The following is a 71,861-nucleotide window of genomic DNA, read 5'->3' on the forward strand; positions in this document are numbered from 1 at the left end:
AAGGGTTTGCTCTACAATTGTATATATGTCATAAAACCTTCAGTAATCTTAATAAAGATTTATACCATGTTGGACTTCTTAGTTAACTCTGACATGATTTGACCAGCATGCTTGTACTCATCTTTTTTAAAGACCAAGTCATGCTATTGAGCCGGAAACTACAAGAAAGAAAGGGAATGCCTATCTCCCAGGGAAAGAGCTGTGCCACTTCCCACATCTGCATGGGGAAAAATGAAAAATGTACTTTGTACTCAGAGCAAAAAACAGCTCTTGTGACGTATTCAACACTCACAAAATGCTCCATAGGGATTTCTTGAGAAACCTTTAATTTGGCCAGGAAAGAAGAGCCCTAAGCAGGTGAGAGGTACAAACAGCAGCTTTACAAGCTTACAAGCACTGCTTCTCATCTTCGGGGTTCAGGTCTTAGCACAGTCTAGAAACAGAGGACTGGAAAAGACTACTTAGGTCACTGAACTATGTCCCAGGCAATGTAAGAACCACTGCAGCAGATATTTGTTTCAAAAGGACCATGCAACTCCTCCATGAACAGCCCTGTACCTCAGCCTACACACCACTCCTGACTGCCCTCAGACCCGAGGCACAAAGGAAAGGGCTAAAGATGTACCTCTGGGGCACCATGAGAAGAAAGCAAGAGTGGTCATTACCCAACGTTCTTTTACAACAGCAAGAATTGGAAGTAAATTGGCCAAAAGATCCTAAGATGTTCCAGGAGCTTCTAACACCAGAAGAAGAGCAGTGTCTCTCACTGAGCCCTGAGCCCACCACCTACTCCCTGACTCCTAGAGATAAGAAACAGAAGTCCCATAGTGGGAGGCTAAAGCACTGCAAACACACAGAATCTCCTCTCTAACATGCATTTGAGAACCAGCACTACCAATAAATTGGATAAAAAAGAACAGTTATCTCAAGGTTTAGTTCTAACTTCAGAGTCATTCTTATCTTGTTTTGGGATCCCCATCCATAAACTTATCAACCTCCATCTTAAAACACTTTAAGTTTCTTATAACAATGTACCATTGTTGTCTACCTTTTCCCAGGGAAATCTAGCCGTGGGGAATATAACAGGAATGTAATGCATTTTTCTATTAAAACAGCATGAACTTTTGTGTTAACCCTTACATTATTCTGCTAAGTATTACACATCTAAAGTAACAGTGACTAGTGCTGCTTTCTGTAGACCAGGCTGTGCCTTCCAGCAATGGAAGTAGGGCTGATGTATCTGTAATCAGTGTAATCTGTAATCCTTACACAGAAAGGACAGCTGCTCTAGATAGTTAATTCATGCATTAAATGCTACTACAACTAAATTTGCAAGTCCTAGATTAAATGCAAAACACATACATGCATACTTTTTTCATGGCAAACTAGGACTGGTGTCCACCTATGCCACTGACACCTTTGAGATGCTGATAATGTTAGAGAGGGAAAATTTTCAGAAATAGTGACGGGATTAAAGAAATATTTTCTCCTCTCCCATTTTTAAATGAATTTGGGGAATTATATCTGTTAAAAGGATGCTAATTCTGACCAGTGTCGAGGGCAATATAAACTGGGCCTACAGCATACAAGGACTGTTGATGTCTCATACTAGAAGTCTGACAGTAACTAAATTAATTTCAAATACATTTTCACTTTAGAAAATATTCTGAAGAACTTTCATACCTATCTGTAAAATTATTTTACAAATTATTCCAGAAGTATTTAACTGACTATGAGATCCATGCAGAATAACTCTTCTGCAGAGCCATGACTGAGTAGAGGTCTGGTCGATGAGGTATGAGGGGTTAAAGGACACACAGGGCTTCAAATCTACAATGTCTTTAACAACCTTTTACAGGCTCATCTGCCAAAGTGCAATGACCAATGAACCAAGTGCTTCAGCTTCCTTGCTCTCAGCTCCCAACCTTCTTCTTATATCCTCAGCCTCACATACTCCTCAAGGTAAACCTTTAATACCATATCACTGAATCCCACTCAGAGGAAAAGAGTGATCTATCACCCCTGTGTGCTGCCTGTTAAATGCTTGGCTAGAACAAAGGGCACATAGAAAATTCTGATTTTACTGACATTACACTATGTAAGTTTCAGCTACTGCAAGGGGCACTGTTTACTATTTCAAAGGACATAAACTTTAATGAAAAATTTATTATACATCCTCCCCTTTCAGCTGGTGACAAGTCTAATGCTTTTTGGGAGTTCCAAAAATGAGACTATACCAACTGAAGAATCCATTTCCTTATTTTTCCACCCAAGTACAAACCCTGTCTTCACAGCTGTAACCAAGGAAGGAAGCATTCTTTGCCAGGAATGACGACACTATTGTTTCTGAAAGAGATGAACATGGACAGATCAGAAAAAAAATAATTCAAGAGGCGTGGGAATCACCAAGGCAATTTCAGTTACATTATTCTATTTTTTCTCTGCATTTCTGGTAATGTTCAATAATTTTATACAAACCATTAAGAAAACAACAAGATTGTTGATATCTAGTGAAGAAGACAAACGTAGAGTACCACAGTCAAAAGGATTAATGGCTTTTAAGATTAATCCATGTCTTCTAAATATAAGAAATAAACGGGGTTTCATAAATTGTTCTCACTGTTCTTTTGTCTTTGCCCATGTTATTCCCCATTTTGATAGGCACCATGACAGAAGGAGTTCTTTCAGACAATTTGATAACTGGGGTGATGTAATAGAAAGCATTGTGGCAACTCTGGGACAAAGAGAAAAACTGTATCCCCTCATCACTACCAAAGAAAAGAGCATAGGGCATCATGAACAGAGATGAAGGCAGATAACAAAGAGAGGTAAAGTCATACAAATCATGGAATGTAAAACCAATGATCTTTAAAGCTGTGAAGGCATTTAAGGAAGAATTAAATATTATGGAGCAAGAAAGGTTTTCTTAGCAGCTATACTGTTCTTAAACTGCTTGAGATGCCTGCTGGACATTGGGAAAGCAATAAATGTATCAGGAAAAACCATTACAAGACTGGGTAGACAGGGTAGAGCTATACAAAAGCTGAGAAGTGACCACCTTCATGAATGAAATATGGATGAGACAGAAGTTTACTTAGGATGACACAAGCTCTTTAGATGTTGCCAAAAAGTGATTAGTACCTGTCTCATCTCCTACCTGATTTTCTTTTCTTTACTCAGCCACTCCTACTGTGCTAAATCATCACTTTAGCACTAAAGCTTCTGAACTACCACTAAGAACTGCAGCTTTCCCACATACTAACTCCATGTCGTAAGACCTGGCAAATGCCCAGATTAGAAAGAAAGAAAAAAAAAAAAATAGAAGGAAGACTTTTACTTAACAGCTTGAAAATCTGGTGAAACCTCTCTACTGCATCCTGTGATCAGCACCGTAAATAAGCTTGGTGAAAATGTGACTGAGGAGACAGAGAAAATGATGTGAATTGCACCATGAAAAATGCTTGTGCATGAACGTGCTCCCCCCATGTCCCCTCACTCCCTTCACCTGGGGCAGCACTTACCCATTTATGGGAAGATTAGAAGTCAGGATAGTGAATCTGTCTGAGATGAGCAGGAACTTCACATGAAAGGTTAATTTTGAAGCACTCTCTCACTCATCATAAATGATGCATTTACCATTGCCAGAGAAATTTCTTCAGCATACAAAAGAAAAAAACAGTACTTTCAAACTGAACTCTGAAAGTCAGCTCTGTTCTGCCTATCTCATGTACTGTCACCAACAATAAATATCAGAATTGAGAAATTTCTGTGGATAAAAGAACAGTGGATAAAAGGGTTGGATTTCTCTCTTCCAGTATTATTTCTGCAGAGCTTATAAAGTAGAGAGAAATAAAATATAATTTTGCCAATAGACTTCAGACATGAATTTGAGTATATGTCAAATTTGTTGAGAAAAAAGCTGTGTATGGCCATCTTTCTGAACAGAATGACACCTACAAAATAAATATGAATTTTACAATCACTTTTTCTATGTGTGTCTGTCTGTTTGTGTGTGTGTGTAGGGACTGTGAAAAACACAGTTTACTCAACAGTCATAACCTTCAAAGATTTTTGATGCACGAACTGGACAAAGAGGTCTAGCCAAATATAATTACTTCAGAACAGTATCAGTGGGAGGCAAACCCCATCTTATACTGATTCTGACTTTAATTTTCACTGGTTGATAACAGCTTGACAGGTTTGGCTGGTTGGCTGCAAGAGTTAATAAACGAGAAGAAAGGCAAGATGGCAGCTCTGTTGAACTAGACTAGAGTATTGGCTGTAGAGTGGTGTCCCTCACCTGATTGTTCCACATCTGTTTTCTGACATTAAGAAGTGAGGGATCTTAGTTCTGATTCTTGATTCTGAAAGAGCTCCCACAGAAATCACAGCCTTTTCTACCTGGTTCAATTAGGTTCCCAAAATTGTCTCTTCCACTTTGCCACTTCTTTCCTGACTACTTTTCTTGTTTCCTTCTGTGAATAAAGAATCTTCTTCTTGAATTAAAGGCAGTCATACTCCTTGCCTTCAGCTCTGGCTCCCACATCAAATAGATCGACTGCAAAAGGAAAGCCTGATAAAAATCCATCTCCTAGACATAGAAATTAAGATACAATCCAGTGGCAAGTTTAATAAGGGTTATAAACAATGAAAAGTAACTGAGAATAGAGATCTATGATGGGATGTTTCAGACAATCCATGCTGGATGATTTTAATGGTTAAAAATATAAACAAGGTCCAAAAGAGTGTTCCTTCTTCAAAGAGAATTGGAGTCAATGCTTTAGGTAGTGAGCAGACAGATTTTTTTGCATGAATTTGCACAAATTAGCTGAAATAAACATCTAAAATGTGACATTATTCCCAGGTCTTGCTTTTGCTTTTAATTAGTCTATCGCTACCAGAAATAATTAAATAGGATCTTGGTGATTGGGAACAAACTAGAGGGTTTTCAGGTTTTATGCATTTCCAGTTAAAAAGTAAAATAAAACTGATCTTTAGAATTACTTCTATTCTTGCCAAGAAGTTAATATGTATCAGAAAAAGAAACAGAAACATCCTTAACGTACATTTCATCCATCTAGTTCATATAAAATCCTAAACTTGATTGCGACAGGAGATATATTTGACAACATATTGTTGGATGCAATGAAAAGAAACTGTTGAATTTTGTAACTGGATGAGAGCTTCAAATAATCTAGTTGGACTCCAACAGTATCTTAGGCCACTGAGGTCCATCCACTAACCTTCAATCAGTTATTGAGTTCCTCAAGTTGAGTTGAGTAGACACAGGCTGTTGGTAAAGAGACTTAAAATATATTTATATTATTTAAAACATATTTATATAAGCTGTTTGAACCATACAATTTTGTTAATTTTAATTACAGCGTCAAGCAATGTTTCTAGACTTTGTAAGTCATCTTAATAGCCTTTATTTACAGAGTGTGTTACAAGCAATAAAGAACTTTGTCTGAGGTACTCTATATCTGACAGATTAATCACTGTTTTGTCCTACAAATTGACTTGCAAATTTGGAATAAAATTGACCTGGAACGCACCTTAAATTCTCAGAAGTCGTGCACTATATTTTCCCAGCACATTGCAAATTAAAATGAGAAGAGCACTTGTGTTTGCCTTAGGTACACTGAATGTCAACAAGTGCTGTCAACTGATGAATCTCAGAATTTAATTCTTTAAAGGGCAGGAAGAAGGAGCTTTAATTTACTTCTCCACAAACACCTGGTTTAAAGATTTATTCAAATATGTAATGTTCTTTTACAATGAAATCAAGATCACTTTTGCTCTGCTGGAGCAGTTTTGATGGTTAATTACATCATTATTCAGATATAGGCTCAGCTTTGCCAATTCCCTTTGTTTAACATGTTTTTATTGCTGAGAAAGACTGAAGATCTAAAGGAGCTGTAAATCATAAAAGAATTTGTAGAGGTTTATTGCACAGATCATAAAGGGACAGAAACATGGTTAGTGAACTAACAAACACAAATTCCTTACATAAACTACTATTAAAGAATGCACTGGTCTTTACTGAGAAACTTTATTAAACTTATTTGTCAGATAAAGAAAACGTATTTGATTTACATGAGCATACTAAGCTTAAACATCAAGCAGAAGGATTCACTTTTTATGATAACTGATACATCATTTTTTTCTCATTACAATATATTACTTTTAAACAGAGTCTTTTATCCTAAGTGTCAAAAAATGTATGTTACAGACATTACATAACAACACAGAAGACAGCAAATACATTCCCAACTAACAAAGAAAGAGCATTCTGTAATTGGGACAAAATGGGACAAAAATTCACCAGGATGTTTGGTCTCTGCCCTGGTCTCACGAGACTGCATCTTTAAACACAAGTCCTCAAGACTGGTGTTTTGACACATCTTGGCGCCAGCAGAGATAACACACTGCCCTCTTTGAGCACACTGCTTCGTTGTGTCAGACCCTAAGTAGGTCATGTCAAGGAACGGTTGCTATTTTGAACAGCAGATCAGAGAAGAGAAACTTCACGACAGAGTCCCTGAAAGGGATCTGAGAGGATGCAGTTCAGCAGATCTCATTTAGCAAAGGCTCTCACAGCCAGGATAGGACACCATCAGCCAGTTCTCCTACGAGCTTGCACAGACCCAATAGCTTCACAGTGGGCAGTCCTTCCTGCAGAGTTCACATGCTGACATTTTCTGTTTCATCATGGCTACAATGAGTAATTTCCTACACGTCTGTGTTGTCTTTGTGTCTGCTATGTAAAACTGAAAAGGTAAGCAAGCCCAAGCATCTGTTTTCTTGAGAATCGGAGGTTTCTTCCTCAACCAAGATGTTAAAATAGCAATCAACAGAAAGAGGCTTTCTGACACATAAAGGTTAATAACAATTACATTTAAAACATTTTATTGAAAATACAGACAAACAGAACTGTAGAGGTATCTATATATACCTCAAATGCTAGATGATGTGGAGCAGCACTGCACCTTCTACAGACTGAGCCTATATCTTAGCTTTTCCAGACAACTATTTCCACATTTGCTGGTAGATAGGGATATGTTGCTGCCCTGCATAAGACAGCACAGTCCTGCAGCATTTTTAATCACAGCAGAAAAATAAACTTGTTTCAACATGACCTCAATTTAGAAGACTTAGATTACCTCATAAGATAAACTAAGCAAAGAAATATTTTTCGTATTACTATGTGAAAAGAACCTATAGATGAAACTAGATTATTAGGCAATTCTATTGTCATGTGGAGCAGTTTTGAAGCTGTGTTTGCCTTGCACACCTATCCTAAGTGAAAACACAGCATTGAAACCCCTGAACTGAGAAGTCTTGAAGATGGGGATGCCTGATTACAGATGGTCCCTGTTAAAATTCATAATATTTCCCCTCTTTTTTTAATGAAAAAAGAACACTTTTAAGGGAAGGACACAGCTATTCTGAGTCATTCTGCCCTACTAAAATTTACTAATTTAAGATAAAGGCTCCTTAATTTTTTTTTTTTTAATTAACTTCAAGGCTATTTGAAAAATTTCCAGCACAAGTCATGATTTCTGTTAGGAAACTGACTGAACTTAGCCAAGTTGCGAGTCTGTATTTTGTTCCAATCTGAAAGTTCATGTCTGGATGTAAGAGGCACAGTTGTAAAGTCATGAGACTGTTGGAAATCTCTATCAGAATGGTGCACCTGATGATTTTTGTCTAGACACAGTCAGTAAGTTTTGACTGATTAAAATTAGATTCCCTGTAATAAATTAGTAAAACTGGCAATAAACTAAGCTTAAAAGAATTACTGTGCAGACTTTTTTTTTTTTTTTTTTTTGGCAAATTGGGATGAAGAGATCGTGAGAGACTCCATCCCTGGGGATGACACCAAGAGCCGTGGGCTGCCGCGTGCTCTGATACCACTAGCCAGATTCCAGCTCCAAGAGACACACAGGCAACAAGGATCACAGGAACTTTGGCAAACACTGGCAGCTCCCTGACATGGCTGAACACCTCACAAATGTGGATTTTTTTTCCCTTTCTGAGCCAGGAAAAGAAATGAAAACAAAAAAATCTCCAAATATCATAGGTTTCTATCTCAACTGCCATCTTGAAGCCATTATTTCACACCCAGCCTCTCAGTTTTCTGTCGCACATACAGAGCTTGGCTCTCCCCAGCACTGCCCTGCTCGTAGTTCTGCTGGTGACAGGGTCGTGTCGCAACATCTCTCCAACACCGGCTGTCAGTGGGGCTGAGGCAGGAGCCCCACCAGGATGAGTCGGTGCCCTGTGCCTGGGAGAGGTCTCATCCCTCCATGCAGCCTGATAACTGCAGCCTGCGGAAGCTGGGGATATTCAGCCTGGAGAAAAGGAGGCTCAGAGGTGACTTTATCACTCTCTACAACTACTTTAAAGGAGGTTGTAGCCGGGTGGGGGTCCTTCTCTTCTCCCAGGCAAGTAGAGATAGTACAAGAGGATGTAGTCTTAAGCTGCACTAGGGCAGGTTTAGGTTGGACATTAGGAAGAAATTCTTCACAGAAAGGGTGATTAGGCATTGGAATGGACTGCCAAGGGAGGTGGTGGAGTCACCGTCCCTGGAGGTTTCTAGCAAAGGCTGGATGTGGCACTGAGTGCCATGACATGGTGACATAGGTGACACGGTGGTGTGGTCAGTCAGAGCTTGGACTCAGTAGAGGTCTTTTCCAACCTAATTGATTTTGTGATTCAGTAATTCTGTGTGGCTGCTCTATGCTGAGGGAACCGAGGCGGTGCCAGGTTGCCCAAGGAAGTGGTGGAATCACCATCCCTGGAGGTGTTTAAGAGGCGTCTGGATCTGGCGCCGAGTAATGTGGTTCAGCGGTTAGTGGTAGCGCCGGGTGGACGGCTGGACTGGACGATCTCAAAGGTCTATTCCAACCTTGACGATTCTACAATTCTACGATTCTTTGGAGCTCAATTCCATGGTTCTACGATTCCAAGCGCAGCCGGACAGAGACAGCGGCCGCGGGCGGCGCCGCCGCAGCCCAGCCCGCCTGAGGGAGCCCCGCCCCTGCCGCCCGCCCCCGGCGGCCCCGCGGGCAGCGCCCCCGCCCGCCCTGGGGCAGCGCCGCGCCTGCGCACAGGGCGGGGCGGGCGCTGCGGAGGGTGACGTCACCGTGCCATCCCCCCGGCGGGGCGGGGCGGGGCGGGAGCCGCGGCTGCACCGCCATGGCTGGGGCCATGTTGGGGAGGAAGTGAGCGCGGGAGGCGGCGGCGGCGGCCAGGAAGGAGCCCTTCCCTTTTCCCTCCTGCCGGGGCGGGCGCGGGCTTCCCGGCCACGGCGGCTTGCGAGACCCCCCCGGCGCGGGCGGTGTGGCTGCAAGCAGCGGGCGGCGGCGGAGCTGAGCGCGCCGGAGGCGGCGGTGGCCTAAGATGGCGGACCCGGCGGAGTGTAACATCAAAGTGATGTGTCGCTTCAGGCCCCTCAACGAGTCCGAAGTGGCCCGCGGCGACAAGTACATCGCCAAGTTCCAGGGCGAGGATACCGTCGTCATTGCGGTGAGGGGCCAGCCCGGACTGGAGCGGCGGGAGGCGCCGCGAGCGAAGGAGGGAGGGAGGGAGGGAGGGGATGTCGGGGGTCGGCGGGGTCAGACGCCGCGGGGATGGGCGCGGTGAGAGGCGGGAGGGCCCCCGGGCGGGGACGCCGTGGGAAGGGGGGCGGATTTTCGGGGTCTGTGGGGGAAGGGGAGGAGGGCAGGCAGAGTTGCGGGCGGGGTGGGCCGGCCGGGATGTGGGAACGGCCGGGCGAGGCGCGGCGGGGGCTGAGGGCCGTGGGGCTGCCGGGACACGGCGGGGCGGGCGGGTCAGGAGACCTTTGACAAAGGCTCCGGCGAGAGGCCGAGGGACGAGGTGCGGAGTGAAGGCAGGTCCTGCGGTGAGTCCCCCGGCCGGGCTGTCCGGGATGTGTGACCGCTAAATCCCGCTCCAAATGCACGCGTGGGAGCTGCCGCCGGGTAATGGCCTGCGGAGAGTTTTGGGGAAGAAATGCAGCACAACAGAGCAGGCTCCAGCGCATTGATGCTTGCGATTTGTACATCAGCCGTCAGCTAATAACTTCTTGTTGCTGTTGTTAAATCAGAATAAACAGATATTTGCCTTACTGCACGGTTGTAAATGTGTTTTAACTGAAGTCTCCTTGCAAGGTACGAGGCCTGTTATAAAACAATCTGGATGTTAGAGGAGAAAAGATAATCCTCTGCTTTTTGTTCATTGGGTCGTATTTAGATACGAAGTGGAACTGGAATATAAAAATAAAGTACAGTAGTTTAGTGCCTCGTTTGGTTGTTGTTTTATAAACACACATTAGTCCTAATGCTTGTTTTATTTTTGTTAACTTTTTTGTTTTCATGTAAATATTTTTCTTGGGACAGTGCTGGTTCTACATTGCTGAAAGTAATTTAAATGTCAGTTATTTAAATGTCAGTCTTCAAAGTTTGTGGGTTTTTTCTGTTTTTTTTTGAGACTGCCAATAACTTTTTTGCGAACTATCTGAAATTGCAGGAGGTGATCTAATAAAATACTTTTTTTTGTATGAGTTAGGAAATACTAGTGCTTTAGTCTGTTAATATTCAGATGAATTTGTCTATAAAATATGGAATTCCTTGAGTCTGGAGTGACAAAAACTATAGCATGCTTTTGAAATGAGGTAATTTGGGCTTATTTCAGCTGGCAAGTTGCTATCTTGGAATGTATCTCTTCATCCTGAGATTGTGCAGGTAAACTGAGAGTAAGGAACCAGTCCTGGAAAATGGAAAATTTAACAAGAACAAATGATCTCATTCCATCAGTGAATGCCCATTCATTGTGACACTGCATAATCTGTTTGAAACCTGTAATTTAGTTTAGAAACCTTGATGTTTTCTCACTTAAAAAAATTAATTTTCCACATTTTCTTTCATTAGTCCTAGTATAAACAAAAGTTTATATTTTTAAGATACTCTTCAAGTATGCTTTAAAATTACCTGAAATGTAAATTGTGCCAAGGTGGAACAGTAGAACAGTCTGATGGTGTGCTCCTGAGGGATCACATGGGGCTTTCTGCTCAGGGTTACTGTTTATTGTTGCCAGTTTTACTTTGGTGATTTCTGCACTGGTAACAATCACAGCAAAAAAATTCCCCAGGGGTCCTGGGTCCAGTACATGCTCTGTCTGAGCTGGGGGAAAATGCCCCAAAATGATTAGGTTGGGTAGCAGTGACACTATTTGTGTCCTGTTTCACAAAATCTTAATGAAGTATTGATAATATGTGATTTTGCTTTTATACTGGTGGTTATAGGACATGGTCGATGTTCTCAGAATCATTACTTAATTCTGTAAAATTGTTGAGATAATTATTTTAACTTGGGTTTGTATGTGGTTTGTTTGTTTGTTTGTTTGTGTTTTTTTGTTTTGTTTTGTTTTTTGTTTTTTTAGCAAGCTAACTTTTTACAAGTTTAAGGACCTTCTAACCTGAGTCAGAAGCCAGCCACGCTTGTGTTTGTGTTGCAGAATTGCCCAGGGAAGGATAGTAACAGAAACAGTCCTCATGAAACAGTTTCTAAAAACATTCCTTGATAAGCTCTGTTTGGTTACTTCAGCTGTTTCATTTCTGCCCTTATTGGCTGCCTGTTGAACAGTAATTAAGCTGCTGCTGTTTTTTTATAGCTGCTTTCCTCAGCTTCCTGGAGGACTTGCACCTTCTGGGTTGGCTGGGTCTGGAACAGTGAAGGCTGCTTTAATAATACTTGGGAGTTGCCTGTAATGGTAGATGGGAGGTGAAAACTGGGAGGCAGAGGAAACAGGGCTTATCCCAGACTGCAGATTTGATTCCTCTGGAGGAGGGTGTGGAGGAGAATTGGTGACTATAACCAAACACTCCTCCTTTCTGTCACCTCTGAGCGAGCTATCCTCCCTTCTCTTCCTAGCTCCTATGTAATTAATGTCATCGTTGTCTTTCTGGGCAAGTGAGTCATTTTGATTTGTGTTAGATAAAATACTTGTTTAACTGTAACTAGTGTGCAACAGCAATGTGAGGGGACATAGGGTGTTGGTCTGTTTTAAAGAGCAGACTCTGAAACTTTTTTAACTAGTAAAGAACTTTTAAAGTATTAATTCAAGATGGCTTCTTTCCCTATTAATAGTCTATTAGCTATTTTTCCTAATGTCTCTTCCTGTTAATTAAATATAAGGATTTTGTTAAAATAGATCATAGGATGACGCATTATGAGTATATGACTTTGATGTTAAACATTAAAAATATACCTGTATACAAAAATTGATAGAAATTTGCTCATGGGTTTCAGTAAGATGTAACAGGGAGGAATAGCAATCTGATATAGCATTAGGTACTTTATTTTTTCAAAAAGCTTTACAGTTTTCAAGCTTTATAGTTCTGCATAGCACATCTATACCTCATCTTGCTCATCTTAAAACTGCCCCAAAGATACACTACTGAGTACTCAGGGATTTCTGACTGTAAGATGTAATCCCTGTGATCCTGGAAAGAGCTTGAGACATTTAGATTTCTTTTTCGTGGTCTTTTAAACTAGTGTTGGATCATAACTTAAACCTAGCCTTGCTTTCATTTATATTAGAATCAGGTAATGAAGATCACTTGCTACTACTGCAGCTTTTGGCAGCAAATTTTTCAAAAGGGAAAGGTAAATTATGTGCTGCTGAAGGCTGTGCTGGACTGTATAAATGCAAGAAGCAAGATGCCTTCTTCAAGCAACTTTTTAGTTGCTGTTATTTGCTAACATGAAGGAAAAGCACTGTTTTGTTAGAGACACACAGATAAAAATGCTTCATGTCTACAGTGCAACCTTAATCATGAATGAGAAATTGCAATCTGTAGCTGAAATAATACTATTCTCCCAGAGTTATTCTCTAATTTTTTTCTTACTTCATTCCATTAAGTGGTGAATAATAAAGATGATTTTCAGATGATACTGGTATGATGGTTTAACAGAAAGCAAATATTCTATGTTACAGTAATCTGTAAGGGGAGAGCTGTTCTCTCTGGCTGCTGTGCCACTTACCTAGAAACACCTCACTCATACTTGTTTGGTTTTGGTTTTTTTTTTTTTTTTTTTTTTTTTTTTTTTTTTTTTTTTTTTTTTTTTTTTTTTTTTTTTTTTTTTTTTTTTTTTTGTTGTTGTTGTTGTTGTTGTTGTTCTGAAATTCAGTGACCATTTTTATGCCAGGAGTGTTTGCTTTTCTCTTTAGAAAAAGCTTTTTACTAAGGCAAAGTTTGGTTGAAACTCTTGTTCCAAAATTATTCCCTATTTTGATGCTGGAAATTGAGCTTCTAGTCACAATATTTTAAACAAAATCACATTTTAGTCATTCTGTAACAATAAATAACTGCTGTAAAACTTGATACTTGAGTTGTAGTATTGCACAGAAATAAGGAAAATAAGACAAAGATAGCTGAGATCCGCCAACTGTTCTGTATCAGCTGCACTTTTGTGTGCATGGAGCTAGGACAAGAAGAAAATCCTCTTTCCTTATCCTAAATATAAAATACTATTTTGTAACTGTGCCTTTTCACCCATTTGCAGTGTTGGACTCAGTTAGGTGTGTCAAAGCAGCAATACCTTAGCTTAGCAACAGGAAGAACTGAGTCAGGTGCTTGGCATCATACTTTCCAGAAGTTATTCCACGTGGGATTATTCTTTTAACATATTTTGCACTGATGAGGAGAACATTCTTTGATAAAGATGCAGAACTTAAAGGGAAAGTAGGCCCATTGTGTGCTACTTCATCCTGTCACTGAGAATAGGCTGACATGGGTGAGTATGACATGGGTTAAACCGTCCATTCCAGCAAAAAGCACTGAAGAGCTGCTGGATATATTGAGGTAGAAAAACTGTTTTTTTCAAATAAATTTTCACTGCTGACTTAGCTTCAGATATTAATGCATAAAAAGTGAGGTGAACTCAAGTGTTCTTAGAAATAAATAGTTCTGTAGTTTATGGAAAGTTGCAATAGCCGTATGAAGGTTTTTTACAATTTCTTCTCTGGAGATAAGTTTCTCTCTTACTTTTGAGGTAAGATTTCAGTGTAGTTGTTATTGCAGATTTTTCCATAGTCCTTATTGAAGTTATTGACTTAAAAACTTTTCCAAAGAAACTCACTTATGCTTTACATTTTGTATAATTTAGGTGGGTTGAGCATCCTTTTATGAGTGTAATGGGTAACTAGTCTTCAAGACGGTTGTGGAACTGTGTACTTCTACATAAGCACTTAATTATTAAGATTCAGTTTAACTCCTGCTAAATCATGTTGGCAAATGTAGTTTTTTGAGGCCTGTTAGAACACTTGCCAAGTTTTTGCTGTGAGACCATATTCCTTCAGTACAGGCAGCAGTAGGAGCTGAAGTTGTCTTGTGGTTGACAACTGACAGAAGAAATGCTAGGCAAGGAGCTAACTTCTTTGCTGAGAGGAAGTCAGAAGTTCTGCTTATTTGGTTGCTATTTTATGTGTTGCTTATAGGTCATATGTGTTAAATATTTAATAGAATTTGAGCAACATCTGCTGAAGATTTCTGGACTATGCCAAAGCAGCCTCATACCAAGGTAGTGGCACTGCTACTGTGCCATGTGGTAATGTTGCTTGGACCTTTTGTGTCTTCAGTTCATCATTCGATTTGATTGTTTACTGCTTGGGGAAGAAAAGGATCTGGTATAGAAAAAATATCTGGCACTTAATCTTTCTTGATTAATCTCTTAAAGGTAATGAGGAGGCTTTCTAGGGCACGGTAATCTGTGTAATACTGTTTTAGCTTTGTTTACAGCAGAAAGTAGAATGTAAGGAGAAGTGATAAGACATAGCATTGCAGATGTCAAAGATGTGAAATCGTGCTGAGTGGGTGTAATTTGAATTCTTAAAACATAATCATCCTGGAACCTGCTGCTCTAAACCTACTATTGATTCGGTGATGATGAAACAGAGACCTATCTAATATGGATTTTCATAGGTGCGATAAAAGTACTGTGACTTGGGAGAGAAATATGCAGTGGCATTTTTGACTGCTTTGAGGTTGTATTGTGGCTTCATCTAGGAACCTGTAATACTGGTATCCTCGTGAAGATACTTTTGGCCAGAGTTATTAAATTCTGTGGCTATTTTTGCAACAGTTGTTAACTTGAGGGAACTTGGAGTTTGCCATGTGCCTAACAGCTTTCACTGTATAAATAAACAAGATCAATTAAAGGCATTACTGCCTGAGCAAAGTTCTTGCAGCTTGATTTCCTGTCTATTTCCTTATTATTAGTCCGTGGCATTCACCATATTCTTTATATTAACATTCTGTAAAACAAAAGGGACTGTGGTTGTATGAGATACTGTAATGTGACTCTGTCTCTTATGGAATCATTTCAGTGGCAATTGGAGAGTAGATAATCTATAAGTATTCTGTGTCTGCAGATTGCTCTCAAATAAGTAAAATTTTTCTTTAACACAGAAAAAGAATAATTTGATTCAGTCAACCTTTGTTTGGCAGAATAATTAAAAACCAAACAAACCCCTCTAAATGTTGTTTAAAAATGTAGAGAAGGGAAGCTTTTTTTAGAACCTGCTGCAAATACCTGTAGACTGCAGGATAGTTGCAGATTAATGCAGGTTATGCCTACAGTTCCTTCTTCCTGCTCTTTGGCATCAGAAATATTCTGTAGTAATATATAAATACACAATGATGTGTATGTATACATTCAAACACATACTATGCAAAATAATGTTGACATTTGAATGTACTTTTCCATTCCCATTGTTGTCATGCTTTGCTGGGAACAGCAAAGATCAGAGATGTTGAGATCTATGAGAAATAGTGAGTATTGTTAACAGTTGCTCCATAGACTGTCAGAAGATTGTATCAAGAAACTTTCCCTAATTCTTCTCAAGTCAACTTAGTTGAAATAATTTTCATCTATGTACTTTCTGGAGCAATAATTTGAAGGAGGGTTTAAATCTGACAAGCACAAAGACACAAATTTCTAATGCCTTGTGAATTGTTTGTTGTGACATTGGACACTATTACTTTTCTCACTATATTTTTCCAATGTGCAATGGTAAATATGATGCTCCAAAATGGAATTATTTTGGTGCATATAAATATGCACTTGAGCATGAAACAGATCTGATTAATGTTTTGTGATGTAGCTGATTGATATCTGTGAATTTGGAGGCATTTTGAAGCTACAGCTTCTAGTGAGAAAGAAAATGTGTAGCTGGTGCCATCCTTTCTACAGTGACTTCCTTTTGTGTAACGTGTTCTCACCCTTCATTTTCTTACCTCAGGGTTACTAGAACTTGTTAGTTGTTTGTCTCCTGGTGTATGTAATGGCCTCAATCCTACCTGTAGAACAGAGGGATTTGAGGTGTATTTGAAGCTAAAATGAGTAATCGAGGAGGCTTGTGCTTTCCTTGCTGTGAAACAAGTGTTCTGACAAACTTCAGCACCTTAGGGATAGTTTCTGCCTACTGAGTCTTGTGGTTTCTTGAACTTATTTGTACAGTGAACACTTAATTGTTTTTTTCCAAGAGGGAGCTCCTACATCTGAATTCAAGGCCTCTGCCTGGATAAATATATGTTGAATCTAAAAAAGCTTTGGTGTGGTGCTAGACGTTGTTAAAAGACAAATGGAAGGTCAGGCTGGGGAAGGGAAATGTGGTGGGTGGATGAAAGATAGAAACTATACTTGTTCCTTTGCCAGAGAGGCAGTTCCAGAATATCCTTGGGGGAGGATGATAATGAATTAAATTTAGGCAAAATGGAACACTTAACTGTTGCAGAGAGTTTAACAGTGGTGAACTGACCTAGGTCCTTTGTAAACTTTGCCCATCTGCTTGGCTACCTACAAAGTCAAGCTCTGAAAGTCTTACAAAAATTTGAACTTTGTAAAATATAAGTCTTTGTAAGAGCATAATAGTTCATATCCTAGTGTTCTGTCAGGTGCTTAGAACTGTTATGAAAATCTCTTTTTTAAAACAAAACAATATCCAACAATCCTCTCAAAATTCTTCGTGTAGCCTTTTCCAAAAGGAGTCTTTTGTGAAATGTTCCCTTCCTCCAACATGGCCTTTTCTTCTGTTGGGGTAGTTTTATTTTAAGGATATTATGTATGGCAAAATAGTTCTTGTGCTGAATGTTTCTTTTTGGTGTGAGGTTTTTTTTAACAAATATACCAAGATGTTCTGTGTCATGGGTATAAGCTGTTTTTAATAGTTTGGGTTTACCATAGTAAACTGGGGTAGAAGAGAATAAAGGGTTCTTGGATGTACAGACCAGGCATTGGCTAACCTTGTAAATCCACTACCTTGAGGTCATGTGGCAGAGTAGCTTTGGAGAACTATTTAGTGAACACTTTGAAACCAAATGTATTTAATTCAAGGCCTTACTTGTAAGCAAGCATATGAAGATTTAGGCAACTGTATAAGCTGATTTCCTTGTTACAGTCTTCGTGTGCTTAAAATAGAAGATTGGACTGAGACAGTATAGGATGCTTCTAAACTGTATGAACAAACACCTTCCAGTTCCACTTACAGCATCTTAATGACTCTTCTGTCTCTTTTTATGTCTTTGCAGTCCAAACCATATATATTTGACCGTGTATTCCAGTCAAACACATCACAGGAACAAGTATACAATGACTGTGCTAAAAAGATTGTCAAAGGTAAGGTGGAAGAGCAGCTTTACCATAAGAAAATGTCTCATGTTCATGTGGGTTTCAGTGTTGAAAACTGATACTTCTATTGCTGCCTTTTATCTTCTGCATGTTTAATAAGTGCCAACATGGATTGTGGCAGTATAAAATCATCCTGTAGTTGAGCTAATAAATCCTGTCAATGCTTAACCTGCTGTTTCAGTAGATTGCAACACTTGATAATGTTTACCTGTTACGTTCTGGGTTGGGCTTTTTTTTTACAGTTCTGTGCAATAATTGTTTAAAACAATTTGTCTGAAATTAATCAAAGTAACACTTATTAATAAGTTTGAGGTATGTTGTCCATCTGTCCCCCAAAAAATTTACTGGTGAAAAACATCATACATAGGATTGTTTGGAGGAATAGAAGTGGAAATGAAACTTGTGAAATATGAGTTTTTGCTGTGCACGTCAGGGTGTACAGTTTCTCCAAAACTGAATTTTCAGAATTGGGCTAGTAGCTTTAGAAAATCAAGTCTTGTCACAAAGAAGGATATGCCACAGTAAGTTCTTGTAGTAAGCAAGTAGCTGCTTTCTTGCAAATAACATTGATTCATTTCCTGAGGACATCAATAATAATTGACACAACTTTCAAAATGGCTTTACAAAGTCATGTCAGAAACCCCTGAAATACCAACTGCTAGTGACAGGAGAGTATTTGGTGAATGTAGGGGGGTTTTGATCGTTAGAAGAGTGGATTGCTGCAGAAAATCCATGCTGCTGCAAGTACTGAACCCTTTAATGAGTTAAATAGTAATCAGGATTAGATCAAAAGTCTACTCATTTAAAAACTGGAGTTGAACTGAGAATTGTAATACTGCCCCTTTTCTCAGTGTAAAACTGATTTGCCATCAAGTGGCAAATGAACTCTAGTGGTGGGACTAATAGATATACAGGTCTGATGGAATGGCGAAGACCTCCCCATTGGGAGTATCTTCTCATACTTGTTTTTGGAAAATAAAAGTTTGCCTACAGGATGTGAGTCTACAGTAATTGACTCATGAACAAGCCAACCCACCAGCCCCTCACCTGTCAATCTAAAACTTTGGCTTGGTTCATTCGTCATTTGGAAGAGAAACCTAAGAGTAAGATGCTTGACACTTAGGGCATAGCTCATTCTCGTCATAACTGGACAGTTAAACTTCCCTGAAGGCAGAAAATATGATGACATTCTCATGGTTTCTAAGATATCAAAGACTATCTGTTCAGCCTGGCAATTGTATCAATTTCCTTTTTGTCTCTGACTCTGAATTCTGGAATTTTCTGGTTGAAGAAACAGGTGCTTCTAATACAGGAAACTTCTAAGACAGTTGATGATGGCATAATTCATTAAAAGGGGTGGGGAGAAAGATGTTCCCTCCCCCTAACTCTAGCACAGGGTTCCCAAACACTGAGTGATTTAACTTGCTGGGCATTTTAATGAACTGCCTGCTTGCATCCTATTTAACTTGGCTTATCTTTAGAAGAAGGAAATGAGTGCTAATGAAAATACTCCTTCCCTTTAGATGTACTCGAGGGATACAATGGAACAATCTTTGCTTATGGGCAAACATCATCTGGAAAGACACACACTATGGAAGTAAGAAATACTAAAACAATTTTCTCTTAATGCCATTGTCACATCTTTGCATTGCAGTAGTGTTACCTTTCTAGAAATGTCTGCTTGTTTTCTTCTTGCAATTTTAATTTTCTTTCCCTTTTCATTACACCATTTTTGCACTCCATTATTGTTTTTAGGACTGAGACTGGCAATTAGTGTATTTTTTTCAGCCCTCAGTAGCAGGATGAGAAATGCAAGAATGATGTTAATAGCATATTTTCACTTGCAGTAGTTTGGGAGTGTTCTGAATCTGTTCTTTTCACTTTTGGCAAATGCTGGGACTAAATGGATGGTCAGGACTTTCCTTTATAGACAGAATAAGTGCATTGTATCTGCCAGCACTTTAATTTGTTAACTGAAACCAGTTGCTTTGCCTTTGTATACTGTTTGTGATGCTGGATTCAATATGAATGTTAATTTTATTGTATCTTTTTCTAATAAGGGGAAGCTTCACGACCCAGATGGAATGGGCATTATTCCAAGAATAGTGCAAGATATTTTTAATTATATTTACTCCATGGATGAGAATCTTGAGTTTCATATTAAGGTAAACTTAATTTTTACTTATTTACTTTGTATTAAAACTGGAAGGTAATCTGTGGGTAAATGGGTATTCTGTATTTGTTTCAAATGCTTGTAATTTGAAAAATGATAACCTGAGTTGTTTGTGAAGTAATTAATTCTTCTTAGAGAAGAATTATGTTAACAGTTTAATTTTGTTTCAATTGAACATTGATGGTAGCTATCTTGATAACCTGTGGCAGTGCTGATACTGTTTGAAGCTTTTGGTGAAACTCCTTTCTTCTTTAAGGTGTCTTTAGTTCAGCCGTAAGAACTTGAGCTGGATGTGTTATTATGTGGGAGGTCACAGTAATCACACTGGATTCTTGCGATCAAAAAGCAAAGCATTTTTGCCTTCTGATGATGTATCTCTTTTTCCTCTTCCTACTTTTAGGTGTCATACTTTGAAATATACTTGGATAAAATAAGGGACCTTTTGGATGGTAAGCCTTTTATTTGTATTGAACATAGAAAGTAAATTGTTTTGGAGGGAGCTATTAAAAAAAAACCCCTTATGATAAATAAGTTTGTGTTATGCTAATAGCCTGTACATGATAAGGGTATATCAAAACAGGAAAGCATGGAGCTCATCTTTATAATATTACTAAAGCTGCAGTAGTAGTGCTTTCTTGTATATTAAGTTTTTATGAAGTGTTGCTGAGAGGTAACATTTATGACTTGGCCATGCATTGTACACAGTGCATTCATTCATTTTACCATGAAATCATATGTGCCTTAGCTTTGGAACTTTTTCTCTTCCAGTTTCAAAGACCAATTTATCTGTTCATGAGGACAAAAATAGAGTTCCTTATGTAAAGGTGAGCATCAGTCTGATACATCTCCATCTTGCACTCCTAGTGTACAGCATTTACTTCTGGGTTGTTGGTGTGGTGTTATTTTAAAACTCACCCCTTTTGTTTTCCAAAGGGTTGCACAGAGCGTTTTGTATGTAGTCCAGAAGAAGTTATGGATACTATAGATGAAGGAAAATCAAATCGACATGTAGCAGTTACAAGTAAGTATTATCTTTTGTTTCCTTTTAGTGCCTTATTGAGTTGCTTCTGGTGTGGAAGTACAAAAATAGTACAGAAGACAAAAATAGTTAGTTAAACAATTCAGGTTTCTGGAAGGGTCTGGCATAAGTAGTTTCAGTGTGTCTTTCCAAAACAAGTATTTCAATTAATTTCTTGTTAGATGATTGCTTAGACTTGGATTGAAAGGAGAAAGTAAGTGGTCAGTAAGGAGATCTGAATCACTGGAGAAAAACATGTAGTTCTGCTTTAGTAACAGTGCAAAATCCCAGTTTGTGGAATCTATTTCAATTAACCTAGAAATCTATAAATAAGGCACTGTGGCTCACTGACAATTTGACCATTCTGTCACATTCCAAGAGCAGCTGGTCAGAATGTACATTCAGATGTGCTGCAAACTTAAGCAGCATCCCAGTATCCCAAGATTTTTGGCAGTAGCATGCAGCTGAGTCACAAGGAGCCCTGTCACGGGTCTCCAAATTCATACCAGTAGCAGGATTAGGAACTGACAGAGGGGTTGGAAAAAGACAAGGAAAGATGAGGTGAATGCAAAATAATACTTGAGTTCTTGGCAACTGAGGTGACTGCCAGAAATGTCTGAGAGCCAAACTGAGGGTGAGTTTCACAGTCTTCCTGTGTCTAGTTCTTGATTCAAAAAAAAAAGAATATACAGTCATTAAGAAAAAAAGGGTTTTCTTCTCGTTTCTTTGGTTAAAGATCAAAATTAGAATTATGATGTTCCTTTTAAGGAAGGATTCAGTCTTGCACTTGCACTTCACTGCTCTTAGATAGTAAGGTTCTGAAGTGGGGACCACACTAAATAAAGAGAAGTAGCAAAAATTTGGATAGAAGGGTATTATTCTGTGTTGAACTGCTTCTGTGGCATCAGTAAGCCAGTCCTTCTAGGTCTGTGAGGGATTTATAGTTAAAAGGAAGAAGACATAGACAATCAGATTGCAGTCTGCTTAAGTTTTGTTAATGATATAAAATAATTCTTTAAATTCAACAAGTCTTGTTTGCTCTGCATGTTTCATGGCAGAGGGGGCAGTGCAAGAAAGGGCTGAAAGGTTATGGCCATCTAGTTCAAATTATCACAGAAGGATAAAATGTGATACACTGGAAGGCTGTGAAAAGCATTCTGGTATCAAAACCTAAATATGCTTTCAGTTCTAATAAAGTAAATTGGAAGTGTTGATGGGCCAGCAAACCTGATCAGTGAGCTTATGGAGTATTAATAGAAGCCCAAGGGAAACTGGATCTTTGTTGCTTTATTAGATGATGCCGTTGCTTTTGCTGCCTCTGGTTCTATTGTCATTGAGGGATTACACATTACAGCTGCATTAGCTTTTTATCTCTTGCTGCACTGTAGGAAGGTGCTGTTTTAAGAGAGTTTGGTTGTGCAAATCTTTCTGACAGTGTATATGTTTTGAATTGTAGATATGAATGAACACAGCTCCCGAAGCCATAGTATTTTTCTTATTAATGTAAAGCAAGAGAATACTCAAACAGAACAGAAACTAAGTGGAAAACTTTACCTTGTGGACTTGGCAGGTAGTGAGAAGGTAATTATAAGTTTCTTTTTCTGCTCTGAAAAATTCTTTTTTTCTTTTCAGTCAAGTATTTTATATTAGTGTAATACTGATTGTTCGGGTGTCATTTCTGAGGTGTGTTAATTTTGACTTCAAAACGTGGTTTCTGAATCCTAGGCTGGGTTGGCTGTTAGATACTGCCACTTTAAGCTGATCTGCATTTCTGCAGTGAGGGTTTGTAAATAGGGACTAGGGTAGGGAAATAAGATAGAGTTCAGTTTTGGTATGAGAGCACAGAAAAAGTCTACAGGTGTGTGGGTTAACTAGGTACTGGAATAAAGAGTTCTATAGATGTGGAATATCTGAATTTTCTCATATAGTGATGCCAAGTTTCTTAACTTGGTATTCTGATTAACAGTGTTTAAAATGATGGCTTGCTTTCCTATGTCAGTGGCTTAAAACAAGGAAAGAAATGTGTACTGTAATTACCCTTTCAAGAGCTGGATTTTTGACATTCTTTTCATCTTTGCTTCTGGGTTTATCCCTGTCTTTGTCTTCAGTTTTTTTCATTTGTTTCTGCTGGCTGTTGTCTTTCCTTACATCATTGTTCTATGACCTTATTGTTGTTTCTGATCCTGTGTTTATTTTGAAATGTCCTTCTTTAATCATAGGCTTTTTTTCCTTTTAAGGGCTGGGTTGCAGGTCTCTTTTCTCTGTAGTTCCTTTCACTGTTTATTTCAAACTTTTGTGTTTCTCCAGTCTTTTGAAATACATGAAGTTTGCTAATGCTATGTCTTGAGTTGGTTTAAACACAGGGAAGTAGAACTGCTTAGTTGTAGTCGTGATCACAACCTGGTGAAAACAGTAAAGGAGGGTTATAGAACTGTTAGTCAAATTATGCCCTTGAGGCAGAAGAGCTAAAGTAAATACAATGGTGTCAGGTTAGATTTTTTTTTTTCACATCTCTGCTGATATCTGCATAAGTTCCTAGTTCAGTCATGTAGGTCAGATTCAGCCTCTGAAATCTGTTTGCATAAATTTCTTCTAATGAAGACTCTGCTATGTTTTCCAGGGGTAGTGGTGGTATGTGGTTTGGGTTTTGTAGCTTGTTTTCTATGGTTTGCTTTTTGGGGGAATGTGGTGGTGGTTTGGTTTAAGGGTGACCTCATAATGCTTTTTTATTTTTAAGGAATTCAGTCTTTTTGACAAACTTCAAACTACTTTTGAAGTTGTTCATTTGACAGGAATTTTTAACTGTATGTTTATCTTCTACAAAAAGGCCTCCTTTGCAAGGAGAAAATTCACTTCAGTGTAAAATATCAGAAACATTTTCAAACACTGACTTTTGAATGAGATATTGATAATCCAGGAAAGAGTCTGAGGACGAGTTTGCTTATTCTAATGCAGGTTGCTTATGAGCATCTCTAAAGTCAAGGAGATTGACTTAAATCTCAAGTAATTTTTCCACTTATATCTAAACATGAAAGGTGTTTTTTGAAGATGCATTTAGTAATGTGCTGAAATATTGTATAGGTTAGTAAAACCGGAGCAGAAGGTGCTGTGCTGGATGAGGCAAAGAACATCAACAAGTCCTTGTCTGCTCTAGGAAATGTCATCTCGGCGCTGGCTGAAAGCAGTGTAAGTGTCCTCTTTTGTGCTTTTATACTTGAAGGGTAAAGGTTTGCATCTCTGAATATGATATTACACAGAAATTCTTACCAATCTCTGTGATGTGCCTGGAGTCTTTTAAACTACTCCAGTTGCATCAGTGCATTGCAGATGGCCTTGGTCTTGTACTGTGTTGACAGTGAAGATTAATAAGTTACATTTAATGCTGAGGGACCTGAGCATCATACTGAAAGTCTTCCTGGGCTCTAAAAGTTACCAAGTATAGAAGTACAGTCTTATGTCCAGTGCATCTTCAGTCTTACTATTTGTGAATTAAAGTAGGATTTGATGTCTTTTTAATGCAGTTACACCTAGCAAAAGCATAGCTCATATTGCAACAGATTAAATGTGTCTGAGACACCATAACTGATCCTTTAACCATTTTCTTGGTAGACGTATGTTCCATATCGTGATAGCAAAATGACCAGAATCCTTCAAGATTCACTAGGGGGTAATTGCAGAACCACTATTGTTATTTGCTGTTCTCCATCTTCTTACAATGAATCTGAAACTAAATCTACTCTTCTGTTTGGCCAAAGGTGAGTAAATGGCTTATTAGAAATAAATGCAGAATGAGAAATAAGCGAGTTACTCCATTAAGATTCCTCAACCAAATTAATGAAAATATTTACTTTCTTTCTGTAATTTTTTATTGTATGTATGGCTAAGTGTTGTGATCAACCTTATATAAAATAAGTGTTGTGATCAACCTTATATAAAAATCCTTAAATCGGGCAGGATCCTCAAGACTACATTTCCAGGAGGACAGCATATGGTTTGGTTCAAAATGTGGTTTAATTGAGGGTAATAAGTATTTTTTTTTCCCCTGAGGTGGAAGGAGGGAGGAAGGGGTTCGCTCCTGTTAAGTGGTGTCACTGCCTTGTGCTCTTGACTTCTTCAGGAGTTAACAGAGTACACTTCTGTCTCAGCCACCATAGTTACTCCAGTATATTGATTCAACCTTCTAGGGTTGTTCAAATTAGTACTGGAACCCTCAGCTGTAGTAACTGAAGGCTGTGTAAAAATCACATAACACAGTAAAAAAATCATGTGTCTTTTGGTAGTAACGTCTCACTAAGATTTTGCAGAAAGTCTTATAGGGGTTGTAATGTGGGGCTGGGGAAACGCTTAACTGCCATTAAGCTTTTTTTCCTGTTCTGATCTCTTGGGGTGGGGTGTTTGGTAGGAGGAGACTATACAAGAAAACTACTGAGATAAGGGATGTATGGCACTAAAGTAAAAACCAGACATTAACTTTGTGGATATGTTATTAGTGCTGGTAGTTTTGTCTCCAGAGCTAATTGGCTAATTGGATGGGATTCACCTGATAGATAATCCCACCTGAAATTATCTAATTGGCTTGCAACACCTTTTTGGTTAGTGGAGATCTAGTAACTGGATTTTTTTGGTTGAAATGAACTGTTTGTTAGATAAGCTGGATGGTTTGCAACCTAGAAGTATTAGCTCTGCATTGTACAGCTAGATGTGATGAATACTACCACAACTGTCCTGACCTAAATTCTTTCAGGTGAAAGTATGCAGCTGAATTTTTCTGACTCAATCAGCTTGAGATTTTTCAGCCTTCTCAAAGTTTGTTGTGTAGCTCTTCCATTAACAATTGTATCAATCAAATTGAAAGAATAGTAACCTGACATGGAGGAGAAATAAACTTTTGGAAGAGGTGGAAATGTTTACACTTCCACCAGTGATCTGTGGAAATTTAATAACCTTTAATTCCTTTCTTTAAAAATGAAGTTTCAGAGCTTTTTGCTTTTTTTTGGTAGAGCAAAGACCATTAAGAACACAGTTTGTGTCAACGTGGAGCTCACAGCAGAACAGTGGAAGAAAAAGTACGAGAAGGAAAAGGAGAAGAACAAGACTCTGCGTAACACCATCCAGTGGCTGGAGAACGAGCTCAACAGGTGGCGGAATGGTGAGAAACAATTAGATTTTTATTATGCAAACTTTGAAGACAACAGACACTGAATAAGTCTTAAGGATACCAGAAATATCTGGGAGCACTATGCAAGGCACTGTTAAGAATATTAAAACTAGGATATTAAGCTGACTTTGGAACTTCATGCTTTTCACTTTATTGCAACTGAAACAACTTCTGATAATTTTGTAATGGCAAAAAAAGCCTGAAAGTGTATTTGTTTTTGTTCAACACTTGGTTTACTAGTAGAGCTAGAGTTACCTTGTAAAATTCTTATTTTGGGAGAGAAAAAACTGCTTTTAATTGTAGGTGCAGAAACTGAATTAAATGTTTCCTCTGGTTTGGTTTTCTAATTCAAATCAGTATCACAGGATCTTGCCCTCATTTAGAACTCAAATATGTTAATAGGCAAAAAACCCACCCAAAACTGCTGACAGTGCAGGATGTGTGCCTGTTCGTTCTTCCTGAATAATTAAATTCTTATCAATTGAAGTTTCTGCAAAATGCAAGTTAATAATGAAGTCATAAATTCTAGAAAAGAGTAACATAGGTCGTAATTACAGGTGTATTCTGGAGTTTGGCAAGTGTAGAAAATGATTTTGCAATCTTGTAGACAACTGCACCACATCCTGATATAAATCTGAAAAAAGTGGGTTCACTGAAATAAGCTTAGTAGAATATGGAGGTTTTCTTGGTTTTCAAGGTGGGTTTTTTTGTTCTTTTATAGAGATGGTATGAGGCCACACCTGAAATGTTAAGTATAGTTCTTTCAGAATATTGACACGAGATACTGGAGTGTGGAAAAGAGCTTGTGCCTTCCAAGGACTGCATAAAATGTTTTGAACAAATCACTAAGGAATTTAGTTTAACTTGTCAAAGAAGTGCCTTGATTAGCATGTGATGTTTTTTCTGTGTGAAGGTAGTGTTCTTGTCAGAAAAAGCTTTTTGAGCATAAAAGATAAAAATGTAACTGAAAAAGTATTTTAAATTAGAAGCAAAGCAGTTTAAAAGTAAATATGGCTACCCAGCAGAACAGACTACCAAGGGAAAGAAAGGATTTTCTGTCTTCTGGGCAGTTAGGTGACTTTCTAGAAGATAAGGTTTGATGTAGCTCATAGCAGAGTACCTGGGTGGAATATAATGTTCGGTGGTAAGTGGGAAATAGTTTAGATGATCTAGTGGTTTGTTGGGGTTTTTTTTGCAAAGTAATCACATGAACTCAATTGCTTACTAACTGTGGAGCAATACTTTTAGTAGAAAATGTGTAATACTTCTCAAGGCTAACGTTGTAGAAGACACTTTATGGCTGACTGTACTAAAACTAAGTGTATTCTTTAAGGGGAGACTGTGCCAGTTGATGAACAGTTTGACAAGGAGAAGGCCAACTTGGAAGTTTTTGCAGTGGACAAGGATATTACTGTTATTAATGATAAACCAGCTACCACAATTGGAGTAACTGGCAATTTCACTGATGCTGAGAGAAGGAAATGTGAGGAAGAAATTGCCAAACTATATAAACAACTGGATGACAAGGTATGGTATTCTTATTTAATGTAAGACCTCTTGAAATTGTATCTTGAACCATATTATTGTGTAATATTTAATTTGCCAGTATTCATTTGTTAGTTCAGCATGTTTAAGTATTTGCTGAGAGTGCCTAGTCTTAATTCTGATTAGAGGAATCAAAGTTGCCTTATCTGGTACTAGTGAGTATCCTTTCTTAGAAAATATGAGAAAGTGGGATAAGAGTGATTTGATGACAGCAATTTTTTCTTTTGGTGTTATGCCTATTTTATTTGAATATAATATCAAATTCAAGCAGTAATATATTCAGAGAGAAAAAATCTTTTAATTAAATCTTAATGGTTTCTTGAAAGTTAGAACAATTTGAAGAAGACTTGCAAAAGCACAGGTATAAGACTTTTGTCTTTGAAGCATGGTGTGTTACATGTACATGCCAGGTTAAGAGCCTACTGGATCAGGCAGTGAAATAAAAAGGATTTGGTTTTTTACTTCAATTGCTTTCGGTTGTGTAATGCTCTCAGAACAGGGAGAAGTTAGATACTGAACATCTGATGTCTCTTAGATTATTTTTTCTAAGTGGTATTTGTCAATTTAATGAACACAGTCTTATTTCAACTGCAGGATGAAGAAATTAATCAGCAGAGCCAACTAGTAGAAAAACTGAAGACCCAGATGTTGGATCAGGAAGAGGTGAGTTTTACTCTCGCATCTTTATTTTTGTTTGTCTTTTCTTTAAAGAAACTGGAGGTGTTCTGAATGGGTCACAGTAACCAGGGAGAATGGCAGTTTACTACTGCACAATAGTTCTCTTTTATGCCTTGTCTAAATGCTCTGCCTATTCATTCCTCCCACTTACACTGTGCTAATCGCTAAGCTTAAACCAGTTTACTTGAATCTTAAGTATCCATGAAGTTTGAAAGAACTGAAGTATTTTATGCAAAGACAGCAACAGTTGTTTTCCCCATGCAAAGTCAGCAGTTTGTCAGAAGGTAACTTGATTTACTGTAAGAAATCTGTGGTAAGGTTTACTTTTGGTCAGTTGCTGTACAGAGGGAGAAGGGAGAGGAGGGAAATGAAAAGGGAAGTATCTGTTTTTATTTCAGACCATACTTGCTAGAATACTCAAGTGATTTGTATGCACGTTTCCACAGATGTAACTTAATAAAATGGGGACAAATGCCTATTAATAATGCCTATTAATAATGGAAATGTTAATTTAATTTAGCCAAGATATTGGAAAAAATATTTCTCCACAGCACAAAGATTTAAAAAATAGTAATTCTTGTGTACATGGTAGGAAGGAAGTAGGTTGAGAACTCAGGAAGCTGAAGCTACTGTTTAATCTTATTTAAATAAATAAATCAGATTCTTTAGCAGCTGTATGCTTTGACTAGTTATTCTTCAGCAGCTGAGGGTATTAAAATCCTGGGAGTTTAGTCCCTGCTGACAATTTCATGAGCAGTGTTCAGTGGCTTTTCTGAGAACTTGCTGTATTCCATGTGTGTTTCCAATTGCTGTCCCTATGTGTCTTGATTTGTAATCACTTCCATTTTGAAGATATTTTAAAAGCTAAAGAACTATGAATATAGATGGTAAATTTAATTATTCATTCTCACTCTATCTGTCCTTGGCATCCTTATTGCATGATGCAATACACTAAAAATGTAGATGTAAGCTATTGTAGTAGCTAAAAGCAGCTATAAAATCAAGTTATACCTGGAATTTTGTTCATGATTATTTGTTTTTGCTATTTTATTAAATCTCATTGTTTCAGCTTCTAGCATCAACCAGACGGGACCAAGACAACCTGCAAGCAGAGCTGAATCGCCTTCAGGCTGAAAATGATGCCTCTAAAGAGGAAGTGAAAGAGGTGCTACAAGCCCTTGAAGAATTGGCTGTCAATTATGATCAGAAGTCTCAGGAAGTAGAAGACAAGGCAAAGGAATATGAACTGCTTAGTGATGAGCTCAATCAAAAATCGGTATGAAACGAGGATAAAAAACTACTGACAGTCTTCAATGTGACTTGACTGTGTTAGCTCTTATCTTTTTAGTGTCTGATGTTTTACTACCTGAAGAGTCTTCAGAAATATCCTGTATGTCCAAAATTAACACTGTCATGACATGCCGGTGATCTGATTCAGTTTTATTTGTCTTCCTGGTTCAGTTGGGGTAATCCTGACTTTAGAATCTGCTTCTTACAATCTTGAAGTTGCAGTGAGCATGCAACAACTTTTCTGGAAAGGAATGTGTATTTGCCTGCCGTATATATGGCATGCGAAATAATTTACCTTTATGCCTTCAAAAATAAGCAGTTCTGTTTACTTTCTGAAAGGAGTGATTAAGAACACCGAGGACATTTCATATTCCAGAGGATAGTCCTGGTTAAAATACAGATGCATTATCAGCCCACAGGGTGAATACCATACAGCTCCTTATGTACCTGCAAAGTTTCTGAACTGACTGGTAGTTAGTTGGCAGACTTCAGTCAGTTTTAAAACAGTTAATACTCCCTGACTATCCTAAAATTCTAAATACTGGATCAGCATGTTTTTGGCATTGCAGACAGTATGTGATGGCACAAGTCTTGTTCCTCTCTGTTCTTGAAGATGAAATTCGAGTGTGTCTGGGTCTTCTAGTGAATGTGGCTTTCAATTTTCAGTTAGTAAGATTTGGCTTGATAGAACATTGACTCTAAAATTGAAGTTCACAAGATCATGAAACTTCTCTTTAAACTTCTGAGTGTTCTGAGCTGAGTAATCTTTATTGGTAGCTTCCATCACCTGAAGGTTGGCCAAAAGTCAGAGAAACTTTGGTCGTCTTATGAGCAGCATTTAAAATGTGGTGTAGTCCTGCTCTGTGTGTGTACGATACTGAAGTTGTGTTTTGGTTTTTTGTTTGCTTTGTTGATGTTGCTTTTAATTAGTTTATAGATAGTTCTAGATGTCATAACTAATCATGAATATCTCAAGCCATAAGAAAGCAGCTGTTCTAAGATGTCATAAAATTAAGACACTTTGGTTTTCCCTCTCACAGATAACCCAGGCACTAGCCATCCTTTGGCATATCTGCCAGAAACTTTCCTGCTGTAAAACTTCTGGCACTTCTTTAACACTGGAGAACAAAGAGCAGACTTTTGAGCGTGCAAGCTGCTGAGCTGCAGCCATTGCAACCAGGGCATCTCAGACTTGCTGACAAACTGCTCTAGATTGTGTTGTGCTTATGAAGTCTCAGTAGTGGATGCAGTTTCTTGCTTTGCAAGTAGGGAAGAGTTAAGAGCTCTGCAGGCAAATAAATTGTTTTCCTTTACCAAAATACGGTGAAAAGTGTTGGACTTGCTGTCCATGTATCTTTTTTTCTATAAACACAATTCTCTGCAGTATTTAATTGTTTATAACTTTGAATGCTGTCTAACAATGTGGACGCTAATTTTCTTGCACAGTTGTAAGCTTGTATTTTATAAACTAAAGATCTCTGTCCCCAGTACTTTTTAGATTTTTCGGAAGAAATGTTGTCACTCTGTAAATAGTATGAAACTAGTTCCGAAAGCAAGAGTTGTGTTTTGCTTATTAAAGGGTAACTTTTTTTACTGTAGGTCACTTTAGCCAGTATAGATGCAGAGCTCCAGAAACTTAAAGAAATGACCAACCATCAGAAGAAACGAGCTACGGAAATGATGGCCTCCTTACTGAAAGATCTTGCAGAGATAGGAATTGCAGTAGGAAACAATGATGTCAAGGTAAGGATTTATCAATGCTGTCTTTAATGCCATGTATTAAACACATACATTGTGGATAGGTTTGGTCATTTTCTTACTATGGTAAAAATTACCACCATAGGAAGCCATATGTATATTAATAATTTGGGCATAAGCTTATCCATTCCTTATACTGTGACTTAATTGGGTCCCAGACAGAATTTGATTATGCAAAGCCAAGGAAGAGCAGGCATGATTTTTTTCTGAAGTAATGTTTTCCTGCTGTGAAACTGCTATATGAAGTGGTCTTAATCAACAGCATTTGCTGTCTTGGACATGTAATACTGACCTACAGTGACAATCAGGGTGATACTTACATAAAATTGGAGTGAGGAAATGAAATGAAAGATAAATCTAGAGGATCACTGCAGGGCCAGAATGTAAGCAGTATTAGAAATCATTAGTAAACTGTATATCTCTCTTCAAGCAACTCATTACCTTAGGGCGAACTTCTAAATAATCTGTCAGAAAACCTAAACACCAGAATGTTGGGGATGTTTTTTTTAAGAGCTGTGATTATCTGTTGAGGTGGGGGATATGTTCTGGATATTAAGTTGCTCCAATGCACCTTTTAGTTTTGTTTTGTTAACTGAGCTTTCTCAGTGTACCATTTCTCACTTTTCAGCAGCCTGAGGGAACTGGCATGATAGATGAAGAATTCACAGTTGCAAGACTGTACATTAGCAAAATGAAATCAGAAGTAAAAACAATGGTAAAACGGTGCAAACAGTTAGAAGGCACACAGGCTGAAAGCAATAAGAAAATGGAAGAAAATGAAAAGGAGTTGGCTGCCTGCCAGCTCCGGATCTCACAGGTGAATGTTTCTCTGCAGTATACTTCCTAAATGTTCTTTGAAAATTAAAATCATTAACCTATTAGGGGAAAAAAAGTTGCAGTTTCTTTTTGACTCCTAACAAAGCATGTTGTGAGTGAACAGCCACAAAACTCAGCTATTTCCTCAGTACTCTTTTCAGTTTGGATGCTTCTGAGTGGTTTTGAGTGTGACAGGATGTCAGAATTTCTGTAATCTATCTGTAGCCTGATAATGCTTTTGTAGCACTTGTATTAAATATTAGAGTCCCTGTTTTTTTATCACAGAATCCTTTAAAAATCCGAGTCTTACAGAAGTAGTGGCTAGTGAGCACTTAGCCTAATGCTGCAAGTTGCAATTTGGAGGGGTGGTAATATCACAGTAAAATTACAGAAGGCTTGCATAGCAGATTAAATTTACTTCTAATGCAAGACCATTTTAATGTGATTATTAGAAAATATCAGTAATGTGACCCCTAACTCTTCTGAAAATTGTCATCCACATACGCAGTTTAATATTCCTATATTTTATTTTACATATGGATGATCATCTTTTTTTAAATCAGGAGATGCACATTTCAGTGCAATCTTGGAAATACAGCAGGTCTCTGGTAGTATTTAACATTTAAAACATCTCTTTTCCCAGCCAAAAATGTATTTCATTCCAATCCAGAATAAAGGTGTTATTTTATAGGCTACATGTCTACTTGAGTAGTCATATTCTTAAGAGTTTTTGGTTGGTACCATTTTTGTTTTGAGATGAGGTTACTTCTTGTTTAAAAATAAGTATGAACCATTTATGCAGATGTAATTCCATGATACCTGGTTCCAAAGTAAATGAATCTTTTCATCCCACAAGCACGAAGCCAAGATCAAGTCATTGACTGAATATCTTCAGAACGTGGAACAGAAGAAGAGGCAGCTGGAAGAATCTGTGGATTCCCTTAATGAAGAATTAGTTCAACTCCGAGCACAGGGTAGGACTTGCTTCCTTACACCCCACCCACCGTTTTCAGGATGCAGTGATAAATAGAGATTTGTTCTGTTTAGGTTGAAGGGTAGACCTATAGAAAGGCTTTTTGCTGCTCAACATGGGGAACTAATCAGTGAGAAAACATATTTGTTGTTTGAAAGAACTGTTGGGGACAGGATTAAATTGAAGATGTTACTGATTGAATTGATCTTTGTGGTGGGAGGGATCTTTTTCCAAATCTAAGTTCTTGCCAAGGGAAGGGAAAATTAACTGCATCATCCATTGCCTAGTTACCTGGCTGAAATGTGTTTTCTCTATCCCTACTAGAAAAGGTCCATGAGATGGAGAAAGAGCACTTAAATAAGGTTCAGACTGCAAATGAAGTCAAGGTAAGTTAAATTCACTGTCTAAAACAAAAAAAACCAAACCAGCCCAAATCCCCACAAAGTCTGGTGGCATTTCAAAGCATTTAATACATTCTGTTTTTTTCTAATAGCAAGCTGTGGAGCAGCAAATTCAGAGCCATCGTGAGACACATCAGAAACAAATCAGTAGCCTAAGAGATGAAGTTGATGCAAAGGAGAAGCTTATCACTGAACTTCAAGAGTAAGTAATTGCCACTGTTGTAGTAGTGCCCAATGTCTCTGGACTTGTGTGAGTACAGAAGCAAAATACAAGGCGAAGGAAGTGGCAAGGGTTTCCTCCAGCAATGTCTTTCTGTCTTGTGTTGTTACTGAACCTGTTTTCTGACAGTTTCACCTGATAAAATATTTACTTTCTGTGTTCAGCCAAAACCAGAAGATGATGCTTGAACAGGAACGTCTTAGAGTTGAGCATGAGAAGTTGAAAGCGACTGATCAGGAAAAAAGTAGAAAACTGCATGAACTGACGTAAGTGATGATGATGCGTGAAACAAACATGTGTGGGAATACTTATTCTATAAAATACTGACCTAATATGATGAAATGGCTCTCCCTGTATGGGATGCCTTATAAAGAGAGGGATTTTAGGGCCTTCTTGAATTTCACTTTTTTAAAACCTTTGCACTGCCTGAATATTTAAAATTGGAAGTAAAATTATGAAAGAAATGAAGGCCACAACTATTTTTTGTTAATATGCTAAGGATTGGAGTAATTCACTTTTCAATTTGCAGCTAAGTGTTGAATTCTCCAAGACTGGAAGAGGCTTGTAACAGTTCCTTTATTCTTTTTTTGTTCCTTATGCAGTTTAAGTAGTTAGGTGGTTCTGACTGGCTTATTCTGAAAATGAAACAGTTGCATGCTTCATTGATTAATTGCATGGCAAATGACAGACCAGAAACAATGCAGTTTCTTTTTAATTTAGAGTTGTATAAGATGCCTGGAACTACTTTTCCAGAGGGATCTGGAAAATGAATAGGATGCTGAGATATTGTTTAGAATATTTTATTACCTTAAATGTTTACTCATTTAAAAGTGAACTAGCAGTGAAACTGGCTGAGTGAGGAGATACTTTAAGAGGAGAAGAAGCTTTTTGTCTACTTAATAGAAACACTTGATTTTCATGCAGTGCCTGTTTATTACCCTAGTCTCCTAAAAATTAAAATTTCCAGTTTTGCTGGGATGTTTAGGATGAATTTATTCTCTTTTAGGGTTATGCAGGACAGACGGGAACAAGCAAGACAAGATTTAAAGGGTTTGGAAGAGACTGTGGTAAGATAATCAGAATAAATTCCAAAGCAAATATCAATACTTGCCTTTTTTTATTTTTTCTTTCAGAGTTTGTTTGGGTTGTTTTGTTAACTTCTTATCCTTAACTGTAGGCAAAAGAACTTCAGACTCTTCACAATCTTCGGAAGCTGTTTGTTCAAGATCTGGCTACTAGAGTGAAAAAGGTAATGTGGTGCTGTAGGGAAACTTGTTGTTTCTGAGAATGCTGCATAAATTTCAGTTTAGAGCTAAATTAGGAATTGATGATTATGCAGTGTAGTTTTCAGGCTCAATTCTAATATGCAAGTTCAGATTTATACTCAACCTCCTTTCTCCCTCCCCATGTTACTGCAGAGTGCCGAGATTGACTCGGATGATACGGGAGGCAGTGCTGCACAAAAACAGAAGATTTCCTTCCTTGAGAATAATCTTGAACAGCTTACAAAGGTTCATAAGCAGGTACAGTGAGACTTATTTTTAAGTTCTAATTAAAATCAAACTACTCAAGGTTCATGATTATAGCAACAACTACCAATTGGTCATTAAGGAACTTTTTATAATTAAATACTTCTATATCTTTAGTGTGTCTCTTGATGTAGGGAAAATTTAGTCTGTTGTTTTATAATGTAATTAATTAGCTACTTTAAGTACATGTGTAACAAAATAGCTGCATTTAAATTGAAGGAGATCCAAGTTAGTGTTTTTTCACAGTCTGTCAGTCTGTGGGATTCTTGCCTGTATCTTACAAAAAAAGAATGTAGAAGTGCCTATGTTGGGTAGCAGGTTCTTTCACAGTAGCTGATTTTTCAAATAACAGTCTTATTGTCACTGAAGTATAGATTTACCCAAAGCTTAAGCAAAGTTAATACAGTAGCCCTACTGCTTTGCCTGTTTAGGAGTGGGGAGGGTATTTGGTGAGCTCTCCCCGTGAAGAGAGAGAGGTACCAAGAAAATAATCAATTCTGGTTTTGTAGCTGGTACGTGATAATGCTGATCTTCGCTGTGAACTTCCTAAACTGGAGAAGCGACTTAGAGCTACAGCTGAAAGAGTTAAAGCTTTGGAATCTGCACTGAAGGAAGCCAAAGAGAACGCTTCTCGTGATCGCAAGCGGTATCAGCAAGAAGTAGATCGTATAAAGGAAGCTGTGAGATCCAAGAACATGGCCAGAAGAGGACATTCTGCTCAAATTGGTTAGTAGAGAATCCCTTGCCCCAAAAGCTTCATCTGTCTATATTTTTTTTTTTTTTGATCTTTGTGCATATGTGTATCTTTCAGCCCTCATTGGAACTGCATGTGTGAATGTGATGTACTTTCTACAATGGGTTACATTTCTGTTAATAGACCATAAGTGCGTGTAGGTGGTGCTGTGTGGTTGTTTGGCTTTTTATTTATTTTGAATGGCTCTGGGAAAGGCTTACCAACCTAGAATTCTTGCTGAATGTGTGTTGCATTTCCTAGAACAAAACAATACACTGAATGTGAGTCTTAATTTTTTGGAATGGAATTGGAATGATTTAACATCTAAGACTAAGGAGGTATTTCAAGGCAAGGAGAAAGATTAAGCCACCACCTGTAGAAACAACAACAGAATTATCTTGGATCTTGTGGGGAAGAGGGGCAGACAGAAACCCACATCATCCTAAGATCCCTAATTACTTTTTTAGTTCTTTGTTCCAAAACATGCAGTACTCCACCACCCTCTCTAGGGACAAATACTGGAGAAACAGAAAGGGGTAGCGAGGTGGAGGCAAGACAGTCATATTCCCTGGGTCCTCCCCATGCCAATACACTGTCAGGTGCTGCATGTCTTACTGGAGATCAGCTTCCTGTAAGGCAGAAATCGAGAAGTGTTTCTCTGCAGCTGCTACCTGCAGGTGCTTTATATCCCCTCTTACCTGCTGAAACTTTAAATGCTTCTGTTTAATATTACAGAGCTCTGTAAAGTCATACCATTGTGCATGTTCTGTTAAGAGCTAAGTGTAAAACTGATTGAAAATACAGGTGGTTAAGTGTATGCAGCTTGTGAATGACCTGTCAAAACTGCTGGGTTTTCACTTCAGTTATAGAGCAGATTTTATTTTTGTGGTGCTAGGTTGACGAAACAGTTATCTGTGGAGTAATTGGTATGCAGAACCACTTGCAGAGCAGAGCAACTACTGACTTACCAATCAAATAGCTGTGGGAAGTTCAGCAGGTGTATAATGATTCCTTTCAGGAACGTAACCCTTGTGAGACTCTCTAGCATTGTGTCTTATTTGAATTCTTATTGCCAAAAAATAGGACTCTTACAGGGTAATACATTAGGAAGAGCAGATAATTCATGTGAATTTTTATCTATATTAAAGCTTTGCGAGCTTTAATTCTAGTAGGGGCAACAAAAGCAAAACCTTATCTGTTTTCCAGGGCTTGTTGTAGTTGACACTAATCTGTTAGGTTCTCAGAATACCATCCCCCAGAGTTGTTTTCATATTTAAAGTGCATTCAGTTTTATTTGGATAATGTAAAATAAAGCATCAATAAATTTGAATAATCCAAGATATGATTGTGATGTATATATTTGTAAGCTGTGTTTCTTTCCATGCAGCTAAGCCTATCCGTCCTGGCCAGCATCCAGCAGCTTCTCCAACTCATCCAAGTGCAATTCGTGGTGGAGGTGCGTTCACTCAGAACAGCCAGCCTGTTGTACTGCGTGGAGGGGGACGGCAAGACAAAGTGTAAGTTTGTCTTGTAGGATTTTTTCAAATATGTGATCAAACTGCTTTGTATTAGGTTTAATACAGTTCATTCTGTGGCATTAAGTCACTTGGATAGTCAGATGAACTTCTCTTCTTTACGGAATTTTATGGTTAGTGGAACAGTGTACATGTCTATCTGATGAAAGATGCTGCTGCTTTTCTTATAAAGCTGCTATTTGTTGTAAAGTGGTAGTTCTGGGGTTGTTCTGCTGGAGTAGAACAAAACGTGAAAACAATCAGTTGGAGATAGTTACCAGTCACAGACAATAGCTGCTGTTTGAGAAAAGAGTGGACATATAAATTCTTTTGGCTTGCTAGTATCTTTCTAAATATGGTTTTCTTCAGGAAAACATTCCAAGATGAAGTAAAAATGACACTACTGTTACATGTTATTTATTTGCTTTTCTTACTGCTTCATGTGTCAGTGATTTGGAATTATATAACAAAAGAACTCATGTCTTCATCCAGTAAACTTAAAATGTTAGCCTAGCTAAAATGCAGTTACTCTAATTGAAATTAATACATGCACTTATTAATCTCCAAAGTATCACTTATTAATGTGCAGATCTCTAATCTCCAAAGTAATTACACAGCATGGTACTTGATATGCTGAAGTTGCTTTACAGAATCACATGGTTTTAGTTAATGTCTGCTCTATAGTTGGTCTGTTGCTCACCCAACAGTAATGCTTTACTCTCCATTGTCATCTTCAGTTTTGAGCATGTCCATAAATGTCTTCTAGACATTCCCTTAGTTATCGGCATCTTCAGTTTGAAAGTACCCCTAAAATGATTGTGGGGTGCTCCAATCCTGGGTGCTTCTATTCTGAAGGGCTCCAGAGCAGCTTATGTTAAACTTGTTTCTATTAGTTTCTTTTTATTTGCTGACTGACTTTCCAGAGCTCTCTCTCTAATTTAGAGAAAATTGGACTGTAGTACTAGTCAGGGTACCTAGTTCTGTTCAGTAGTGTCTCTTCATAAGTAAGAGGTTGAAGTGATGGGTACTTTAACCTTGAATAACACCTTAAATGACCAAGGAGCTGGCAGTTCATGGACTCTTGATCATGGACATGTTGAGAGTAATCTTTAGGTAGCTACTTTGACTACAAAGACAATATAGCTCAGCTGTCCAATGTAGAGACATTTCAAGGTATGATTGACCCAGTTTATTTTAGTTGTCCTCATTAGCATGAGTTTGCACATGCTCTGATGTTGCCTAGAATGCAAACTGAAAAGAACCTATTTAGTCTCATAGTTTAAGCTTTAGAAGACCAGATATAATCAGTGATAAATAGTTAAAATAGGAATTTGCATCTTGCTGTGAACAAGAGCTTTCACTGTTGCTCCTGGAGAATTTAAATATGAGACTTGGCACTTGGACTTTTGGACTATGTGTAGGTAAATCACGAAAGAGTACAAATGGCTCAGGATTGTCTAGAACACCTTTTTAACAAACAAAGCAAAACACTCCCACGTTATATGCTCACAGAATCGGTTGCAAAGCTTTCCTGTAATTCTGCTCATGTCACCATGTCCCCTATTGCGGTAGAGCCGAGCAGAGTTTATCACTTTAAGGCAGGAGACTTATAATTCATTTCTACTTTTCTGTCTTATTCTTGGAAGAACCTGTCTCTTATGGAAGCAAAGGAACAAAACTTTTTGAGCTTATTTTACTATTAAATATAAACGTGTTCTGAGCTTGTGCATACTCTGGTGGCCAGGATCATTTTTCTCTGTAGTAATGTCTATACTTTTTTTGAGGATTGATTCAGATTATTATCTTCTGATAATAAGATAAGAACTTTGGGGATAGTTGGAACATGATGTACTGTTTAACTTTTGGAGACCACTATTTAACAAATTATTCTGAACGTATTAAACAAGTACAGAGGTGATAAATTAAAATCATTAATGCCAAATGATCTCTTAATTCCCATTTCATCTTCCCAAAATAGCAAAGTCAGAACTTTGCAATAACTGGTAGGTGGTATCCATGCAGTTGTCACTAACCTGAAAAAGCAGCAGCAGTCCTGGGAAATGGAGCAGGGTTATGAGTGGTTTCCCTCTGAAGTGTTTACTCCATTAATGCAGTCAAGATTGCACACCCAGTGGATTCGTTGTGCTGTAAATGATGTGTGTTGTGTGATTTCTCACTTTAAAGTAAATGTTTTATTAGCACTTATCTGAGTGGTCTAGAACTGAGCTCTTAAATCTATGTAAATAGTGATATAGTCTACTGTAAATGTAAGTCACTTGGCATTTTTGGCTTAACTCTGTGATTTTTCTCATTTACAGTTGCTGAAAAGTAAATGCGGCGTGAGGAGTATCGGATATTGTGTAGAGGGAGTCATTCCACGACAATAATCTCTCCATTTGGGGACTGTAGGATTATTTTCTGAAAATGTATAAATTATACCTGGCCTGTACAGCTTTTCCCCCTTCTACAAATTCTGCTAACTTGATTCCCAAAAAAAACAAAAAACTAGAGTGCAATTTTGGCGTCTTGAAAAATGACATGTTACTTAAAGTGTAGCTCTGCTTATTACACAGTTTGTCTTTCATGTCTTAAATTTAGTCTGCACTGTGCCAAGCTGAATGTACGTTGAGAAAATCTTAGTTCCAGTTTTCTAGCTTAATTTGTGTACATCTTATTGTCTTAGGGAATGTGCAACAGTGTTTAAGTATACTTTCATTTTTATCACTTCACATAACACTACATGTCCCACTGAACTAGGGCGGCACTCTACGTCACGGTTTTCTTTTGGAATGCTACATAGAGCATTGGAACTAAATCTGTTTGTACAGTGTAAGAATACTGAAGTGCTTACGACAACTGCCACGAGGCACCGCGATCGCTACACCACAGATCTCAAGGGTTCAGTATGAACACGGCTGTATAACTGTTCTCTCATTAAACGCCCGGTTATCGGGTGACTTAGAATTAAATATTGTACAGTAATAAGAGTAAACCTAAGTTTACAAAAAAAGACTCTGGCAATGGATTATCCCATCTGTCCTGTTCCTGATTCTGCACACAGTACAGTCTGGTGGAGTGAAAACATTCTGCTTCATTGCGATGAGCCTGTCTATCCATTTGTCTGTACCTGTGATGGTTCACTTTCGCTGTTTTGGAAGAGCGAAATGGGCGCAATCTAAAATGTAACTTAATATTCCACTACATACAGTACTGGAATTTTTGGCTAAAATTTTAATTTTCACTTAGAAAAACCTTTTTCAGCAACAGGCTAATGGATTCAGATGCATAAATAGAGGACACAACTTTTTAAAACTGATGTATCTGGAAATCCCAGAGACACGTGTTTAAAATAATAATAAAATAAAGTGCTACCCTGAATTGTATTTGTAATCCATTTGTAAGTAGGTATATGAAATGTCCAAAGTAGTAGTTATTGAATATTTTTCTTCTCTTTGCAATAAAATCCTGTAAAGTGGCTAACAAAATGAAACATGGGTTTTTTTGTTTTGTTTTGAGCTCCAGTACTCCCACTGAGCCTAATCCAGGGTTTAAAATTTTATAGCATAATTTGCTTAACTTATTCATAGGGTTTAGCCACTATAATTTTTAGAACAGCCTTCTTCTGTATAGAAACTGGCTACCAGGTCTTTGAGAGAGAAGGAACTTAGTATTACTGGAAGAATTCGGTGGGCTTTCCTGACCTGGTTGGTACCACTTTTTGTTCTGGCTTGAATTTTTTTTTTTTTTTTTGCTGGGTATTAATCAGTTATTGTGGAAACAGTAGAAACTCTGTGACTGTTCAGAGAGCAAATCACTTTCAACTTTTATATTTTAAATAGGCAAAATATTTATATTATGATGGATTATAGTCAAATTTTAGACCTTGAACCACTTTTTTCTATTTCTACAGTAGTCTGAATTTTTAATAGTTTGATTTTTAAAGGTTGAGTGTATCAGTTGGAAATCTCACTCTTTTGGAGTTTTCAGCTTTTAATACAGTTTTGTTCATTAGGGCTGCCAAACACTCCAAACTTGCAGTTGTTTTAGAGTACGGTTAAAGACAGCATACTGAGCAAAGAAAAATAAAGGAACAGCAAACTATCTTGAATTAAATTCCTCATAATGGAAACAGCACTGTCCATTATTTTTCTCAATGTTAACTACAGGTTTTCACACCTTCATTTGTCAATGTGCAATCATAAAAACAAAGTAACACACTGAAATGAAGCAGGATTTTTTTCTCATGCCTGTGAGTGGGGGTTTCATTCCTGTAGGTAATTGTCATGGGTTTTGGTGCTGAAAATTGCTGTGTTTAAAAAAATAGGTTAAATAGTAACTAGTGTGTAGCTCAGTGTACATCACCTTTTTATATTTAAACTTTTTTTTTTTTATTTGAAACCTTTTATGACGTTTACCAAGAACTGCCTCTTAAAATGTAAAAAAATTACAGAAACAAACACACAACTTTCTTTGCTTTCTGGTTTGGCTGTCATGGGTCAGCCAGACAGGACAGTTACTGTATTTTGTAAATTAAAATATTCAGTCTATACAGGGAATGTTCAACACTGCTATTTCAACATGCAGTCTTTGAATGGTTCTTATTTTTATGTTCCTCTAGATCATATTTTTAAAAGATGGTTTAGGATAGGAACTTGGTGAAATAATATTTATTTCTGGTGAACAACTAAATTATTTACATAACTTAAATGCTGACTCACTACTGTGTGTAACTCTAAATTTGACATGAGGACAAGTCTACCTGTGGAATATGATTTAACTTCAGTACACTTAAGATGCATTAAAACAATTGGTTTGGGGAAGACGCCATATAGTTTTAACTTACCTGCATGCTGTAAATGTATTTGTGTTTAAATAAAGAGAAGAAAAATCTTTGAACTTCTTTGTGCATTTATTCTGTTTATAATCTCTACACCTGTTTTTTTTACATTGTTCTCCACATAATACTTTTCACTTGATAGGTTTCATAACCACTTTTATCTTTGTAAATTGTGATCACTTGATCTCTCTTAAGCTCTTATGTCCATGTTAGTTAATAAAAGTAAGCTTTTCCCCACACAAATATGGATATTTAAGCCTTAGTCATCAGACGACTGTTCACAATAGAAAAAGGCACACAAACAGTAAAGTCCCAAACCAAACAAAATAACAGGAAAAAAACTCCACCTAATTGATACTTATGGAAATGTTAGACATCAGTTACAGCCATGTTCCATCAGACTTTGTACCCCTCTAGTCTGGGATTAGTTTGATTTCCCCAAAGATACACTTGTTATGTAATTGATTTTTAATGGCTTCTCTCTGTTGTGAATGTTTTGGGTTGTGGTTGGTTTGGGTGGTTGGTTTGGGGGGTGGGGGAGGGGGTTGAGTTTTTTTGTTCATTTTTTGTATTATCAACTGGTGTATCCTGTTAACAGAAGATGATTCAGTCACAGCAGTGCAGTGCTGGCTTTTGACTAGATTTGTTCTCTGCTAGATGACCAACTGGGACCTTTTTAATTGCAGACAATGACTAAGGGATGATCAAAAGGAAAGTAAATCTCCTTTCACTCTGAAGTTCCTGGGGACCAATTTATGATCTGAAATTACGAAAAAATATTCTTGCATCTCCTGACAGGGAAAAGCTATGGGTACCTCCACTGACAAAACTGATTTGGAATTAATTGGCAGAACAATTTTGTTCCATGGGCTGGCCTGAGTGGCTTCCCTGTTGAACGCACCAAGAACTTGTAACACCAATTTAGGTAGTGTCAAAATTCATCACTCTATTTAAAACTGTCACGTAAGTACGTATTAAGTACGTAATAGAACCTCACTAAATAACAAAGATCATATCTAGAATATGATTACTGAAGACGGGTGTGTTAGAATTTGTACCCGAGAAGTTTTGAGCTGATGAATCTTTCCAAATTTCCTGCAGGACTGTTCATTGTTTCAGCTTTAAGCAATCCGTGCTGGGGGGGAATGACGTGGGACTGGGCAGGGAGGGTAGTTTGAGCTGCTGCCTCCTTGATTCAGTGTTCCATTGTGAAGGCTGAAGGTGCAGAGGGTATCAGTCAGCTCGGCTGTCCAGTGTCATGAGCAAAGTTACATGAAGGAAAATACAGTACAAAAGAAAAGAGCCTATTTAAATTTGTCAAGGAAGTAGGAGACTGATGCCTTTGAAAGGGAAAGACGGGGTGTTGCAGGAATGCGTTTCAGCAGTGCACTCCCTGTTGTGGAACAGAGCTCAGTCGATCGGCTACTCCTACAGCACCAAGGCAAGTGTTGTTCTGTACCTGCAGCAAGTAACAGCAGTGGGAGAGCAGCATAACCCACATTCTCTGCGTTCCTAAATCCATAAAACTGGGCGTGGAGGTGACTCGGAGGTGCCCCCAGGCGTGTGTTAAAGAGCTATTTCCACAGCTTCTACTGAGAGGAACAAATGAGAACTCCTGTCTTGTAGTCAACTGAACTGTCTCCTGCAGCTGGAGACAAATACAGTTCACGGCTGATAACACCGTACTGGAGATACCTGTGAAGCCGCTCGCTGCTTTAGTGGATTCTTGATGTGGCTTTTGTCAGCAAATTAAAAGGTTAAAGGTAAATTAGCTCAGCAAAGTGTAAATGTCGGTGTTATGCTTATCGCCTACATCAACAGGTCTCATCAGCCAGTGGGGTTTTGTGCTGCTTTGTGCTGGACAGATGTTTTACATGATCACACAGCATCCTATAAAGAAGTGGGTGTTGGCAGAGTATTTCGTGGTGATCTTCTCACAAGAGGGTGTAAATGATTCTTTAAACGATTTTACTGCAGGAAAATGCCCTTCAGCAGAAACCATGACAGAACTTACTGTGCTGCCCAGGAAAGCTCCTTCAACCACTGTTCAGCCTGTGTATGTAGTGCTGGCTGCCCTGGGACTGTGGTGTCCAGGGCCTGGTTTGCAGAGGGGGCTGCAGCAGGGTGACCCCCACTTCCTGATACTGATGGAAGAGGGAAGCTCCTTTGGGAGAGGGTGTCCTCTGACACGTGCCCTGGGGGCTGTGCCCTGCCGGGTTCCCTCATCCTGGTGGGTTGTCCTGCAGAGGCAGCGCAGCTCCTGCTGCTCAACCTCTGCCCCTTCAGCCTGGAGGGCTCCCTCCTGCCCACCTGGGGGCCCGGGCTTGAGTGACTTGCCACTGTGCTGGACAATCTGCCTTGAAAGAAATTGCTATTGCTGCTCCTACAGGTCTGCTTTCCTCTGGAACGTGAGGCCATGTGCTCAGGGCCATGCAACAGGAGACGTGCTGAGCCGCGAGTCTTGAGTGGAAGGAATACAGGCCAGGCTGTGGTGGAGTAATAGAAGTTTTGAATTTTGCGTGTGTGACACTTTCTAGGTCTGAGGTTCAGCTTATAGTAACAAATGACGAGTTCTTCCCCTGCCATGGCTGAGCTCATCCTCGCTGCCCAGCAAAGCACCGAAGTGTCGGTCAGCCCACAAGGATGTGATGAAGCATGAGCCACACTTGTCATCTCACTGCTCAGGGCAGTAAAAATGGAATTCCCATCTGGGGCTGAGGTTCCAGCTGGTGAGTGACAGCCAGCACTAACCCGGCTCACGGCAGCTCCTGCTGTCGGCTCTGTATCGACCCGAGACCTCAGGGCCATGAGAGAGCACGGGGAAAGATGGGCCCTCGTGCACTGGGAACCGCCGATCCAGGGATCCCTTGGCTCGGGCCTCTGTTCCGCCTTTGGTCTGGAATCCCGGTTTGGCAGCCGGGCCCTGAGTCAGTCCGGGATCCAGTGCCCGTTCAGCGCCAGGGGGCGCGCGGGGCTCGCGGGGGATTCCCTATGGATACCCTGGAATCGCGTTTGATTCCCGGCATTCGGCACCGCGACGGGCGCTCGGATCGCTCGCTGTCACCAGCCCGGGGTTCCCGGGCATCGCTGCCCCCATGCCTGTGTACCCGTGTCCCTCTCCCCCGCCAAGAGCCGCCTTTTCCCACAGCCGGCGGTGCTGCTCCTTCCCGCCGAGCTGCATAGGATTGGATCCCGACATTAAAATACTGCGAAAAGCTGCGTGTTGTGTTTCAGAACAAGTATCAGAATATTCTCTTAGGCATTTTCCACTCTTTATTTAAACCTTTTGTTCTGTTTTCTTCAAGATAATACTTTGACATTTCACAAAAATTTGGTTTTTGAACTGCAAAATAATGGTATAAAATGGAGAAAGTCAGACCTGTGCAGTGGGTGAATCATTATCAAATCAATTTATAGGTGAAGCTTGAGACATTTTTGTATTTTTCTCACATTTCCAGCTGACTTGTCTCCACTGATCCACAGACAACTTGAGCAGCACGTGAGAGGTGGGAAGAGTCATTCCTGATGAGAAATGGATATTTTTCCCCCACAGTCATTATTGTAGAGGACTGTCAGTTTCCCTTGGCAGCCCGTACAATGGGCTTGCTCTTTAATAAATGCAGATAGCATTAAATTAATGTTTCATTCCCATGGTGACAAACACTGGCATCCAGTTCCAGGGCAGGATAATTCAACAACAATATGGCAGCAAACAAGTACTTTGCCTGTTCCAGGCTAATCAGAGATGCAGTGTTCAAACTGGACTCAGAGCATCCACGTAACTTGGAGTGAGTTTATTAACCTGGTCACACTGGTGAAAATGAGCGGGCGACTGGGAAATGAGAGAATATGCATTCAAACAAACAAACAAACAAAGGTGCCAAAATGCATAAAAATAAGCAATTTTAATAAAAAATTTCCTTCTATTCTTCATCCAACTTTAACTGGAACCTGCACAGGAGCTGTCAGAGAACTGTATACACACCTGACTGCGGGAGTGTAAGCACAAGAGGAAATGAAGAAGAAGATCCTTGGTTCATATGCTTTTCTGATAAAGCTGATAGAAACTGGGCTACCAACCTGGGGAATGGTGGAGTTTGGCTTTGTCATGTTCTTGGTCAGAGTTTGGCAGCCTACAACAAAGGAAGGTGACCTAGAGATGTTTGGAAAATATTGCATGAAAGAGCTGCAGCAAACAAGAGCAGATACCCGCCACAGAGAAACTCAAAGGGCTGGTGAAGCCTGAAGGATGAGCAGAGCCCCCCAGCACCCTGCCATGCTGCTGGGAAGGGACCTGCTGGCCCTTGGGCAAGACCTGGCTCTGAGGCTCCTTTCTCAGCTTCTCCTCTGCTCTCTGTGTGCCCCCCTGCTGATGCATAGCTGGTGGGCCTTCATTAGGCCCAGCAGTGAATGCATCTTTCTTTTGAAGTCATAACACATATGGGAAGACTCTCCAGAGGGAACAAGATGCTGAGCTTTCTGAGACAACTGGCAAAGAAGCAGAGATTTTGCAGGGGCAGGAAATTCAGCCTTCACTATTACAACGTGCTCCAGGGTTTTGTTCTGCACATCAGCAGTTCTGCAGGAGGGAAAGGACCAGCGTCAGCCTGGTAAAACACAGGGTTCCCCTTTCACTTGTGCTCATCTTTGTGGGCTGTGTGTTTCTGAAAAGGCTATTTTGCTGCATATGTTCTCACTGAGAGCATTGCTTCAGTTAGTGCTTGCGATAAAATTTTACGGGTGCTAGCTGCTTTTTACTTTTCATAGGATTAGTTATTTAAAAGCATTTCATTCATGTCCCCTAGAATTAGGCTGAAGATTCTCATCACACTTGTTTTTTTATTAATGAAAGCTCTTGGAGACACATCTGGCATGTTTTATTGATCATAGTCTCATGGCTGGAAGCTCATTTTTGGTAGCTATAGCAACAGAACTTTTTTTCTCAAATGTCAACATAACTCCACAAAAAGTAGAGTAAGGGGGAGCAGATTATTTTAATTACTAGATAGCTAATAACTCCTTTTTCTGTTACCAATTCTGAGATTTCTAATTTGATACAGTAAATAATGGATAGGAACAAAATCATTTGACAACTACATCTGCTGTGGAAGCTCTTGAAAGCGAATAACATGGGTGCACATGGTGTCTCTTTTTGGTGGTCGTCCATTGCTCCCATCCTGCTGGGCTGCTGGGATCACAGGCTGGGGGCACAGACCCTGGAGGAGCAGCACCATGGAGCACGTATTTGCAGCCCTCCCTCTGCTGTCCAGACAGGCAGGGGCCTCAAACACTGCCCACAGCAGCAGGGCTCACTCCTGCTCCTGGGGGGAAGAGACACTCCCAAAATATGCCTGAGGGTTAAGACAAGATGATATAGAGTGAAATAGTAACGCTCTATAAGTGTGCTCTGATGCATAAAAACTCCTGTGGGGTTGGCACCACCAAGTTGTTCTTATCAGACATTTTCTCAGGTGTGTCTGCTCAGGCACAGGCCTCCTCTGAACCAGGGGACCTGCAGGTAACTTGGCTTGTGTTGTGGGATGGCTCTTCCCTCTGCTTCCAGCTCCAGTGTTTGGCTCTGAGAGCATTCATAGCAGTGTTTCTTCATCCTGCCTAATAGCAGCATCCTGCTTGCACTTGAAACTGGTGGTGCTGGGACAGCCAAATGAAGCAGTGGGTGGATGCTGTTGCTTCCCTTGCTTTCCCTTAGGGCTTTCCAGCAAGGCAAGTGGAGAACCACCCTCAGTCTCCAGCCAGAGCAGAAAGTCAGATCCAGCTGTGGCCGGCTGACTTGTTCAAGTCTGCAAGAAACTACATAGGGGTATAAACTACTTTCTAAAAAATTTCTAGACATTCAAACCTTGACATCATCTTTATAGCAACTAGAAAAGAAATAGCCCTTTGGAAGTGCTACACAACCCAGTCCTGAGAAAATTGCAGAGGGCGAAGGGCAGGCTTCTTCCCTGGGGGCCCCAACTGCTGCCCAGGTAGGGGCTGGAAACTGTTCCCATCAGCTCTGTGGTTGGTGGGCAGAGCAAAACACTTTGCTATCCTTAACGTGTTCCCCCAACTGGTGATTGTATTCCCCAGGTCCCACTCCCAGTGTGGGAGGTCTCCCTGGACCACACAGGCTCAGGCAGAACTGAGGTTCTTAGCAGCACTCTACAAAGGGCCAATATTAATATTATTAATAATATTATTATTATCATTACTGTTATTAAAATCAAGCTCACAGCTGGCTGGCAAGTCATCATCTGGGGGCTCTGCTGATCCAAATATCACCTATGTGACCCCCACTTCTGTGCAGTCCTTCTCCCTGCAGCCCCACCAGCAATTCAACATGAGGCTTTCCCTGCAGATGCCTTTTCCAGCCGAGGAACTGCACAGATCACCCTCTCAAAAACCAGGGTGGGTTGGGTTTGAATTTTTTTTTTTAATCGCCTTTCCTGGTCTGTGTTAAATCTCCCTTCACCCCAGCAGCTGGCCGAGGACGGGTGTAAATGGCCACTTACGCCCGGACGCAGCCCTGGCATTCTTTCCCTGTGCAGATGATGCAGCCGCTCATGCGTGTTAATCCCAGCGCCAGGTCACTGAGCGGGAACAAGGAGAGGATTGTTCCTCTGGAGCCTGGGGCAAAGCAGGAACGCAATGCACGGTGGAGGGGAGAGAAAAGACACACCACCCCATCCTGGACAGCGGCAGAGCTGTGCTTCTGTTTTGCTGTGGGTGATACCCAGGGCCGGTTGCTGGAAGCGATGCTGGAAGAGATGCTGCTGAATTAAAGTTGGCACGGGTTGGCGCTGACTTGGTGAGACACGTTTCCCCTGAGCTGCACCCACAGAGCACCCTGGGAAAGGAGATAACCATCGGGAAAATATGCAGCTATGGTGCTGCCAGGGATTTGACGCAGCAAAATGCTTCTGCCCTTATCGGCTGCTGCTGGTTGGAGTGCAGCTCCCTGCAGGGGCAGGTCTCCTGCTGCTTTAGCACTTAGAAATTCAGGGAGGTGAGGCCAGTGGGAAGGACCAATTTGCCACATGGTTAACGATGGGCTCCTTGAAGTTTTGCTTCCAGTTCAGTAGGTCAAGTGCATCACTGTGAAGGGTTTGAAATTTTATATGGTGAAAGCAAAAATGGAAGAATAAAGGTACGCCCATAAGAGTAGATAAAACCAAGGTGCTTGGAGAGAATTTCAAAGACAAAATCAACCATGTGGTTGGGGAAAGTCAAGAGGATTTCTTCAGAAAAGCGAGTGTTGTGTTACACTAGAAAGGCATAAAGGTGTATAGATCTTCTCTTTCCTCAACTGAATTTTCCCCTGCCTTTACATTTCCCAAATGCTATCCCAGGAAAACTCTTTCACCTGAAGCAAATGTTTTATTGTATTAGCATATCTGAGGCCCTCTAACAGAGCAGAGCTGTATGTTTGCCTGGTGCTGCTGCTAGCAGAGGGCAGCATCATTGGCAGGATCACCAACAGAAAACTGAGTGTCCACTGGGAAGTTCTGAACTCATACATACCTCAGATATTTTAGAAAAGATTAATAAGGCCACCTTTTATTTTAATTCCTGTTGTATCCTTATAGCTATGTGGATTACACACCACCCACTCGCGTCTAAGAGGACCCTCAAACAATTTAATAACCCAACATTTAGGTTTATCACAGCAACCTGACCTCACCCTGTAAGGACCTAGTTCTATTATCTCCTGCTTTTCTACACTTGCAGACATCAAAGTCCCTACATGTCTGTCACCTCCCTGGACACCACAGCCTGGGAGAGGGGAGGTGCTGGCCCCTCCCACTCTCAGATTAGGTCTTGGTGGCAGGGAATGTGCTGCAGGACATGTTTCAGTATTTGGTGTTCAATACTTGTAGAAGTGAGGATGGGAAAGGGCTTTTCAACCTCTGCTGATGAGTGGTGACCTCTAGGCCAGAGACTCATGCTGACTTGACCCAAGAAATATTTATGGATTCTGTACAAAAAGGGAGAACTTCCAGCAGTGGAGCTGAGAGGGCAAAAAGGGTTTGCAACTGCCTTAGGGAGGAGGAAGAGGCCGGATTAGTGGTTCCCACATCTTTGCTGACTTGTTTAACCACAGAAAAACTTCTGAACCAGTTGGTGAAAGTAGCAGCAATGAAAACCAAACGCAGCATCTAAATGAACCAAAGCAGAAAGTAATGACTCATGCATGGGTCTACACAGAGGATTCCCTACTCCCACTTCCCTTATACTTCAAAAGAGCTGAAACTCTCTTTCCACCCCTTTTTTTTTTTTTTTTTTTTTTTTTTTAAGAAGGTGAGCTTATAAAGAATGTTTACAAACTGTTTCAGCCCTCATGGGGAGGAGTGCTGGGCTCTACCCTCCTCAGCAGCTATTCCAGAGTCTACCTGGGGCACATTGCACTCCCTGTACTGGCTTTTCATCTTGTGGGTATGTACCTACTTCTTCTGCATCCCCCGTGTAGTTGGGATGTTCTGGATGCTAGTCAAAAAGTTAAATATCACAGAGCACTATTGCAGCCTTAATCATCTCTGTGGCTCTGGTCTATGTTTGTAGCTAGTTGTGTGCAATGATTGTAGCAGAACTGTTTTCTAGGCTTGGAACTTGTAAATGCCAGATAGAGAAGGAGAGCAGGGCTGTGCATTTAACTGAGGAGTTAATTTTGTTTTCTGTATATGTTACCAATACGATCATTTCTATTTGACTCAGCATTCATTTAATGCACAGGCATTAACAAACCCCAAGTCAGATAGAAGATTACTACTGTCTAATACACCAAATACCTCAGGCTACTTGTAGCACTACAAAAAGGTTGCAGTATTTATTCAGGTGCATATATATATATACAGATGTATACATACATATATGCATGTGTACAAAGATGTGTAAATAACATGCATGCATGCGTATGTTTGGATTTCTTATTCCTCAAGGCTGTTATGTTCTGCTGACCCTTCAGTACAGAGACATCCTTGTGGATGCTCTCTGGCTGAAATGACCTCACTCAGTTTGTGCTGAGTGTGGGGCGAGGCAGGGCCGTTCTCACTGTTCCTGCAGCCCCAACCCACACAGCCTGAAGTCAGCAGCAGCCCCACCAGTGCCTGGGGAGGTTGTGGCTGGAGTTCCTCCCGCTCCAAGGATCAGAGTAGCTGTGGAGGAGCATCCCTCTGAATGGCAGGAAGGGAGCAGGTTCTCTGCCCCAGCAGGGCACCAGCTACCTAAAACTACTTGGTACAGATTGGGCCTGCTACTGAGTGTCAGAAAAGCCCACATTTTATTTATATGTCCGCTTTCAAGGCAGTCTGAGTTGGCAACAGCCCTGCATCGTGGGCTCCTTTCTGCCCACTCCATGGAGCAGAGTGAACATTCACCAAGGAGCACACAGCACCCTGGAAATGTAGCGTGTCATCCTAATGCTGTGGTCACACCAGAAGTGCTGGCAGCAGCAAGGCAATGACTGCTCCACTGAGGGGGCACCTTGCTGTCAGGTACCAGCAGTGGCTGCTGCCACTTCTGCAGCAGGAGGGTGGTAGGAAGCTGCTTGCTACCACCTCTCTTTCTGCACAAGCATCCCCAGAGCATCAGTAAAGATATTGTTCTGTACTCCGATTCACTTGGAAAAAGATATGTCACTAAATATTGACTCACTCTGCAATGAGACTAATACTTTCCAAACAGCTGCACGTCTCTCCTACCCTCTGAAATATTCTTGTGGGGGAGTGACGTGGAATATGTTCCCCTCTAAAATATTATTTTCATTTGATGTGTGTCCTAATGCGTGTGCAACACTCAGTGAGATTACCCCAGACTGTCACGTGTTGGAGACTCTGTACAGTTTGTTTTCTCTAATGACACTTGTTACTGCTAAACATTTTAATTTTTTTTTTTTAATAAATATTGGGAAAGTCTTTCTTCAGATGGAGAAAATAGCTCTCATGGGAAAACCATTTTTATTGTTCTTGGTTTACGAAACACTTCACAGAGGTCAGACTTCTTTTCTGTGTAAAGATCACTCATGGGGGTACAGAATGATTTTTTGCGTCTCACAGTATGTTAGTAGTAGAGGTAGCATATATGTTATTAATTAAGCATTAAATAACTAATGTTAATAACTAAAATGCTGATGGAAGGGCTGGGGTGGTAGGGCTGTGTTCAGACTAAAGCTCCTTGCTCCTAGTGTGCCTCTTAAACTGCTCTGAAGCAGGTGTACATGACATCTTGCCCCTACCTGTGTGATTCAGCTCTGTCCTGACTGATTTCTGTCCTGGCCCTCCCTATCTTACCTCGCAAAGGACAGCAGGCTTTTGCACAAAGGAAAGGGGATATTCAGTGGGAAAAAAACAAAAACAAGCTCCAAACATCAGGGAAGGGCATTGTGCTTTGAAGGAAGCCAGCCTGCTCACCCGCTCCCCGATGACTCATGTCCTTGGTGGCCGTGAGCAGCAGCCGCGGCATGAACCAGAACCAGGATGTTGATGGATGCCAGGGACAGCTGTGGGCATGTTTAGACTAAACGGGAAGTTCGGGTCTTGGGTAGCAAGGCTGTGGCACACATTGCCATTCCTGCCACAAAACAGGCTTGTAACAGACTCAACACGGGTGCTTGGAGATACTGCACTTGCTTTGCAGGCACTTTCTGAGCACCTCTGGCTGTTTGTGACAGTGTCCAGAGTGTCACCTGGGCTGGAGCCATCACCTGAATTGCTGGATGATTCAGTAGGTCCAGAGGTGCAGGAGGCAGTGTGAGGGAGGTGTTCAGCAGGGAGGAGCCACAGCAGCACTGGCCCAAGGAGCAGTGACTCAGTGGAGTGCTCTGCCAGCCCCGAGGCACCCGGCTGGCACTGAGCTGCCCCACGGCAGGCGTGGGTGTGCACCAGCTGCCACACTGCTTCCTGGAAGGAGCCTCTGCTGCTGCTCCTCTTTAAAAGTTATGAAATTAGCTTGTTCGGAGAAGTATTATTTACAGTCGTATTTCACCAGATAAACCTCTGAGTTGGGTGTGATGCCAGAAAAGGTCTGTGGTCAACAAGCCAGGGAGCCAAAATCCACTCTTTCTACTTGATGGAAGAGTGTATGAATTTCATCCTCACATCGTGACTTGGGAATGTACCTCCAGCTGGTCCTCAGCCTTTTGCTGGCACTACTTGCCTAAGATTCATTGCAATTTTATACTTCTTAAATGACTGGCTTGGGTAGAGCAAATCTCTGATATGTTCCTACCAACCCTGTGTGTGTGAGCAGGATGAAGTATAGAAGCACTCATCAGGACAACAGTAATTAGTTGCAACTTCTGATTCAAAATGCATAATTAATGCTGTGTCACATACTGAGTATCAGTCATGCAATGAGAGGGTTGTGATGGCAATTATAAATTCCTGAGTTTTAGGGCCATTGCTTCGTCAAAAATCCTGCTCAACTTGTACAAATTGTCTGGGAAGTATCAATCCTTTGTGCAGCATCTGGCAGAAAGGCTGCTTGCACCTCACAGTAATCCTATTGCAACCCCATCTCTGAAGAAATGCCAGTTCCTCTGTCCTGGAGCGCATCTCTGGGTGATAAAGCAACCCTGAGCCCAGGTGAGAAGCCAGCTCTCTCCCTGCAAAAAACAGTCAGTGAATACTGAAGTCCTCCTGCTCACCTTTCTTTGCCTGAAGTCTCTTCCTATGCCAACTCCAAGAGCTCTGTCCCTCCCTCAGGAGCTTCTTCCCTTCCACAGTGTGGGGAGTGGTCGTGCCACAGGCAGCCCAGGGCTCCAACCCACTGACCCATCCAAGAGCAGGGGCACAGCGATGGCAGCACCTCCCTCCACCACAGTCACCACCAGGTTACATGAACTGCACACACCAGACTGATGGTGTCTCTCCCCGAGAGCACCTGGGAGGAGACTTCCTCACCTGTACTGAGAACAGGGAGCATGGAGAACCCCCAGGTCCTGTGCTCTGATGTGCTGGAGGGATTCAAAGATTAAGAGCTTCACAAAACTGTGTTTTCTTGCTCTCAGAGATAAACATGCCAGTTTTACAAGTGCCAGCAGCCTTTACCTGCCACCTGCTGGTTTGGGGAACAGCTCTCAGACTTGTGCATGCCATTAGAGATGTGTGAACGAAACTGAGCTGTGTCTGTTCAGCAATGCTGTCACTGAAAACTCCGGGGTATGTGGCTTGTCCATGTGCATCCTTCCTCCAGTGCTGGATGTCCTACACATCCAAAATACCTATCCAAGGCCTGAGACACCTTTGCAATGACTAATCTCAGGAGCTGCCTACCAGTAACATGTTGCAAAGGATATCCTGGGTTGATGCCACCGTGTTTGTCCTCTGGTCCTATTGAAGGCTTCTGGTCTCACAGAGGCACTGCCAGACACATTTGGTCTGGGGACCCAACCTAATATGCCACAGTACTGGGGTTTTCTCAGTCATGGTGAATGTTGGGGCATTTTCATGGTCATCTCTGAATACAGGGAAAGGATGGACTGGCTGCCCTACTGAACACAGGGGGACAAATAAGTGGTGTCCCCACTGAGGCTGAAATTTAGTCTCACAGCTTATAATATGCTCAGGCATTTAATAAAAGAGGGAGCTTGGTGCTGGTGCAGACAATACAGCAGTGTCCTGTGCCTGTCAGGGGGAGCAGAGGGAGGGGATCAGTGATCTCCCCAGTGTCCCCATTAACACCACTCCCATTCTTTCTTCTTGATTTTCTAGAAGTTAAACTTGCTTTTGAATCAAGTGCTTCCCTCTTCTATACCCCAAACTCTTCATGGCCTGTTACTGTCTTTCCTAAAGCATTTTGAACTAAATGCTGTTTTCAAATCCATCCCCAAGCTCTGCTGGTATTGCTGGATCATCTGTTTTAGCCTTCCACCCCTTAATGATCCTTTTACAATATTTATGGTTCACACTTTTAATAATGTGAGATTAATCTTGCTCTGTACCTTTTTCACATAGTAATTGTAATTAAACCTCTGAATCCTGATGAAATATTATTGAGCAGCTTCTACCAGATGCTACAGTGGTAGGGCCGGATCCACAGACCACTGATTTCCTTAATTTTGTGGAAGCCATAGAGGACTCAAGAAGAATTAAATATTATTTTCACTGCAGCCTTTCCCCAGGTCACTAAACCGATGCCTGTACTAACCAGACTGACATTATTATTCTGAACAGGGATGCAGCCCCATCCCAGCATTATGAACCGGTTTGAGAAAATTACTGATTTTTTTCAGTTCAGCAGTTGAACCAAAATGTTAATAAAAGAAACAAAGAGGTAATTATCAGTGGGCAGAATGTAAAATTTGCAGGTGTTTCTTTTAGCTAGAAAAAGCCTTGTCCACAAAACCTATCTTGTCTGACCCAAGGCAAAACACTTTCTTTTCTTACATTTATTAAAAAAAAAAAAAAAAAGAAAAAAAAAGAATAAAAAGAGACTCCATACACAAATCTCTTCCTACACACTCAAGATGCCAGCCGGCACCATGCTGACAAATCCCCCCTCAGAAAGCAGCTGTGCCCCCACTGCACTGGGTGAATGACAAGGCTCTGTCAGGATGTCATGCCGACCCAAAATGCTGCTGCTGTGTCCAATTGACCAATAAATAATGTCTTGTTCAGGGATGCTCTCCTGAATAGCCGGGTAATCGCTGTTCCACGGCTAAATGGTCCCTAATGGGTGAGGTTTCCTTTGGAGTGGATGTGAGCCTCTGATGCCTGCGGGTGAGGGTTTTTCAGAGGTGCAAACTGAAAGAGCCTCCGAGGGAGTGAGGCCAAGAGCATCCCGCAGAATCCTCTCTGTAGTGGGGAAAATCGTCACCAACAATTAATCATGGTTTTGTTTGTTTGTTATTTTTCCCTACAAATAACTGTTTGGGTCAAATTTATTACAGTTTTGAGATAACTGAATTTCTTTTGGGGGAGAATTTGAAATTTCCTTCTAATTAACTGCTGAGATCTACCTCAGCAGTTAATTATTATTGGCAGCTCTGAGGATCCTGGGCAGGTGGAGACAGTGCGGAAGAGATAGAAGTGAGACAAAACATTTTCCAAGCAAAGATATAATTAGGGATTAGACAGACTGATCCTACTGCATAGTATAATTAGGAGATTATGGTGTGGCATTGGCTGGGATTAGACTTGACAGAAAAATCTGTACCCTGCTATATAAAACCTTCCAGGTTTTGAACTGGAAACCTGTTTGAAAAAGTCCTCACCGTCTTAACCCTGTGTCCTGCAGCTGCTAAGGCTTACATGTTGAGGAGTGAATGGAAACTTGTGTGGTCTCCTGGGCAGAAACCCCTAACAGGAGGTAACCACCAGCTCTGTCTGCTGCTTCCCCTTTCCTGAATGCAAACTGGTCCCAGCTGAGCCTTCTCTGGTGTCCCCAGCTCCCCCTCAGCCGAATCTTTCTTTGAGCACCTTCCTGGTGTTGGCATCATGAGGCAGTGGGTTTGAGGACCCCCTGCTTCTGCTCTGGCTTCCAGGCAGGGTTCTGTTGGGATCTCCCCTAGGGTTTTGGGAAGAGGTTTGAAGTGCATTTGCCACCTCCTTAGCCCTGGGCATCATGCGAGAGGACAGAACCACTCTCTTACTCAGTAAGGGAGGCCAAGGAAGGCACTCTGTGGGCTGGTGGGCAAGGAGAGAGAGAGAGAAACCAGCCTGTGCACAGCCCTGGTGTTGCAGTGGTCTATGTCAGCCAAGCCAGATCTTAAATCAAATGAACATGAATAAAATTGTGAGAATCAGCTACATGGATCACATTCCCTTATCTCCTACCCTAAAGCATTTCTAAAATCAATATATCAAAAAAAATTAAACTACACCTCTAAATGAATGAGCAGCAGGATAGGCTTGGTGTGCTTTTTGTACACTAATTGATTAATTCCTGCTAAATTCAATAAAACACTCCAGTGAAGCATCCCCCAAAACAAGCAATAAGACCAATGCTGCCATCCAACAGTGGTATTTTTTGTGGTGCCCAGAGATATAGATTTCCTGAGGAGAAGAGGGAAGTGGAGAACTGCAGTGCTCCCCTGCAGCTCTGAGCACTTCTTTGCTATGGGTTTATCTGTTGTGCTCTATGGTTGCAGCATCAAGGCTGTCCAGTTCTCACAGCATCCTCTTCTCCCTACCACTTTTTTAAAAAAATTATATAGTATTAATTCTTCAGCACTGGGGCCACCTTTTTACTATGTTGTATTTATTACCAGCTACTCATGGCAGTGTAGATTGTGAATGTGAACAACTCTGAGTACTTAATTTCCCTCATTGTATTCACCAGCGCAGGAGGTGGATAATAAAATAATAACTTCATCCTCTGGTCAATTAACATGAATGAATCTGGGGATGAGACACATGTGACAAAAGCCCAGTGTGAGAAAGCTCTGCAAGCCTCTGCAGATCCATTTTTTGGTTTTCTTTCTGATGTTCAAAAATCAACGTGTGGTAAAGTTTCAGCAGCCTTCACAAGAAGATTTTAACCAAATCAAAGGCTTCTTATACTTTGGAGAGCATTGATTTTAACAAGGTCAGTTGTCTTGCTGTGCAATCACAGAATGAAAAATTGCAGAATTTACAGAAAATAGAGAGTCATCAGCACATCATCTTGTCAGACTTGTCAGATTTGTCTGGAAACAAATGACTGTCAGATTTCCTCAGCCTAGGAAGTTAATCTGAACACTATCTGTCATCTGGTAATTGTGTTAAACTTCCCAGTACTCATATCAAGCCAAATATTCAGGATACTAAAATGAAGATTAAACATTGATTTTAATCAGAAGTTATTCCAGAGCAAGTGCTTGGATTCTTAAATATTTTAAGATATTATTTTGAATTGTTTTGCAATTTTGTCCATCGTATGAACTAAATCTTTGTGATACCCCACAGGCTTGTCTAGTAAATGTAACTGTCCTCTACATCGTATTTTCCTAGGTCAAGATTGTTACTCCATGGAGTACTTCATTTAGCATTTTTGCTGTCTGGCAAGCTAATTGAAAAGGCACTTGAAGTTGCAAATAAAACAGTGAAAGAAGATTTAGAACTATGAAAAGCAATCTGTATGCTTCTATAAAAGCACCTATCTGGGGGATGTTAAATGACTACAATGTACAGTCAGAAATAAAAGGTAACACAGTAAATGGGAGCTGTAATTTCATCTCCCATTAAGAGATTAATTAATTTTCCTTTGACAATGACAACAACTGAGCTTCAATGTAAGGACATATGATATGAAATCATAAAAGCTTGTTTTAAAAGTATGTATTGACAGACATCTGTCTGGGATCCTACAAAATACAGTAGATTTTTTCCCCCACATTTGGCCCAGCCGGACCATTAGGTGTTTTGTCAGAGGCTGAAGAAAGTTTCAGGAGCTCCTGAAATTGGAGTGCATCCCTATTTCCAGAGTGGGTTTTTTATTTTTGCAGATGTTGAAGATCTTACTGCCTAAAATACCTGTTTGCTTAGGGGAATTTTAAATGTGAGTCTTCTCACTTGTGCTTGAGATAAATTCACCCTTGGGAAAAAGAAGTCTTCTTGTGTATCTAACAAAATAGCCCAAAAAGATCTGTGTTTAAAGCAAGCCAACCAACCTGCCTGACAGCCCAGTTCTGAGGAATAATCCTGTTGTTTGGGGTTCCCCTAGAGCCCCGGGGGTTCCCCTAGAGCCCCGGGGGTTCCCCTGACACTCCCAAAGATGCCACTTGTACTGCAGTGAGCACAACACCATCCACCGAATTTAAGGGGCCTGACCTTACTTCCTGGAACTGGGATGAGTTTTCCTGGCAGTCCCCCCTGGTTTTCCAGCAGATGGCAATAACCCATAATGAGTTCGTGGGAGGAGTGGGGGCCTGCCCAGAGCCGGGGCAGGAGCCCCCAGCAGCCCTCCCAAATCCCTGCGGTGTGGAGAGAGGGGAAAAGCAGGGAAGAGAGAGCAAGCCAATGAATAATAGATTACTAAGATCTAGCCAGCAAGAAAGTGCATACACAGGAGAGGGGAAGAGTGCATAATTCATCTATAATTGCTTGGGGGGGCGGATTTTAAATAAAGAAGAGAGACTGGTTGCACATTCCCTTTGTTTCTTTTTTAAGTTTTCCAGCAGCAGAAATGTGTTTTTATTCACCTGTTTTGGCCTAAGGGCTCAAAGGTGACCCAGCTACCATCCTACCGTCTGTCAGGTGATGTGGCTGGTCACACGTGGGATACCAAGGCGTGACTGAGGCATGACCTAAAAATGACTGTAGCCTGTAGTACTGTAGGCACAAAGTGGTGAGCGTAGTGTATGTCCCTTTAAAAAGACAGGGACAAAATTTTGATAGCATCTTGTCAATGGCTATATCACGGCTCCTGAAAATACCCTGGAGGAATTTCTACCTTGTGATTCATGGTTAATCATCCTGCTCACTTTGCAAACCATAGAATTTATGTGAGGTTGGCTTTTGTCACACCTGTTTAACTTTCTTGTGTTTCTGCAAAATAAACAAGGGAACAGGAGAGAACAACACAGGTTGACTAACCTGGAGTCTATAAAGGATGTTTGCTAGGGAATTGAGCATGTTCGTGTCTGAAAGTGGTGATTTTATGTGACAGCTCGAAATTCTTATTTTTGTTACAGAAAGTCACATAAATATAAGCCCATAGTCTCAGCTCAGGGCTCTGTTTGTGCCAGTATCCTGTCTCTGAAAGTTAAAAAAATTCAAGCTCTTCTGGAGAAACAGCAAATGAGACAACATGCCCTGGTTTCCTATTCACTGTGGGGAGGAACAAAAGGCTGGTCTCTGATGTAAAACCTGAGCAGTTGTGACTGCCACTGTTCCAAAGCTACCTGCGTAAAGTGCCTTTTGTTTTCTCATCTTGCTGCACTCCTGACCATGGTGAAAGACTTTGGCAATAAGTCCCATGTTCTAGTTTGTGTGAAAACCTTTCTCAAATTCTGCTTTGTAACATTTCTGTACCATTGAATGTTCCCTTCTTTTTTCTTCTCTCTTTAAGTAAAAGTGCACTTAGAGACTTTTGATCTGATTTGTCCTTCCCATGACAATATAGTTTTTTCGTAAAGGGTTTCCTTGTACTGGTCTCTTCCAAAGATGAATGTTTTCAATGTCTTTAAAAAAAAAGAAAAAAAAAAAAAAAGGCATAATAAAATGGGAAGAATGGGTAAGGCAGAAAAACATGCAGAAAAACACAGAACTACTCTTATAAGAGAAGACAACTCTTCAAATTTCATGTCTTCCTTGCCCTCTTTCAAGAAGCAAATGCAAAGGACTGAGAAAGGCAATTGTTTGGGGTGGATATGTAATTACAATAGTTGAAGACCCATAACTGTTAAATATTAGTAACTGTTTATTATTTCCCCACTACTGTATCAGCTGACTTGTTTTAACTTCTGCTGGCACGACAGCTTCTCAGTCTCCACAACAACCTGTTTCATGCTTATTGCTGAATTACTGTGCATCCAGCACCTAACAAGACACTCAGTTTGTGGCATGCATGGAGTACGTGGTCCAGATTACCGGCTCTGTGTTGATGTTACTGTTCTGTTAAGATGATGCAGGCAGGTGAGCACCAGCGCATCATTTAGTGCCAGATGGACTGGCACAGAAAACTGCACGTTGAGAGACCTGCTCTGAAGTAACTCTCTTGCCCTTTATTTTCTGATCAAGAGTCAAGATGCCTGTAGATACTGTGGTACTTTTAAGGATAACTGAGGTTACTATACTGAGGTTACTACTACTAATTCCACAAAACAGTTTCCATTAAACAGAAGTGGAAATGGATTATATATTTCCGATTCAATAGTAAAATCACAAGAAATATGGCCTCATTCATTCAAGAAGATTCAGATCTGATCTGAATTCATTTGAACGATGCTGCCCGGGGAGAGCAAAGGAAAAGCGATGTCATTGCATTCCCATCACAGAGCTGGGGGGAGGGGGGCACCTCTCTTTGAACATTCACACTTGCCATGAAAAATGCAGGTTCGGTGTCTGCTTGAGGAGATTGAAGCCCTCTCTACCGCTACTTTCTCAGTCCTTCACCACTAATCGCCACACCATTAACTATTCTGGGGTGCCTGCAATCCTGTTGCTGCTGTTCCACTTAGCATTAATAATTAAATCTTCACTGCAGAGGGACTGAGCTTCAGATATCTTCCATCCTCGAGGAGTGCTCCAGGCTGAGGCATTCACACCCTTTGTTGAAATGACTGCTTATATATTTTCCACACACCAAAACTGTGGCAGTCAGAGGGACTGAAGGTGGCCCATTTAAAATGACGTCTATGGTTAGGATGCTAATCTGGAAGAGATTATAAACATAACTTTAAATCCACTTTCTGCTTAATTCGGAGTAAACTACAATGTCTTTGTTTTATTATAAAAATTATCACATTTACATTTGTTTTGACCCAAGTTAGGGCCTGTTTTTAATTTTGCTTCTCCCCCTCCACCCTCCCTTGCTTTTTTTGTCTCAGCAGGAAGCCTGAGAACTCTCTCTCCCTTTTCATAATTGCAAGCATAATTCTAACAAAACTCTGAGCCAGTGAACATCTCTCATTTGGCTTTGGAGTTTATTCATCCCTAAGGTAGGAGCTATTATTTCATAATTGGAAGCACCTTCTAGGGACTCTTTTATCAGTAGTTTAATAGATACTTACTGCTCTGCCACTACTTCCTTGGGAATCTGCCTTGGTGTTAACAGTTTTTATCTTGGCTCAGCTGTTTGCAACTGCTCTGGGGCCCCTCCCTTCCGGGATATAGTTTCATCCTGACCGAAACCAACATCCTACACAGCATCAGTCTGTCACAGACAGGTGCTGCACCATATTTCTTCCCACTCTGCAGGAAGAGATCATGACCTCAGTTATGTAAAACAGCGGATGGAGAGAATATATTACGTACTGGTAAAGTCATGGCCTAGTATGCACAAGGCTTCTAGACTTTCTAATTAGGGACTGAGCTAATTAGAACTGGCTAAAATGCCCATATAGTGCACAGGTTTTTATTTTATGGGCTTCAAAAGAGGTATAAGCCTCTAAAAGGCTTAGCATTTATTAAATTGAAACCTGACTTTTCAAATGAAGTCTGTGATTGCATGAATCAAGGATTTTGGTGATAATAAAGAGTTTGGGGATTGGCTGAATGACTTTGATAAGGGTAAGATGTTTCCATGAACACTTTAGGGAGTGCCAGTTCAGTGAACGGCTGAGAATGGGGGAAAAGGCAATAGACAACAACCGTGGCAAAGAGGTGTAAAACAATGTCACAGCTAACACAATCTTTGATTTCTCCCTTTATCACAGAGCAGCTGTAAGGTCAACCTATGATCTAGGATCCTTCACATCAGTTTGGGGCGTAAACCTATGCTGGTCCAGCCAAAATACAAAACACTTCCATTCTTTCTAATGAAACTTCCATTTTACTATTTAAAAACCACATGCAAATAACAAAGACCAAGCCAATCCCTTTTTATCACTTTCTCCCATGGTTTCCTCTCTAGTGAAAAACTGGAATGACTCATTTCTGGCTAGAAGCAGGTGAGACAGCAGAACTAGCAGCAGCATTGACTGTGTCACCTACGGCATTATTACTACACCAGCCTTCAAGCAATGAAGTATTTTATAAAGGTTTCTTTTCAGTTTTCAATGGAAAACAATTGGCCAAATAGAAAGAGCAAGGAAAACCAGCAGAGAACCTTGCAGGAAACCAAACATTAGACAAAATATGGACTTGGATTCCTGAAGATATCTCTATTTGAAGAAGGAGTGACAGGACTGGAAAGGGTTTGGGCTCTGAACTCCAGCGACTCCTTGGGAATGGCTACAATATCCTGAAATTATTGAGAACTCTGAGCCAGCACATAGTTTCCTTCATACCAGCCCACTCAGGAACTTGAAATAACTTTTTTTGTCAGAAACAAAACACAGAAATGAAAGACAGAAATACAGCTTGTCATGGAAATGTCATGACCTTCTACCTGATTCTTTCTGCAGTAGATATTGGCATAGGAGGATTGGTTTTTTTCTTTTATGAAGCATAATTAAATAGAGAAGAGTTAGTGCAGGGACTTTAATGGAACAGAGGAAGTGGAGAAGGAAGAATAAAAGGTGGCATCTGTACTTGTCAATTAAACATGGTGACAGGCACTGGATCTTGGTCATCTATACTGTGAAAGTGTTAGAGCAGTCCTCCCCGTGGCTTTGGTCAGAGAGCAGCTTCCTGTCTGTCCCACACGTCCTACCATGGGACCTTTCCCATTAAGTAGTTTAGATGTGAACAGCTGATTCTGAAGAGTGAGAGCTTTATGGTTGGGCTGGTTGGCCTTCCTGTCTGAGAGATGTTCAGGCCTGTTTAACTCATTGGTTTAGGCACAGCCTGAGAGAATTCAGGGACCTTCATTTCCTTCTTCCTGGACATACCAACCAAATCACATATTTTATCTAAATGTATCTAACAGCTTCTTGAAATGAGTTAAGATTTTTTCTGATTCTACTATTCTCTCTGAAGCCATTAAAAATCTACACTCTATTGATGACAAGGAGTTAAAAAAAAGGTCTCTTCCATGCTGAATGATTAAAGAAGTATTTTTTACCCTTGTTACCACTGGCTACTCTAGTTTTTATTTCTATTATGGGTAGAAGGCACCTAATTTCCAACTCACATCTATTCACAGCTCAAATAGGAGAGACACCCTGCACATACAGAACTTTATGCAGGAGCATCTTACCCATTCACACAGACAGCCCTGGACACTAAAGCTGTGCCTGCACTAGTAAATAGAACTGGCTAAGACCATCCTCTGGCCACAGTGAACTGGCAGCATCCATCAGCTACACTCCTCCATCCTCAAAACCAGAGTGGATGCATCTGAAAAACCTAATGGGAACAGTCTCCGACATGTGCTAATTCTCAAACTGCTTGAACATGGACTTATTTGGTTTGGCCAAAACCATGTGCCAGAAACATGTCAGGGAGCACGATAACAATTTAACATGGTGGGTGGCCCAGTTTGTTTACCAGCATGGCCATAGCCTTAGAGTGGAATCTGTGAAAATGTTTACTGAGTTGATTATCGCAGTTACCAGATGAAATATTTTTCTGAATCAGTGGGATCCCTAAAGTGAAACCTCTTCCACCAGAATTGATTTCTGGCTTCAAGACCAACCCCATGGTGACCAAGCAATACCTTTTAAGAGAAAATATTATGCCACAAATAACAAAAGGTTATACATGAGAGAAAAACTGAATGCATTCAGAGAGAAACTGAAATATAACATGAGTGTCTATTTTTCTGGTGATAGGTAGGATTAAATTAATTTCAGGCAGCTGAAAAGTACAATCTAAGTCAGTCATTATTTTTACCATGAATTTGTCTAATTCTTTTTGTACGTGAAAACTTTTGGCGTTCACCAGTTCCAGTGATAGTGATTTCCATCGTTTAAGTACCTGAACAGACTCTGGAGTGTAATTACTCTGATCACAAATGGGAGCCTACTTTAAAATGAGATGAATCACTCTCCAGACTCCTTTTACTGTAACAAACAGAACTCCACTGAGTCTGAAGGGAGCTTAGACACCTATTTTTGATGTAGATACACACAAATAGACACTCAAAAAACTTTGGGCAGGATGAACCTCTCCCCTGACTTTTAGCTATTCCTGTTAAGCTGAGGTGAACCCCACCTAGTCTATCAATTTCTGCTGTTCCTCATTAAAAATATTCAGTATTAACCAGAGAACCTCACATAACTTTACTTTAACTGCCCACTGGGAACTTCACTGGACCTTGAGAAGCCTCTGGGGGCTGGAAACTCACAGTATGAGCTGCAGCTTCCAGTTTCAGAGCACCTGTCAGCAAGTGGGTTGTTTACCAAGTCACGCTGGGCCCTTGCACTGGAGCAGATTCTAAACTTATGTGATTTGGGGAACCAGAAACTCCCTCATGTATCTTCCTTAAGCTTGAACTTGATGCAGTATAATAAAATGAACTTAAAAACGGAAAAAATGAAAAAAGTAGCATGCAAGGTTTGGTTGAATTCTTTTTTGCACAGCTATGTAACACCCCTATTCTGCTTATCAGTGGTTCATAAACATATTTCCTTCCTTTCCACTGGACAAAAATTAATGGACTTCAAAATTAAAGACACTGATACAGGACTCTCCTTAATTCTCCAAGGTATAAATGGACATATACATTGTGCTTTTTTGAATACCAACATTTTCATTATAGGTTTATGCCAGGAAAGAGATGTCATTATTTAATGGATTAATTGTGCCTTTTGTATGTTTTGCCTGGTAGCTCAAACCATGGTGAGATCAAGACACACCAGGCTGTGCAGAGCTGACTAAGATTTAGCTTAGGCAAAGGTCTTAAGTCAAGGTAGCAAAAAGAAAATGTCCCCCTTCACCCACTGTCAGCTTTAGCTATTCTCTCAGGAAATTATTCACTACTTTTCTCCACTTTTAATTCTGTGCTGTGACTCAGAGGTATATTTTCGTGCTCAACATAGAAGTGATGCAGTTTGGAACGCTATGCTTGAGAAGAGATAAACAGATTAACTTCACAGGTAAGTATGAGCCAGGTCTTGGCAAGAGCAGAATTAAAGGATCAGTTCGACCAAAACAAACCTTGCTTTGTTCTTCAGTAATGGTGACAATCAGATAGTTGTAAAAAATTGTCCCTTACCTGCAAACTGAGACTGCTAATACAAACAATAGGCATGTTTGAATTTTTGTCACAGCTTCCATTGGATGATGTGAGGGAGATGTAAATGCTGAACACCGTGATGGCTGTTTGGCTAAGGAAGAGAGTAAAGTTAAAAAAAAAAAAAAACATGTCTTGGCCACTGTCCACTCTGGCTAATACGATTTGCAAAAATAATCTGCTGGCAAAATGGAAAAATTTTACAAATTCCTTGCTGATTTTTCACAGTAAAACAAGTAATCTTCTCTGAACTGTGTATAAAAGTTCCTCCTTAAGGCAGAGAACATTCCTTTGTAGTGTCATGGTGAAAGAAGTTCTTCATCGAACTTCAGAGGAATCTGGGTTCCTTTTTCTATATTCTTTACTTTAGTTGTTCCCTTGTCAATTGATTTTCCATATAAATCACAGTTATATAAATAAAAATGGCTCATCTGTTAGTTGAGTCAGGAGATGTGGAGTAAATTGACAAGTTCATGCAAAAAGCCCACAGCATCTGCACTTTGTGAAAAAGTGCTTTTGTAGTACTGAGAAAGAACAGGTGTAGGTGGTAAAAGTATTTTTAGATAGAGGTGAGAGGCTAGAAGCTGTAAAAAAACTGAGAGTAGGAGAAGAGTAGACAGGAGATGCCACAGGTAATGTGCTTTATATCAGGCAAATTGAGCCGTTTAATAAAACAAATTTTTAAATAGTATTAAAAGTAAAATAAAACTATTTTCTATCTATATCAGAACTGCTTGCTGAATTAAGCGCATTTGTCTAAATTCAGAATGGTTTCTCTAGTGCATATAACTGCTGAGATTATAGGACCAAGTAGAGAAAAAGTATCTAAAAAAGGAGTGAAAACCCAAGGAAAGAGTAAAATGAACAAGGTGGATATTTGCAGTATCTGCCTGTTAGATGTGGCAAAGCTTTTTGTATTTGCCTTCTCAGTCACTTCCGAAAGAAAGAATCAACACAGTTCATAATGAGATTAGTCTGTTTGGTGAGGAGGGTGGCAAACAATGAATAAGCAACCTGGGTTTAACACAGATCACGTTTTAAGCAGCACATTTCTGCTGGTTACCTAACATCAGTCCTGGCACTATGAGTAATAGGATGGCAACAGCCACTCTCAGATATGCATTTCAAATTAATTAAAACATGACATGCATCTAGAATTACTGCAACTGAGACATAAAATAATGGACAGCTGAACTTGCAGAGATTTGAAATAGAATTGAAGAAAAAGAACAGAAAAAAAGTAAAATGGGAATTTGCCCTTCAAAATTAATAGCTCATCTTTTTAGCCATATGACCCTGGTACTTCAGAACTTTGAATCTAATGAAAGAAAGTGACATTTCTATGTCTAATTCAAACACCAGAAATGGATTTTTCCAAGACTGGATTTTCAGAACTATGAAGATTGTTTTCTATGGATATGTGTTTTATGATAGATTGTAAATATCAACTTTTTCTCCACAACTGCAGCATTTACAATGTCACTTTCTTATGTGGCTTCTTCCTCTTTGCATGGCTGACTGCTTTAACAGAACATGTGGGAGCATACCTGCCTTTAAGACAACTCCCTTTTGGCAAACATAATTAAATTTGGACAAAGGTTTTGAAAGACTGGCCTAACAGAACAGACAGACACAGTTCTAACTCTGACTTTTTGTAAGGAATCAGTTTATAAATACAGAGATTGATGTCATTGTGTGGAAGTTATAATATAGAACATTCAGAACACAACAGATACATGAAATAAGTCCTGTAGTTTCTACCACAGCTCGCATATCCTACATAAAGCAACTACAGGTGCCAATGCTTTCAGTTTGAGATTTGTGAGGTCAATACGTGTTCTGGATGTTTCCAGCTAACACATACATATAATCCCATCTGAGGTGTCAGTATGACAGCCTTCCTGCATCTCCAAGAGAAAAAAGTCACAGTGAGTAAAGGTTGTAAAACTCCAGCTCCTTCTGCTCCGGTGAAATGACGGAGAAATCCTTCACAGGCAGAAAACACAACAAATACTAGAACTGGAACTTGGGCTGGACAGTTTATTTGTAATGTGGAATCTTTCATGACTGCACTTGGGCAGGGACTCAAAATTACATATCTTCTGGCACCTTTGGCTCTATTATGCATGTTGATATTATGTGGGACCATGGGTTCAACACTGACTCAGAGGGAAGAGTGCCTCAGACTGAATCACTAATGCCATATCCTGCAGCACTCTAGTAAAGCCTTGGCAGTAAGGAAGGATAATTACAGTGTGGTTACTACGACTGATTTTTGAGATGCTTTTGTATACACCTCAGGCATGTCAGTAGGTAAAATGCAGTCAGCTTGCTCAGAAATACCCAAGTGTCCCAAGTATATTATTTTTTTACCACAAAACTGGGCATACAGATGGAATCCTCTTAGACAAAAACATCCAGCCAAACACCCTACCCTGAATTACTCTGTCGTTTTCACGTATACGTAATTTACAAAAGTGTAAGTATGAAAACAAAACTACTGTCCTTTTACATATTCCTCTTGCCCTTTAATGATAAATAAACATCTATATCCAAGATGTTATTTCCCTTACAATAGAAATGCTGGTCTCCAGTTTGTTCTTGCAGACTGTGAATAACTGCTGAAGGAGTAGGTGTGACAATGGTATCAGCCTCACAGCATCCACAGAATTTTAATAATGATGTTCTGTGAACAGACAGCCCAGAGTCAAATGATCCTTGGTGTGTCAAGGAGACATTCTCACAAGTATTCAGGCTAAGATACACAGAAGCAAAGCTGTAAGATACATGCAGTGTTTGCTACTTGTCTTGCGTGTTTGTCATATAACACCTGATATATCAAAAAAAATCAACACTGCAAATTCAGTATGAATTGGGATTTAATATGAAAATATGTCCACATGTTCAATTACACCTATTGATACTATTTTTATTTTTTCCTCAATAAGAGCCCGTTTCTCTCTGTCTCTTGCTGCAACTCCTCTTGCCATTGCCTTTCCTTCCCTCAGCAAACATGTTCTTTCCACTTTCTGATGATTTTACTGTCTCCTTCCTTCTTCCGTGTGTTAAAATAATCAAAGAAAAAGTTAGGTAGCATTAGCCTTCATTAGATTAATGGAGTGCAGACAGTTTACACATCTCCATGCCATTGTTTCAGGATGTTTGCAGATTCATTCAGATACTGCTGTATCAGTTACAGTCAGTTCATGCTTTCAAGGTTATCTTTGCAACCAAGAGAACTAGACACCATTTTTTAAAGGAGAAAGATAGGATTACTCAAAATTTCAAAATGCTGTGAAGGCTGCCTAAATATTCCCAAACAATATGTGAGTACCTTTAACTAATACAGTAAGAGACACCAAGTAAGCTGTAACTGACAAAGTGTAACTGACAAGGACTAATTATTTATTTTTGGGTAGACTATTCAAAAAATGTGATTTCTTCAGTTATCAACTATTAAACACTCAGACCGACCCTTGCTTGCAGCGAGGAAGGGGTGCAGTTTTTGTTTTCCATCTGCCGTTTCACTGGGGACAGAAAGGCTGAGATGTTTCGCTCCGCCGTGGGAATCAGAAGACGATGGTATCACTGCAGCGGCCGCACTGGGTCGGTTTAGGGGGGTATAGTTAGACGGACAGGGGGACGGACGGACTGCCCGGTGCACTCCCCAATTTCGGGGTCCGGGGCCCCGCCCCCGCCACACCCCCCGAGGCCACACCCCCGCGCGGCCCCGCCCCGGCACGTGACGCGGAGCGGTGACGCCGCTGTGCCCCGGAGCCGACACTCGGCGGGGCCGCGGCGGGAGCCGAGCGGGAACCGGAGCGGCTGCAGGCGGAGCGGGGCCCGGGCGGCAGGTGAGCGGCGGTGCTGCCGCTCTGCCCGGCGCGGGGAGGAGGAGGAGGAGGAGGAGGAGGACGGGAGCGGGGAGGAGCGCGGCGCCGCCGGCGGGACGATCGGGGAGGGCTGGGTGGCCCCGCGGTGGCACCTCCGCGCCCGGGCCGGCTCCCGGCGCCCGCAGCGCCCCCGGTGCGGTGCCGCCCCCACGGTGCGGTGCCGCCCTCCTGGCCCGTCCCGGGCGCCGGCGGGAGCGCCCCCCGCGCCCGGCGCCCCGCGAGGGGTCCGGGCGGCGCCGCCCCGCAGTGCCCCCGGCGGCGGCGGCTCCGCTCCGCTCCGCGGGCGGCGCCGGGAGGCAGCTCCGCACCTGGGCAGAGCCGGCGGACCCGCCGTGCCGGGGGCGGCCGGGCAGGGCCGCCCGAGCCGCCGTGTGCGGGAGGCGCTCGCTCACCTGCGGGAGACAAAGGGAGGCAGCCGCGGCCCCGCGGCCCTTCCCGGGCGCCCCCGCCGGGCCGGGGGGGTCTGGCGCCCTTGTGTGAACTTGAGCGCGGCACCTCGGGCGGGTCGGTGCGGGTGTGCCGCGCTATTTATGGCCGGCCCTCGGAGTCAACAACTTAACAAAAGCCCTCACCGAGGAGCGAGCGGGGCCGGGAGGGAGCTCGTGGAGGTGCGGGGTGCTGCTACCCGGCTGGAAAGTTGTGCTGATAGTTGTTTGAAATGCATCACTTGTTCTGTACTCTGAGTCATGGGCAATTATTAAATGGTTGCTTATTATGCCGTTAGTGTTTAGGGACGTGTGAGCTCCCGGAAGGTAGTTTACTCCCAGGTACTGCTTGATTTCATCGTATGTTAGTAATCTCTGAGAAAACAGTGAAGGGCTGAGCTTGTTTTCATAAAGCTTGCAAGTTGTCTGTGTTTTGGTTATATATGTTGTTTCCATTTGCACGTTTGCATTTATTTTTATACAACTTTTGCATGTTCTGGATGAACACTTTGCAGATGGTGGTTCTTGCAGGCACCGGTGAAGGCTGATCTGCGTGAAAATACTGGCGGAGGAGTCAGGTGTACTCGACAAGGAGTGGTGCCCCTTGGGAAGAAAGGTATGAATAGGGTTGGATTCTGAGTAGGTTATTGTAGGACCAGTCTCCCAGGCAGTGGATGTGCAGAGTACAGCCTGAACCCTTAGGAAAACTGCCCAGGGAGAAGCAGAACCATGGAATCTATTGAGCTGTAGCCAGGGTATCTCATCTGGCCTGAACTGTTAAGAATTTATCTTAATTTAGCCTCCGTAATTGAGTTTATTTCTGTATCAGCACTGCGCAAGGGTTCATTTCAACAGTGGGTGAAGTTTGATGCTGAAAATGGAAAAAGATTACACAAGTCAACTGCTGCTGCTGCTTTATAGGACACCGTGAACAAGGTCACACAAAGAAACTTAAGGCAATGAGTTAATAGTGGCGTTTTTAACAACTTATCATCTGCTTGTGTTATAAAGTAACAGTTCCATAGCCACAGTGAGTAAGGGTTTTTTTTTTTCCCCTAGAGGAAAATAAAAGAAATATCACAAAGTATTTTTAATATTTCTTAAGTCAGTTACCTGGTTCTGGAAGATCAGAAGAAAATCCTCTGTGCCTGATAATCTCAAGAGAGAGGTATGAAATACCTATTGATTAAATCCTGATTTTTTCAGAGGTGATGGGGAGTCTTGAGTTCTAGGATAATGCTGAAGTTAGGAGTGATCATGTCTAATATGATATACGAGCCTACTGTATATGTATCATATATGATCATACTTGCAAGTCTGTGTCTTATGTAAATGGTCTTGAAGGAAATACGGTCTTGTGTTTCAAGGTAATCGAGTGAGCATCGTTCTGCAGTTAAGACTGGATGCTGTAAGGAGGTGAGGGTGCTGCTGCAGGGTTTGGGGTTGCCCTAGGGAAGGCTCACCTCAGAGCAGCCCTACAGCTCTCTGAACCCTGCCTGTCTGAGGGTGG

General features: G+C 40.7%; 2 protein-coding genes across 13 annotated transcripts in view; both read left to right on the forward strand.

Moving 5' to 3' along the window:
• The first annotated feature begins 9,192 nt into the window (after positions 1 to 9,192).
• Positions 9,193 to 42,398, forward strand: KIF5B (kinesin family member 5B). Of its 2 annotated transcripts, none has more exons than XM_027890170.1 (26): positions 9,193 to 9,531; positions 17,597 to 17,684; positions 19,220 to 19,293; positions 19,757 to 19,861; positions 20,270 to 20,318; positions 20,638 to 20,693; positions 20,803 to 20,890; positions 22,344 to 22,468; positions 23,969 to 24,073; positions 24,497 to 24,642; positions 25,888 to 26,036; positions 27,379 to 27,572; positions 28,185 to 28,253; positions 29,338 to 29,544; positions 31,158 to 31,301; positions 31,945 to 32,133; positions 32,989 to 33,106; positions 33,430 to 33,491; positions 33,599 to 33,708; positions 33,891 to 33,992; positions 34,733 to 34,793; positions 34,904 to 34,975; positions 35,145 to 35,249; positions 35,765 to 35,981; positions 37,376 to 37,505; positions 39,821 to 42,398. In XM_027890170.1, exons 1-26 carry the CDS (start codon positions 9,406 to 9,408, stop codon positions 39,825 to 39,827), a joined length of 2,898 nt encoding a protein of 965 aa, XP_027745971.1. In that variant the 5' UTR covers positions 9,193 to 9,405; the 3' UTR covers positions 39,828 to 42,398. The 2 variants fall into 2 exon arrangements, with proteins under 2 accessions (XP_027745971.1, XP_027745973.1); XM_027890172.1 differs by having other exon boundaries at positions 31,948 to 32,133.
• A 27,432-nt stretch (positions 42,399 to 69,830) lies between these two features.
• The window catches only part of ARHGAP12 (Rho GTPase activating protein 12), an 82,435-nt gene continuing 80,404 nt past the window's right edge, over positions 69,831 to 71,861 (forward strand). For 8 of the 11 annotated variants that reach the window (XM_027890182.1, XM_027890184.1, XM_027890186.1 and 5 more), the window contains exon 1: positions 70,857 to 70,967. The gene's annotated coding sequence lies outside the window, so the exon portion shown is untranslated. Of the gene's footprint in view, positions 69,888 to 70,856; positions 70,968 to 71,861 lie in introns of those variants that run through there. The other 3 variants (XM_027890189.1, XM_027890191.1, XM_027890181.1) reach the window with 3 other exon arrangements.

The sequence above is a fragment of the Empidonax traillii genome, unplaced genomic scaffold (assembly GCF_003031625.1).
Source record: "Empidonax traillii isolate 1590-97213 ecotype Southwest subspecies unplaced genomic scaffold, ASM303162v1 scaffold280:size897971, whole genome shotgun sequence".
In the NCBI taxonomy this organism is placed as follows: Eukaryota; Metazoa; Chordata; class Aves; order Passeriformes; family Tyrannidae; genus Empidonax; species Empidonax traillii.

Excerpts from the sequence above, each read along its gene's own strand:
- KIF5B (XM_027890170.1), top strand. The coding sequence starts at position 9,406 with ATGGCGGACCCGGCGGAGTGTAACATCAAAGTGATGTGTCGCTTCAGG. Across the intron at positions 31,302-31,944 it reads TAGGAAACAATGATGTCAAG|CAGCCTGAGGGAACTGGCAT; the intron begins GTAAGGATTTAT and ends CTCACTTTTCAG. Across the intron at positions 32,134-32,988 it reads GCCAGCTCCGGATCTCACAG|CACGAAGCCAAGATCAAGTC; the intron begins GTGAATGTTTCT and ends TCATCCCACAAG.